General features: G+C 52.0%; 6 protein-coding genes across 7 annotated transcripts; 3 read left to right on the top strand and 3 right to left on the bottom strand.

Annotated features, from left to right (window-relative positions):
- The first annotated feature begins 9,225 nt into the window (after positions 1-9,225).
- On the top strand, positions 9,226-17,706 carry DHCR24 (24-dehydrocholesterol reductase). Its single transcript, XM_086463326.1, has 9 exons — positions 9,226-9,456; positions 10,766-10,921; positions 11,359-11,464; positions 11,735-11,853; positions 11,944-12,207; positions 13,010-13,153; positions 14,121-14,318; positions 15,052-15,230; positions 17,553-17,706. Exons 1-9 carry the CDS (start codon positions 9,226-9,228, stop codon positions 17,704-17,706), a joined length of 1,551 nt encoding a protein of 516 aa, XP_086319452.1.
- Positions 17,707-22,733: 5,027 nt separating this feature from the next.
- CIMAP2 (ciliary microtubule associated protein 2) lies at positions 22,734-26,858 on the bottom strand. The gene is made up of 6 exons (XM_086463021.1): positions 26,853-26,858; positions 26,651-26,791; positions 26,173-26,334; positions 25,822-25,950; positions 24,715-24,894; positions 22,734-22,868 (listed from the first exon to the last, which is right to left on the bottom strand). Exons 1-6 carry the CDS (start codon positions 26,856-26,858, stop codon positions 22,734-22,736), a joined length of 753 nt encoding a protein of 250 aa, XP_086319147.1.
- Positions 26,859-33,607: 6,749 nt separating this feature from the next.
- Positions 33,608-35,020, top strand: PARS2 (prolyl-tRNA synthetase 2, mitochondrial). Its single transcript, XM_009959988.2, has one exon. It carries the CDS (start codon positions 33,608-33,610, stop codon positions 35,018-35,020), a length of 1,413 nt encoding a protein of 470 aa, XP_009958290.2.
- A 1,521-nt stretch (positions 35,021-36,541) lies between these two features.
- TTC4 (tetratricopeptide repeat domain 4) lies at positions 36,542-44,344 on the top strand. The gene is made up of 10 exons (XM_086462366.1): positions 36,542-36,613; positions 36,725-36,842; positions 37,000-37,161; positions 37,847-37,924; positions 38,729-38,853; positions 39,145-39,231; positions 40,118-40,332; positions 41,511-41,592; positions 42,664-42,746; positions 43,673-44,344. The coding sequence occupies exons 1-10, from the start codon at positions 36,542-36,544 to the stop codon at positions 43,770-43,772; spliced, it is 1,122 nt and encodes a 373-aa protein (XP_086318492.1). The 3' UTR covers positions 43,773-44,344.
- Positions 44,345-44,867: 523 nt separating this feature from the next.
- TMEM205 (transmembrane protein 205) lies at positions 44,868-45,763 on the bottom strand. Its single transcript, XM_009961816.2, has 3 exons — positions 45,634-45,763; positions 45,382-45,545; positions 44,868-45,167 (listed from the first exon to the last, which is right to left on the bottom strand). The coding sequence occupies exons 1-3, from the start codon at positions 45,761-45,763 to the stop codon at positions 44,868-44,870; spliced, it is 594 nt and encodes a 197-aa protein (XP_009960118.2).
- A 3,709-nt stretch (positions 45,764-49,472) lies between these two features.
- On the bottom strand, positions 49,473-64,523 carry ACOT11 (acyl-CoA thioesterase 11). Of its 2 annotated transcripts, XM_086462829.1 has the most exons (18): positions 64,501-64,523; positions 60,050-60,122; positions 58,298-58,496; positions 57,312-57,381; positions 55,372-55,422; positions 54,075-54,135; positions 53,739-53,840; positions 53,077-53,212; positions 52,637-52,793; positions 52,178-52,297; positions 51,940-52,084; positions 50,989-51,044; positions 50,794-50,860; positions 50,634-50,717; positions 50,389-50,522; positions 49,935-50,066; positions 49,732-49,858; positions 49,473-49,628 (listed from the first exon to the last, which is right to left on the bottom strand). In XM_086462829.1, exons 1-18 carry the CDS (start codon positions 64,521-64,523, stop codon positions 49,473-49,475), a joined length of 1,893 nt encoding a protein of 630 aa, XP_086318955.1. The 2 variants fall into 2 exon arrangements, with proteins under 2 accessions (XP_086318955.1, XP_086318956.1); XM_086462830.1 differs by lacking the exon at positions 55,372-55,422.
- Between the last annotated feature and the right edge of the window lie 3,402 nt (positions 64,524-67,925).

Raw genomic sequence — 67,925 nt, 5'->3', positions numbered from 1 at the left:
CACCAGATACCTTCCTCTTTTGCCCATTCCTGTACTGTTGCAGTAGCAAAGTGGGACCCATTATCACTCTGAATTTCCTCTGGGATGGACAGTGTACTAAACCATCCCTTTAGACCATGGACTGTATTTTCTGCATTGGCAGCTGTGACTGCTGTAGCCATGGTGATTCCGGAAACAACTTCTACTCCTACCAGAATATGTTTCTTTCCCTCTGAAGGCCGTAAAGGACCTATATAATCTATTTGCCACATGTGCCACAGTGTTTTCCCATCCCGGATGTGCAAGGGAGGCACTTTTCCTGGGTGGTCTTTAGTAAGCCACAGGTGACAGTGGGGACAGGCAGTCACCACTTGTTTACATAATTTAATGGAGATGGGCCATCCTCGGGCTGTACCCTCGCTATAGATCGGCTCGTCCTGTATGATCTCGTTTTATGTGTAACCATTCAAGCAAGCATTCCCATTTGTGATCATCATTTATGATGTCCACTTGCCACAACCGAGTAAGGCTATCAACCTGTTGATTGAATCGAGCTGCTATGGATGGTGATGGATCATGTCCTTTCACCCAACCAACCTGCAGTGTTCACTGTTCTCCTATCTCTAATGACTGCTTCCAGCTGTTAGTCTGCCAGACTGAGACCCTGTTCACTTGCCAGTCATTAGCTGCCCAGTAACCTATCCACTCTGTAGGCCCTTTGAAAACAGCATATGAGTCAGTATAGATATGATCAGCAGCATGTTGTGCTGCTATCAGGACTGCCCTAAGTTCCCCCACCTGTGCACTTCCTTTACCTATTTCACTCAGTCTTTCTCCTGTAGACACATTCAGTGCCACTGCTTTATAATGCCATTCATTATCCTGTCTGTAAGATGATGCATCAGTGAACCACACTCCCTTAAGGTTGCTGCCTTCTGAGAGGGGAGGGGCTTCCCTGATGGGAGATGGTTTGCGAGGCGGGGCCTGGAGTAACACTTTGCTGTCTATGTCCTTTTGCAATTTAGATACTTTGACGTTGCCCTCTCTGATGGGCATGATGTCATTAATGCTTTCCAAATAGGCAAACCACTTGCGGACTGTCAGCTTCTGAGCAATGCCATCAGGGGGCGCTGCACCCTTGAGGACTAGATCTAACAGACGGAACGGCCCCCGATTTATAACGCTCTGTCCGTTTCTGAGCTGTTCTACTCGCTTCACTGCCCGAACCAAGGACACCAAATCCTTTTCAAGATCCGAATACCTGGTTTCGGTATCATTGAAGGAACGAGAGCTGAATTCTATTGGTCTCTCTGATCCTTCTGGTTGCCATAAATTGCAGTGGGAGCCATGCTCACTGAATCCCCATTCTATATGGATTGGATCAGCTAGGTGCACGGGACCTAATTGTTGGAAAAGTCTCAATTCCTCAACCAGTGAATTTAATGCAATCTCATGTTGCTCAGCCCACTCCCATGATCTACCTTTTTAAATTAGGTTATATCAAGGACAGGCAATAATAGAGAAGCCAGGAATGTGCTTACGCCAGTAACTCAGAGTCCCTAGGACCTGCTGCAGCTCCTTTTTGCTAGCTAGTTTCTGTCCCCATTCTATTCTTTCCAAGGTATCAGAAGGGACAGAGGCAGCTCCTTTGAACCACCAGACCCCCAGGAATTTAACTTCCTGTGCTGGCCCTTGGCACTTGGAAGGTGGAACGTCTAGCCCTAGAGCTGTTAATTTCTTCTATATAGTTTCCGTGGCCTGCCTGACCTTTTCAGAGTCCTCTCTTCCCACCAGTATATCATCAATGTATTGATATACTGTAACACCTGGCAGGTTAGGAAGTTCCAATAAAACCTTTGCCAGGGCATTGTGGGCTATAGTGGGAGAGTGTTTATATCCTTGAGGCAATCTATTGAAAGTGTATTGTGTCCCCTTCCAAGTAAAAGCAAACTGATCTTTATCATTATCTCGAAGTGGGATCATAAAGAACATGTCTTTGATATCAAGGGTCGCCATCCAAGGATGGGATGCCCCCTGGATTTGGGTTACTAATTCTGCCATGCTTGGGACGGATGCAATTAATGGGGCAGTGTTGGCATTCAGTCTTCTATAATTGACTGTAAGTCATCACTGTCCGTTTGCTTCTTCTACTGGCCACACTGGGGAGTTATAGGGAGAATGTGTATGGGTAATAATATCCCGTTTCTCCAAGTCGGCCACCACTCTGTCAATTCCTGAATAATGTGGCCACAGGCAGAGGGTATTGTTTCACATTAGCGATTTTAGAGGAGGGCAGAGGTATAGCGGTTTCCAGCAAATTAATAGTTTTAGGTTCACCTCGCTCGGCAAAACTCCACAGTGACCCATCTGGGAGTTTCCCCACCCTGCCATACAAGATATCAAAACCCAATATGTTATTTTTAGCAGCCCCTACCAGCACATCGGCTTGGGTTAGCCTTTTTTCCCCTGGAAGCCACAAGGTACTTCTTGCCAGAGGGCATTTCTTTATGACTCCATCTATTCCTGTATAACCTATTTTACGGCGACTTGGTTTTACATTTAGATATTTTGCAGTTTTCTCGGTAATCACTGACATTTGAGCACCCGTATCAATGAGAAAGTCTGTACAAATTTTCCTAGGGCCGACCGGGCTACTGATAATTGGTTCCTTCGGTTTGGTCGAGAGCCATTGTATAGCCGGGACCCCCCTGGGTGGGTGGCTCACAGTCCTCCCCGGGGGTGGTAGTTTTTTTCCGGAAAGTCGTTTAGGGTGATTAAGTCCTGGGATGGGGCAGAGGGTACTGCTCCCCCCCCCCCCCCCCCCCCCCCCCCCCGGCTCCGGCTTATGACCAACTGGTTTGTTCAGTTTATCCGGTTCCAAGCTCCGTCCCTCTAACTGTAACAAGGACCGGAGATTGGAGGTGGTCGTGTTCTGCATAAACTGGCGCCTCACGCCCAAAGCTAAAGCCTTGCGCCTTAAGGTATTTCGCTCAGGATTAAATCGGGGTTTAGATTCCAGTTTATTTGTGCCGGCATGAATTTGACGGATCCGCCGAGGCGGGTCCGGTGGCTTGCCGGAGGTGACCTCAATCCATCCCATGCGGCGCCTGTAATTAACTACTTCTTGGAGAAACTCAGCCCAAATGGGTACATGAATTTTTTCGGGGGGGGGGGGGGGGGGGGGGGGGGTGCCGCCGCAGCATTCATGGTGCGATTGAGCTGTATACAATCCTGGGCGCTTGCTACAGAGGTTTTTAGGCTATCAGGGAGGCCACGAATAAGAGGTGTCAGTCGTTCAGGATCAATGGGAGCCGCTATCAGGGAACGTCTGGTTAAATCCCTATCATACATTGCCTGTATGCATGCCGCCTTTTGCACAGAAGCTGTCAAGTCCGAAAACCCCGCAGTTTTAATAACAACCGGTTCCCCCCTCTCTTTTGGGTCTATGCCACCGGCCCAATAGGCAGCCCTCGTCGTTAACGAGTAATTATGGTCACCCGGAGCGGTAGTTAAAAATACACCGAGGCCCCCAACAATAGCCTTCAGCCTCCTCTTCGCCTAATACAACCCTATCTCCGCCTGTAAGGGAGACTCGCCAAACATATTCCGTCTCTGATTCCCCCATATGCCTGGCAAACTTATCCTGCAATTTATCCAGCTCGACTGGTGACCAAGGGATCGTTTGTACAACAGTATTGCCGTTCCCGTCTCCATCACCGGTAGTTTCAGTTTTAATTAAGGGTCTGACTTGAACCGGTTCTGGGATAGGGTTAGTTTTCTCCTCGGTGTCACTACCATCACACCAATTGTCCTCCCCCCATATGTCGGGACATTCGGGGCGCGCCATTGTCAGGACATCTGGACTGAGTCGGGGTACTGCATGTGGCCCGTTCGGTCAAGCAACTTATCCAGCGTCTCCTGCAACTTCCTCTCCCTTTCTGCCGCTGCAACAGCCTCTCTAAAAGTTCATTTTTACTCAAAAGCGTATTCTCCGGACCTCCGATTGTCTCTCTAACAGCTTATTTGCACTTAAAAGCTCGCTGACCCCACACTCCACTTTGCCACGCGTCTCCTTTTCAAATGCCAACGAGGCCTGGAGCGCCTCCTCCTCCGATTGCAGAGCCGCGTATTCCACAGCCGCGACGCTTGCAGGCGCCGGGGAACTTCTAATTTCCTTCTGCGCGCTCGACAAACAAGCTCCTAAACCCGCACAAACAACTCCTTTACCTTTGCCGAATTTGAGCTTCCTCTGGCTCTTACACTGTTTTATCCGCTCTACTACCTTATCCTCATCTTCCCAGAATTTCTGGGCCCAGTCCATCCCCGCAGAGGGTGGCGCACAATTATGTTCCTGTAGTAATTTATCCATGGCAATCCTGCTGACTACACCAATTAATAAATGTTGCGAAAACAGGGAAGTCAATCCGGTCTTGTGCGGCCAGCACCGAATATGTGACAGACACAAATCGGGAGACAAAATAGTAATTGTTTATTTACAGCAACATTTACAGGTTCTTTTGGATTGCTGGTGATAAATTAAAAGCTACAGGTATAACACAAGGTTTATCACTAATATAACAACAACAACACACACTATACGCACACATACACACTAACAACAATAACAACTTGCCTGCTGTCGGCACGGCCGCTTGGCAAATAGACAAGCCTGTATAACAAGGATACAGTGGAACAAGAGACAGTAAAGTCGCGACAAACAAGAATCAAGGATACACTCAGGGAAGCACAGAAATGCACCTGAGGAGAAAATGTGAAATACACACAGGGAGGAAAAGTATATCTCTCAGTGTCAGTCGAAATAAATAATATTAGCCACACGGCGTCCCAAGTGGGGGGATGGAGAAGGAGTGAACTCATCAATCCATCCAGTCGTCGGTATGGTTCCGAGTTGATCCTGTCCTGATTTTTAGGCCGAAATTGGGGTGATATTTATACTTGAAATTTTATATTACATCACCAGGGTATACGTGCCGGTGGGGATGACTATAGACAATCTTAATCACTGTGTTAATGCCACAAAGTCTGTCAATTTACACCTGCATGGGGGGAGGTGGTGGCTCCTTTTGTTCAGGGTGAAGAGAATGGGGGACTGGGACCACGAGGCCTTCAGCCCGTCTCACACTCCTCCGGGCAATCCACATAACACCAGATATCGATCTAGTGATGGTTGTCCCCTGCCCAGTGCTTGCCACTTCGCCCAATGCTGAATTTCATGCTTCCAGGCGTGCAGCTACATGGTGTACCTGACTCAGACTTTGGGATTAACTTTGCGCTCTCTCTACACCAGTGCAAACAGGGTGACTGCAGCCTTGAGAGGGCAAGGGGAAGGCAAGGAAGAAAGAGCAAAATCACCCTGAGGACTAGGTGTGCTAAGCAGGCTTGGCTACAGCCCCCTGGAGACCCTTCCCCATCACAGCTGTTAGACAAGTCCTTCCACATTAGATTAGGCCCACCTACACCTAAAATAGCCTAATCATCCTCAAGATCCTTGTCTAAGCCTTCAGGATGGTGTTTCACTTTCCCTGAGAGGTACCTGGCAGTTTCTAAAGTAACTATAATCCTGTCGTCCCTTTTCAATCGATTTTCCCACAGCCACCACAGCTACAGCTGTTGTACTAAACCCTCTGCCCTCCTCCTCCTCAAGTCATCATGCATCTCTACTTCTTCACATGAAGTATTTGGGAAAGCTGAGAAGCAGGTCCTGGACAATGGATATTCTACTGATAAATACCTTTAAGACAACGCCATCTGGAAGCTGGGCAATTGAGCAACATGAAGCAAAACACATTCTTCCCATACACCCTCTAAAGAGACAGGTTTCTAAGGTACAGCATGCGGGCTGACGAATCAAACATCAGTAGCAATGTCTCTGCTGTCTTTTGCAATCACCCAGGCCTCGTAAATGCGTATCCAGGTGGAGATAGGACACGCGGAGCCACTCCAGTTCCTACGTCCCAGCTCTTCAGACAGGTACGACCACCACACCAGACACCAGGTATCTTCCATTTAGATTTACACTATTGAAAGGGTTTAGCAGTGTTTGACCACCTTTCCCCATATTCCTTGTAAAGGTACCCAAATCCCAGCACATGGCTGTCAGGTATCAGGTGGGGTATGTGCTGTGCTTCTCCTGCTTGGTACAGCCCTGTTTTGCCTCAGAAAGGCGCAGAGCACTGCCCAGACCAGGCCGGCTTTAAATCCTGCTGTGCCACAAAGTGACTTTTTTCTTTCAGAAATAATATGTAAGTATGTGTCATCCCTCGGGAATATTCCGGCAGTTGTTCTGATATCATCAGTCTATAAAACAGCTGATACTAGTCCCCCATATTTTTTCTTTCAAGCTGAAATTTGACATTTTTCTTCAACTACCGGCTGTACGAAAGGTCTCAAGACTCGTTCAGACCATACCCAGAACAAAACGTGTCAACCTGCCGATGTCACACAGAAAGCCCCATTCCAGCCTACATCCCCCAACAGGCTTTTCCTTCAAGGTGACTGAATATAGTTTGGTTTTCTCAGCAGAGGAAGCTTCTCACCCAGCAGTTTGAACACCACCTCCCTTGAATCCTCTGAAACCACATCCCATTTTTGACGGTACCGGCTCTGCACCGAAAAATGTGCAGGAAACCTGATGGTAGGTGATTAGGGAAATGTCCTCCTAACCCCTAGTAACTGTAGGCTGGTTTGTTTCTTGAATTAAGAAGGCCTGCAGCCTTCCCAAAATTCTCGACTAGTTTTCATAACGATTACTACTAAAATGCCCATCCTTTTGACGTCCTAGTAGCACTCAACAGCAGCTCTGTGGCAGTCAGTACCAGGGCTATGAGCTTGGGTGAAAAAAAGGGCTTTCTAACACTTTTCAATGCCTTTCTGTGGTTCCACTGAATGCCTCTTGATACTTTTCTTGTGGAGATAGAAGTTTTCAGCCTATTTTTGTCTGCAGCTCAAATGCTCTGTACATTATTACAGCTTTTAGCTGTCTCCTTAGACAAACAGCTGCATCTTTTCATTCTTTCTTAATCCAAAAGCCTTTGCATAGTTACTCCTAAGTCCTGCTTGGTAATGGACAGAGTCCTACACAGTATCGGCAGGGCGATTTGGGATGAGCTCTAACCGAGGAGATGGGGAGTTCTGGCACAGTCAGTGAGAGATTCCTACTCTGCTTCCTGCACCCCACCTACACAAGCGTGTGTGGGGTGAACTCCACCAAAGAGCTGATCCAGGCAGAAGAAAACTGATTTAAAAACCAGTCTAATTCTTTACTCAGATCAGTTGCCCAACCTTTTTACTGAGTGACAGCAGAAGCATTTGTACTGCACAGTGTGCCCAGAACAGCATGAGTGGGCGGCTAGGATGGCAGGAGCAGGAGGGAGGAGAAGAGGAGGACTGCTTTTTTAAGAAGCACTAACAGCTTAAACACACTTAAAATGATAATTTAATTGAAGAGACTGGGGATTTTAGTCTTACCGAAGATACCAAGGTACTCTCAGCTTTTCAAACCAGATTTGCAGATGATGTTTTCCTAAGCCTACATAGATTGTCGGATGATGTTTTGCTCACACCTAAAATAACTAAAATTGAAAAACGTCAGCATTTAAAACATCTGTCTTTCCTTCCCTCATCCCCTTCTGATTCTTGTATTTTCTATGCTTGACATCGCTAGGTACACAGGCGATTTCACCATAATCTCAAAGGTGATTCACTCCTCTCTTTTAAAGCACAGTTTCACAACGCAATGTTGGAGCTCACCTACTCCCTTCTTGCTGCCTAGGGCCTTACAAAAACAAGAACAGAACACAGAAAGTGTTATAAACGTCATAAAGGCAGTTTCAAAACAGTGTTTACACTGAAGGTACAAATATCTCTTTATCAATAAATGATACTGTTATCCAATAAGCCCTGCATTTGATCACACTCAGATCAACAATAATTATTTATCTCCTTCAGAGAGGTTAAAATAACCTCTTTTAGGGCATGAGAAACTTCTTTTCCAAGGTGTGGCTGCTTGCCATAGCTGAGCTCTGGACCTCGATGCAGTGATCCTGCAACAGCCAAAGGCAAAGGTATTTGTCCTGCTGACAGAGGAAGAGGCACCCTGACACCTTAGTGTGCCGCGTCACCACGGTATCATCCTCACAAAACATTTTGACACCATGTCCCTCTCTGAACCCAGCAGTGCTTCGGCTGGGACTCCTTGCCGTTCCAGGGTCCCTGACAGTGCTGCGCTTTATCAGCATCTCCTGGGGCAGTCACTGCCTGCTGGGCACCTCTGCCACTGTCCTCTCAAACAGCACACCTCCTGAGGGACACAATGGATTTTAGCTCAAAAAAAAAAAAGCCTTATCTTCTTCATAGACTTTATACAACTTCCCTCCTGCCGCTCCATTGTGGAGACGAATTTTCTGCCAGGGTTTTAGAGAGCAAGCTGTGTTTTGGAGGCAGCTATCTCCTTCTTCCTCCTACAAAGCGGACCGTATGGCACATTTGACTTTCTGTAGGAGACACCTGCACTGCCAGGTTTACTGGTACCCAAAACGCCATCATTAGGGCGCACAAGAGAGGTGATTTGTTCCTGATCCCCAACACAAAGGCATCAGGGCGAGCCCCTTACTCAAGGGATGCTGGCCACCACAGCACCTCCACCACAGAGCTGCCAAGGGCCTGTCCCCAGCCCCATAACCCCTCAGCCCTGACTGGGTGGGAGCCTCCCCTGCCTCAGGCCCTGTCCCCTGCCCCACACGCCACTCCATCCCTGCTTCAGGCCCCGTCCCCCGCCTCATGACCGGTCCCTACCCCTGGCCGGGGGTCTGACCCTGCCCCAGGCCCCCCCTCCCAGCTTGGCCGAGGGTCTGACCGTGCCCCAGGCCCCCCTCCCAGCCTGCCCAGGGCTCCCCTCGGCCCACCGCTGCCCCTAGGGGGGTACGGACGCCCTACGGCGGGGGTGCAGCCGGCCGGGGAGGGACGGCGTCCGAGGCGATAAGGGGAGAGCGGGGTCCGCAGCGCTCAGCCAATCGGCGCCTTTAGCGCCTGGTCCGATCTCCTCGGAGCTCTGTCATTGGCCGCTCCCCTCCCCTCGCCTCACGGCGGAGTCCGGCCGCGGCCAATGGGACGTGGGGGCGAGGGGAGAGGGGCGGGGCCGGGCGGCGAGCGCGCGAGCAGCGGGCGCGGCATGGCGGGGTCCCGGCGGCCGTAAAGGAGCGGGCGGGCGGGCGGGGAGCGGTCGCCATGTCGCCGGTGTGGTCGCTGGGCGCGGGGCTGCTGCTGCTGCTGCTGTGGGTGCGGCACCGTGGGCTGGAGGCCGTGCTGGTGCACCACCGCTGGGTCTTCGTCTGCCTCTTCCTCCTGCCGCTCTCCATCCTCTTCGATGTCTACTACCAGCTGCGTGCCTGGGCCGTCTGGCGCCTGCACAGCGCCCCGCGGCAGCACGCCCAGCGCGTCCGCCACATCCAGGCGCAGGTGAGGCCCGGACGGACCCCTTCCCCGGGGCGGCTTTGCGGGAGGAGAGCTTCCCCCCCCTCCCCGTCCCGCCCCTTGCCAGCCTGCGCCCCCGCTGGGTGCGCACCGGGGCTGCCGGCGGGGAGGCGCTTACCCGCTTACCCCCCGCCCCGAGCCGGGGCAAAATCCAGCCTTGAATGCGGTTGTGGCAGTCGGAGAGGGAAAGAGCAAACGGATAAAAGCCAGCGGGTGTTTCTGGCCCTGTCGGGTTTTGGTTGGGTTTGTTTTTTTTTTCCCTTGTCTGAAACTCCTCTCGAAGTTGCGGCGCCGACATCTGGCCAGTCCAGATGCGGCTGTGCGGCTGCCGTCGCTGGAACGGCCTTAGAGAGGGGCTCTGGCTCTCGCTGTGCCCTCACACGGCTTAGGCACGGGCGTGTGTAACATGAAAATGTTGGTGTTTGAATGGTTGGCTTAATACTCTATTTTAACACCACTTACATCCAGCTTCGGCACTGTTGGTTCCAAGAGATGATTGAAGGGGAGGTGAAACTTTTCTTCCACCCAGAAATGCCGATGTCTTTAATATTTCTGTGCTCTCTGGTATTTATGGTAATTCTGACACATCTACGTCTGTTTTCTTCCTTGGCTCTTATGTTCATTGCAGATGGATATTAACATGCACAGAGTTATTCTTTGAGGGTTTGGGGTTGGGTTTTTATCAGAGCTGTAGTAGCAGTTGAGCTTTGAAGAAAGTGCTACAATTGATGTTTGTTCTCCAGGTGGTAACCACTGTGGCTTTGCGAAACTCCTGCATCATGTATAGCTTACACGTTTTACTTCTCAGCTTTTCTCTCTGCCTGTGCATTTGCAGGCTCAGAGCATTTTTTGTGTGTTTAGAAGGAGGAGGCATTATTTCATTAGCCTTCACAAAACTAAGATTATTTATGCCAGTGATAATACCTCACTTAGAGTATAGGTTTTCCCATGGATTTCTAAAACTCTTTGTTAGTTTCTTGCTAGTTTTCTGAATCCTGTCTCCAAAAAAACCCCAAATCTACAGAGTATTAGAAATGCTTCCTCTACATAACTAGAACCCTTTGGTGGTATTTTATTTAGTTCAGATGCAGGAGACTTCCAGAGCATCACTTCTCAACACAGAGACATCCAGGCTTTGTCACTTGCAGGTTACATGCAGGTAGAGAAGTAACAATATTTCTGAAGGTTTTTTCACAGCAAGGGAAAAATGCTTCTGGTGTACATTATTGCTTCTGGTGTACATTATTGATGACATGTGTATGCCTTACAGTGTCAGTTCTGTTACCTCTTGCAGGTTCGGGAATGGAAAAATGAAGGCAGCAAAAGATACATGTGCACTGGCCGGCCTGGCTGGTTGACTGTGTCACTTCGTGTTGGGAAATATAAGAAGATTCATAAGAACATTGTGATTAACTTAATGGATGTTCTGGAGGTGGACAGTGAAAGACAGGTAACAAATTAATCGGAAAGCTTTCGTAATAATGAAGTTTACAGCTTTTTTTACTGTATTTGTAGCTGAAGAGGAGATTAAATTCCATAAAGAACAAAGGATTTTTGTAGCAGTAGCCGCACCAAATTTCAGGTTTTACAGTGTGCGCTTGGATCGTTCTATCCAAAATCACAGCATATGGAATTGCTTAGCTTTTATGTGCTGAAGTCTAAAAGACCAGATTGATTTATGGTTTTGGGGACTGAGCAACAAGATGTTGAGGCAGAGGAGGAATCACTAAACAGTTTCAACTATTTTTAGTAGTGCTCCTAGGAAAGCAAGTCTCTGAATTCTGATAACAGATGGAAGTACAATCCAGTTAGCCGCATTTTGTCGTCGTTAATGCTGAACACTTAATTAATGTTGGAGGGGGGAATTGGGGTTTTTTTGCTTTTTAGATTGTTCGTGTGGAACCTTTGGTGACCATGGGCCAGTTGACTGCACACCTGAATCCCATGGGCTGGACTATTCCTGTGGTACCAGAGCTTGATGATCTTACCGTAGGTAAGGGTCATTGTGCTTAAAAGAGATTCACTGGGTTTGCTGCATTTTCATTAGCTTTTTATTCAGTAACATCTTAATTATTTTAAAGCTTCTGGAAATACTCTGTTGAACCTTATGTTCTGTTGTGGTGTTTATGTTATAAGCACTTCCTTTTTTTTTAAAATAGTTTTAAAACTCTTGCCCCAAGCTTAAAATTGGGGTTTTGTTCTCATAAACCACCTTCATTTTGGAGTGTGCTTCATTTGATTTGTTATGTGCTCTCTTGATAAGGTGGCCTGATCATGGGAACTGGCATTGAGTCTTCATCCCATATATATGGACTTTTTCAACACACCTGTGTGGCCTATGAACTTGTTCTTGCTGATGGAAGCCTTGTGAGATGTTCACCAGTAAGACAAAATGTTATTTTGCTATCATTTACAATGTCATTGACAGTTATCGGTATGGATATATGATTCAGTATGACATACTTTTTGCAGACTGAAAATTCAGACCTATTTTATGCAGTGCCTTGGTCTTGTGGTACTCTGGGTTTCCTGGTTGCAGCAGAAATAAAAATGATTCCTGCCAAGAAATATGTCAAAATCCATTACGAGCCTGTGAGAGGACTGCAGAAGATTTGTGAAAAGTTTACTGAAGAATCTAAGAAAAAGGAGAATAGCTTTGTGGAAGGACTTCTGTATTCTTTGGAAGAAGCAGTCATCATGACAGGAGTCTTGACTGATGATGCTGAGCAAAGCAAGGTAAATAAAGGGAAGTTACTCACAAAGAAAAAAAATACCCACAAAGTTTTATCTGAAGCTGTACTATATGCCAGTATAAAACCACAATCATACAAGATTGGACCAATCTCTTAACTTGGGATTAAAAGTTAGATCTGTCCATCAGAATATTTTAAATTACAGTTCTTTGTTACTACCACAGAGTCTGTACTCTAAATCTCTTCAGTTGATACAAAATGACCCACTGATTTCATTATTCTAGCAAATAATTTAGCGCACAGCTTTTTCATTGCAGTACCTAAGGAGGAAGAGAAGAATCTTTTCTTATATCCAGAACAGTGCTGTTTTAAACTGCTGTTATTCGGAGTAATTCTTTTCCCAGCAAGCCTTTGATACAGTCAATATTGCTGAAACATATCAGGGACATTTACAGGAGGGACATGCTAATCATTCACTGTGTACCTCAACCTGGATGTTTTTCCTCAGCCATAATGAGACTTTGGATTAATGATGGGTTGAGAGATTGGTATTTTAGGGAAGCAGTTCTGTCACGTTCATGGTTTCTTGATCAGCTTCTAACAGGTCAGCCGTAGCAAGCCTTATTTAAATTAAACCTTAATGGCAAGAAAGGTAAGAAGGAGCCATGCATGTGGAGAAATGAAGGCTCCCTAGATCTCCTGTGACAGTCTCATTCAAACTGCCACAGAGGGTATAACGTTGATTCTTCACAGTGAAGGAATTTGGGGACATATTTAATGTTGTCTAGTAAGGTGTAACTGTTACCTGTGTTGGTGTTTGCTAATGGATGTGTGTTTTCTTGTAGATAAACAGAATTGGCAACTACTACAAGCCGTGGTTCTTTAAGCATGTGGAGAAGTATTTGAAAGCTGACAGGACTGGAATAGAATACATTCCCTCAAGGCATTATTACCATAGACATACACGCAGTATCTTCTGGGAGCTCCAAGTAAGACCAGTTCCAAATTTAAAATAACATCTGCAGGAAGGTACTCTGCTCTTTTCCAGTGTAGGTACAGTGTACCTTCTTCCCCTTCGCAATGCTTCTGTCTGTTTCTGTCTGCTTCTGACAGAAAAAAAATCAGTTTATGACAAATTTAAGAGTCCTGCATTTGGGAAAAACAAATCCAAAGGCACTTTTGTATATATAAGGTGCTATATCATAACCTCCGCATTTCCGTTTTAGTGCTTTTCTGAATTTAGAGCTTAAGCACATATTTCAGTGTTAAGCTTTTATAGCTACTAAGTGATTTCCAAAGGCAGACAGCAGAAAAAACCTGAATGGGAAATTACGGCTGAAAATTTGCCCTGCCTAAGCTCAGAATACTGATTATACAGTAAGGTCATTACTTTGTATTTCATAGATGTATTTGTTGTGATGTGCACTTACACAAAACTTTTACTGGGCATTCTGAAAGATTACCATTGCTACATTTTGAATCTCTGGAGTGAGATACCAGATCCTTTCAGCTCCCAGAGAAGTTAAACAGGAGTTGGCTGTGCAGGAAGTACTTAAAATTTTACAGCTTTAAAATCCTTTTAAGAACTGATGTTGTATGTGTTTATTCCTGCAAGAGCTCTTGAGTTTAGCTCCTTATGCACTCCTTCCTTATGTGTTTTAAGATAATAGCTGTTCTCTGAACTTCATTCTCTGAAGGTATTTGGAGCTGAGTACATTGTGATTCATATGGCTAAATATCAGTCGTTGTAACTAGAGAAGGCTCAGGGAATGGCTGTGTGGCTAAGTTCAGTCCAGGCCTCTCTTGTTCATGTTTGTATTATAGTAGTTTAGCAAAAGTATCAGCAGCTAAATTTATTGAAAATCTGGCTTAATAGTGCACTGAGGATTCTGAAGTATTGTCTTGTGATTCACTTATGCATTCTCAAGTCAACCTTTTTTTCTTTCCTCTTTAAAGGATATCATTCCTTTCGGCAATAACCCCATTTTCCGTTACCTCTTTGGCTGGATGGTTCCTCCAAAAATCTCTCTGTTAAAACTCACGCAAGGAGAAGCTATTCGAAAGCTGTACGAGCAACACCATGTTGTACAGGACATGTTGGTGCCAATGAAGAGCCTTGAAAAATCTATCCAAACCTTCCATGTTGACCTTAATGTAAGAGCATCTGTTTTTATGATGCAGCGAATCTTGGACCGTGTGTGATAAGAACTGTGACTGTTGATCTTAAGACAGACATAATAGTCTGCTGGTGTAAAAGGTCGTTACTGTACCCTGGGGAGTACTGCACTTTGCAAGTCTGTGAGGCAAGGCTACAGAAGAAATGACCACAGTCAGATTCAAACTTTAGCAGGAGGCCAACACTTCTAAAAGATCTTACCACTTAGGAAAACTTGAACTGATTTTTTGTTCACCTGAAATGACTGCCAGTCTCAGTAAACCCCAGTGGTGGGAATTAATTTCCCTTTCTTGCTTTTATTTCTGAATTTATTTTAGTCAATATAAGAAGTACGAACTTGGCAATTTCAATTTTGGACTGACCTGGAAAAAAAACCTCTTCGTTCTTTTTCCTCAGAATGTGTTGCTTTGGGATCAGGAATGGGTGCATTTTTTTTTTTTTTTTTTTTCATTTCAAATATATAAGGGGGAGGAGTTGTAATTCTGGGAGGACACAGCACATACTCTGAGCATTTCTGTCCATTTGTGTTGTGGGGATTAGAAAGTGGAGCTAAGAACCACCGCAAGACAAATGGAAAGGAAGAGCTGTGTAATTTCAATCCCAAATTGGGAAGAAATTGTCTTAACTCTTCATTTTGTCACCTTTATTAAGAGATAGCTTAAAGGATTGTTTATATCAAATAAGTGATAAAATGTTTTTTTACCTCTGCAGGTGTACCCGCTTTGGTTATGTCCTTTCATATTGCCCAATAACCCTGGTATGGTCCACCCAAAAGGGGATGAAGCGGAACTCTACGTGGATATAGGAGCTTATGGAGAGCCCAAAAGGAAACAATTTGAAGCCAGGGCTTCAATGAGGCAAATGGAAAAGTTTGTAAGAAGTGTGCATGGGTAAGGATCCTACTCCTTAGAACAGTAATAATGCCATAAAACTGACACCCATGTAGTTTAATCACAGTTACTTAATCCCGCAGAACTTTAATGTTGCAATAATTTAACAACCACCGTAATTGAAACTAAGTTTAATTACTAATTTTGATGTTATGGTTTTAAAATATGCTTTTGCTTTCATTATTTGGTTGCAAAACCAAACAAATGAGCATACTGACTAAAGTTCTTGTGGTGTTATTTGGGAGCTGGGTAGCTTCAGGTCGCGTGTGCATCTTTTCAGCTCCATGCTGCCCTAGGAGTAGACTCCCTGTTGCAATATGCAAAATACATCCATGCAACCAGGTGCAGAAGGACCTCAGCGGGTCTGGGCTGACTGTACATAAACCAGTTGCTGTCCAGAAGTGGTGTTGGCATGAGTGGGTGACCGCTCTCGGCAGGGCTGGCTGGCGCAGCCCTCGGGAAGGCAGCCGCTGAGCTTGCACACTGAGGCTGACTTGTTCCAGGCTGGTTCAGAGCAGGGGCAGAGCAAATGCTCTTTTGGCCGCAGTTGGCTGTAGTCCCTCCAAGGATCCCACAGGCTGTTAAAGTCTGGACCGCTTCCCTGCCTGCCCTTGGGACCGTTCTGCTCCCTGCAGTCCTCGCAGTGACGTGCTGCAGCTCTGCCTCGACCTTGTGCTGGTGTGCCCTTACACAGGGAGGCCAGCCTTGACTCTCCCCCGCTGTCCCTGGGCAGTGGTGGGAGTCTTTCCTCCCTCACAACTTCCGTAGCTTCCTTTTCTCTGCCCTGATTCCTATTACACAGGACCGGAGTAGGCGTGAGATATGTGCCCACCATCTGTCACAGACTCGTGCCAGCCTAATTTGCCGTAGTAGTGCCAGCGGAGGAGCAGTTACAGTCTTGTTTCTCAGGAACAAAAAACAACTACATGGTATTTTTACACCATCGGTATAATTTAGCCACATTTCTGTTTTGACCTACTTCTCAGTCTAACAGTGATTATATCCCGTGCGGCTAAGTAACAATGGGGAGTCTGCTTCGAGATGATTTGGAGAGTGTAAATGACTTTTAGCTGAAGTAAGTGATCTGCCAGAGAACAAAGGAACACAAAATTAATTCTAAGCTTTTTTTAATCAACTTGAAATTAAGCTTTTTAATTTAAAGCTCTTTACTAACAAAGTTTTGTTTCTTCTCTACCTGTCACTGGGAAATGAACAATGGATAAATGCTTAATCTTACAGTTTTGTAATCACACACAACAATAGAGCTTTTATGTAACAGTTGTGTGTCACTGCTGGGCTCTGATGCTAGCTGCATTTTAGAGCACACAGTATGAAAGTAAGGAAGAGTCCACAGCTAAATAAGGGTTTAATTTATTTTGTAAATGGACCTTTGTTACAACTGTGCTTCATTTACACTATACATTTATCTTCTTGGCCTGGTCTGAGCTGGCAGGCTTTTGCCTTCCCAGTTACATTCTCAATGTCCAGTTCAAAGAAACTGTAAAAAGTCAAAGAACTTATTGCTACATCTGCCTTGAATGCATTTCGTAACGCAGGCCGATACGAGACGTTGTGACTGTACCTCCATGGGTCATAAGAAAGCATGCAGAAAAAATACTTTTTTTTTTTGAAGCTGGAAATGAAAGGTTTTGGATGGAGGAAAAAGGAAGGCAGTCTTTCAAAAGCAGTTAGAAAAGTATTTTTCAGGGAGAATTTAGGTTATGTGTGATTTTCAGTGCAAGCAGCCAGACTCTTGATTTGGGGGAACTTTTGAAGTTCTCTCTAGACTTGTGTTTCTGTGAACGCAAGTTGTCAGAATACAAGTTGTCAGAAGATTTGGCTGCACACCGTTAGGATGCCTAAACATGAACCACTGTTTCAGATGCATGTTTTAGTCCTGCTGCTTTTCTCTTTGTAGTAGCAAAACTAATGAAGGTATCAATACCATGATGGCTAAAGAAGTGTTCTGAACCATACTTTAAAAGCAATGGTTGTTTTAATTGCTTTTTTTCCCCATATTCTGCTTCACCAAAATGACTATAGCAGTGTTCTGGTGTTTTCACCATTATGTGTTATTTCCTCTTGGGAAGGAGATCATGGTAACGTTAAGTCCACAAAATCTAATTGGCCAAATGTCCCAGCATAATCCATGTGAGCAATTACATTTGCTTGTTTTTAAAAACTCTGTTTGATGGGGTTTTTTTGTTGAATATTTGTGTGCCCTGATTGGTTTTTTTTTTTTTAAATATTCTATTTCAAATCTTGTGGCACAATTAATATTGAATCTCTGTCTCTTTTGTGTGTTTTTTTTTCCCTCCCCAGTTTCCAGATGCTGTATGCAGATTGCTATATGACCCGTGAGGAATTCTGGGATATGTTTGATGGTTCGTTGTACCACAAGCTGAGGGAGCAAATGAATTGCAAGGATGCCTTTCCAGAAGTGTATGACAAAATCTGCAAAGCTGCAAGGCACTGAGCCTGGATGATCTAATCAAGCAATCAGGGAAAGATGAATTTACCTATAGCTAGTCAGTATATCCTTCAAAAAAAAGCTTTATTGCTCTCCAAATAAGCTCACTCTTGTTGATGTTTAAAAGTATGAATTCCTGCTTTATAAATTTATGTTTAGTATTTCTTCATATGCTTTAAAACCAATTTTCCAAAATCAAAGTGATTGTTTTTAAGAAATCTTAAGTGCTTGCCTTTGTATCTAATGTAGTGACATAGGCGAATTCACCTATTTCCAAGCATAAGAAGAATAATTGGAAAGGATGAAGATGCTGGAGTTACACCAGCTGTGTACTATAGCTATATTTAACATCACTTTTGAAAACGGTAGGGAGGGCTCAGAAATAGGTGCCAAAGCTGAACGCATTGTCATATCTGTCATTTGCCTCCGGTCGGTAACCTGTAGGACAGCTCGGCGGCGGTACCGGAATCTTCCAGCTGCACAGCACTGCATGATAGTGCGCGGTGCGGTACCGCTGGGGTTACGCTCGACAGTCAAACTCCCTAACGGTGGCTTCGCTTTCAAACATGAGCATCGAGGTGTGAAGAAAATGCTTTTTACTTGTGCCTATCAGATTTGTACCGATTTTGATGGTAAAGTGTAAGTGGATGTAGGTTTTAGGTACTTTGTAATTGGCTGACAGTGCATTGGGCTTTTTGCCCCAAAATACCAATGTTCTGGCTTCATAGACTACTGAAAAAAATGCTGCTATTTCATATAGCCAGGTTTTCATTTCAGTTTTTACTCATAGTGTGTCACTTTATTTGGATTTGTTTTGGTTTGCTTTTTTTGGGGGTGGAGTTTGATTGTTCTTTAATTTTAGTGCCTTATAAATACTCAGTTGGAGGAAGACCTGAGTTATTTCAGACCATTCTGTCCTGGCCGGTAGGAGAAGGAAGTCAAGGCTTTATTTATATGAGGTTTGTTAGAGCAAGTGGCTGTGGATAAGAACTTTGGTTGTGAATCTTGATACACACAGGCTTTGGTTCTGACTCGAGTGACATTTTTGCATTTTGTTTTAGCTGGATTAGATTGATAGGCTTTGTAAAAGGACTGTTTCAGTCACCTGGACAGGAAATCAACAGCAAGTACTGTTCAGTTCCCCTTCTGCTGCTCGCTGGTGAGAATGGCACAGTCACACACTTCATACAATCAAGTGTAGAAGTGTGGAAGTGTTTTGACCCTGTAGCCAGAAACATGGTTCCAAACCAAGCCCGTGTCTTGTCCACATAGTACTTAAAATTGTTACTTGAAACCTTACTGAGCTTGAGGGAAAAGAAAGTAATTTCCTTGAGGCTTGCATCAGGGGTAACATCAACTTTTTAAACAGTTACCAGTGGGAGGCGTTGCAGTTTTTATATGAGTGCTAAACCAATGATTTTATTTATTGATAGATGGATGTTTGTGGTCCAGATGAAACCAATGATAAAGCAGTAACAAGAAGAAGCTTGGCCTGTTACGCAGTGATGTGTGCTGGGCAAATTGTGTGCAAATAAGGTACCCCTTAAAATCCCACGCAGGGGACGGGTAGCAGGGGCAGCCTGCCCAGGGGAGACGCAGCCGCTGCAGAGCACCTGCAGTGCTGCCCAAGCCACGGAGCCGGGCAGGCGGTGGAGCTGTGTCAGTGATCCAGGAGTGTCTGCTACACCATTCCAGGCTTCGGAGTGCACATAAAGGCAAACGCTGTTTCTAGGGGTGTAGGCTGCCCTCCTGCCCCTGTGAGGGAAGCCCAGTGCCTGTAAGATAAACTGCACAGAGCAAGAACAGGGTTGGTTAGCTTGTAAAGGGCGATGTTAAAACAGCTAGAGGATATGCAAATACTTTTACTTAGGCTGTGTTTCTTTCACTTATGTACTGATGATCTCTAGGTATGCACTGCATTTGTTTTTCTTCACTCTTAATTTATTGGCAAACTTTGTATGACGTGATTGGGTACTGTTAACTGTATCAGTCATGCACATGCATAATTGCTGTTGCTCTTAATTCTTGGTTGTACGGGCTGTTTAAAATAAAGATCTAGCCAGCGTACTGTTCAAAGTGGTGTCTTCTAATTAATGATTACTTACCTTTCAACGGTTCTGCTTATTTCTTGTGCTTATTGTATTGCTACAAGTGCCCAGCGATTGCTGAGAAAAGCTGCTGTCTGGGTAAGAGACTAGAGGCATTGTTGGGAGATGAGGACCCTGGTGCTGCAAACAGCTTTGAAGGAATGTCTTTGAAGTCTGTGAGTCTACGCTTATCTCTGCCCCAAGACACACCTGTACAAAACAAATGCCTTATAGCTGAGCCTTAACCCTCAGTTATGCCCCACTAACTCCGCATAGCCTCATGATGCCAATTATCCTGATTCCTGCCCCCGCCCTTGCCTCATTCTTTCCCTGTGACATTTTGTCCAAGGAGCACAAAACCCCATTTTGGATTTAGGTGCTACAGCTGTTGACATGGATAGCTACTTCATGCTTCTCACTTCACACTACTAAATCTAATCCCTGGTTTGAATGAGCAGCGACAGAAGCAAGGATGAAGATTCAGTGCCTTCTTCAGCCTGAGCACCTTCACATCCACATCTCCTGTTTCCTTGCCTTCACAGCAGCTCTGTAGGCTTAGTCAGCCCCTCCCTCAGTCACCGCTGGTGCATCCTCTTCCAATGATCCCTTCCCAGAGAAGAAGCTCCTGGGCTTTCTCCTGAAATCCAGGCTGCCAAATGCCTCAGGCCCACTGAAACCATAGTTCAGGTGCCAAAGCCCTGTGTTCCTTTAATCGCATTCTGTGTTGGCCCTGACTTGTGCTGCATTTCACAGTCCTCTCTCGTTAACCCAGCAGTGTTTCTGCAGCCTACTCTCACCCACATCACTGCTTGGGCATTTGCCTTCAGAGACCTCCTTCCTCCTTTGCTTGCCTCACTAGAACAATAATCAGGATTTCCTTAAATCACTGCAGTTTTACCTGTGTTCAATTATCTCCCCCACCAAAGGATAACTGCAGATTAATTAGCATACTTAATCAGCCACAACTAACATGTAATTACACCTAGATTTAATTATTCCAGTTCGGTCTAAACTAGTACAAGACTTCACAAAGGTTAACTCTAAGTGAACCAGTGTACTCCCGGTACATTTTTGCGCCCATCCTTCGTTACCCCTGACACAGCTCTCTCTTCATTTCACTTTTTCCGTTGCCTCTAGGTTTAATAGCCACAAAACTTGGAGTGGTGACACAAAATCTCCTCTAATCCCTCCAGCTGTTGATAAACATCAGCATTGTTAATTTAAGGGAAGCTGTATGTTACAGCTTGTGCTGAAGATCCTTGCACACAGCTACTTTAAAGATGGCACGGGACAGGTATGAAGGTCTGACTACTCTACTTCGCTACAGTACTGCTTCCTCAGACCTAACTCTGCTGAGTTGTACTGGTAGACCTGGGGGTCTTCAGCTGTGGTACCACCGTGCCCGTAACAGGTATGTGCAACTTCTTTAAGCAGCGTTGTTTGAAAGGAAGTGTTTAACAACACAGAATGAGCTGTGTGTGCCAGCGGACCTTCCCTCGGAGGACATGCAGTATCTGGCATCCTCTTCTGAACTATGTCATTTTTATAAAGGCCAAGGTGGAAATTATTAATTACTCAACAGAAAAGTTAGGCTGCTGATTGTCTAAGAGTGTTTTATTACCATAGAATGAGACTTTAGTTGTTTCCTATATCAACTTGCATGCCAGCATGCTGTCTTTTCATCTACCCTGTCTCATCTGCTGGCGTGTCTGCCATTTATTCACCAATTTGGGCTTTCCAGCACCATCTTATGTTTGAAAAATAGTGATCTCTTCAGAGGTATCTGGACGATGTGAAGCAGAAATCAAATCACGTCAGTTGTTTTTAGCAACAGGCTTGAGCCGCTCACTGTGGAAAGAGGATGTGATTCATTGGACTCAAATTATTGGCTGGATTAATCTCATAAGTCTTAACAAGCATGGAGGTGAACAGAGCTCTTAAAAGCCTAGCTATTCCCTTAAAAGTATAGCTGTAGCTTGAAAAGTGACTTTTGGAACTAGTGCTATTTGGTCAGAGAGATGCATTTAAATTCCAAGTCCTGCTCACTGTTCAGATTTTTTTTTGATTCCTACTGGAACAGCAGGATTAACAAAGCTGGGCAACGTCGAAAGCCAGATTTCATTATGCTTTCGCCATCACAGGATAGCTAACTTCTGGCTGCCCCGCTGAAAGCTGCCAAGTTATATTCAGCCAAGACCGATTTCTAACTACTCTCTGGAGATCAAGAAAGACCTTTGCAGAGCTGTCAGTCCGTAGTGCCACCGCAGCAATTTGCTAATCTTGGCCACAAGCAAAGGTGAGGGCGGAGGGCTATCCTGAGGGCTCTCATTAGTAGAGTTCCTAACTGCTTCACTGGGTTTTCACGCTAGCAATTTCAAAGCGCTTTGTGGCGAAAGTGAGCCTTGCTATCTGCCTTACTCAGATGGGTAAACCAAGGCACAGCCTGAGGAGGTGATTTTTGTTCGGGGCCATTGAGCAGTCCAGTACTGGCACTGGAAATGAGTTCAGCCAGCCTGATTACCCATCTGCCTCCCAGTTCCTTCCCAGGCTGCCTCCCCTAACTCAATGGAAACTGTTTGCCCGCACCACCACTGCAGGCAAATTGCATTTCACAAGGTGCAACAACCCTGGCATCTGTGAAGTGCCTGGTGAGCCAGTAGTTCTTTAAACATTCCCACTAGCTCTACGTGGTGAGGAAGCACGAAGCTCTCCTCTCTTTCCTGGGAGCAGACAGGCAGAGCAATGCCAACCTCCTTGTCCACAGAGTGAACTTGTGGTGGGGCTGGAGAGTGTTTCTCAGTCCCAATGCAGTGCTTTCACTACACGATCACCCCATCTCACATCAGTTGTAGTGTCAGTAACATGCACTCAGACTCCTCATGGCTGCTCAAGGTGATTTTCCTGTAAGCCAGTGTGAAACCACTTACAGCCCCTTGTCTGTCAGGTTTACCCCAAGTAGGCATCCCGCTTCAAGTTGCTGAGGTACTGCTGCACATCACATCGGTACAGGGACTCGTATCTCATTTTCTGAGGGTATTTATCATGCTTGGTGATGTCGTAGCGACCAACACCTACAGGGTTCTGGAAGGAGGAGGTCTCGTGCTTCCCCATCCACAGGCAGTGGGGGGGATGCAAGTGGGGCAAAACCAGGTGGTGCCTTCACGTGGCCAGGCCTTCAGTTGCAAAAAATCATAGAATCATAGAATTGTTTAGGTTGGAAAAGCCCTTTAAGATCATCAAGTCCAACCGTTAACCCAGCACTGCCAAGTCCGCCCCTAAACCACATCCCTAAGCACCACATCCACACGTCTTTTAAATACCTCCTGGGATGGTCACTCAACTACTTCCCTGGGCAGCCTGTTCCAGTGCTTCCAACACTTTTAGTGAAGAGGCTTTTCCTAATGTCCAGTGTAAACCTCCCCTAGCACAACCTGAGGCCATTTCCTCCTGTCCTATTGCTTGTTACTTGAGAGAAGAGACCAACACCCACCTCACTACCACCTCCTTTCAGGTAGTTGTAGAGAGCGATAAGGTCTCCCCTCAGCCTCCTCTTCTCCAGGCTGAACAACCCCAGTTCCCTCAGCTGCTCCTCATAAGACCTGTTCTCCAGACACTTCACCAGCTTCGTTGCCCTTCTCTGGACACGCTCCAGCACCTCAGTGTCTTTCTTGTTGTGAGGGACCCAAAACTGCTCACAGTACTCGAGGTGCGGCCTCACCAGTGCCGAGTACAGGGGCACAATCACCTCCCTACTCCTGCTGGCCACACTATTCGTGATACAGGCCAGGATGCTGTTGGCCCTCTTGGCCACCTGGGCACACTGCTGGCTCATGTTCAGCCGGCTGTTGACCAGCATCCCCAGGTCCTTTTCTGCCAGCCAGCTTTCCAGCCACTCATCCCAAAGCCTGTAGCGCTGCATGGGGTTGTTGTGACCCAAGTGCAGGACCTGGCACTTGGCCTTGCTAGACCTGATAGCATTTGCCTCAGCCCATTGATCCAGACTGTCCAGATCACTCTGCAGAGCCTTTCTACCTTCAAGCAGATCAACACTCCTGTCCAACTTGGTGTCATCTGCAGACTTACTGAGGGCGTGCTCAATCCCCTCATCCAGATCATTGATAAAGGTATTAAACAGAACTGGCCCCAATACTAAGCCCTGGGGAACAGTGCTTGAGACCGGCCACCAACTGGATTTAACTCTATTCACCACCACTCTTCGGGCCCAGCCATCCAGACAGTTTTTTACCCAGTGAAGCGTATGCTGATCCAAGCCATAAGCAGCCAATTTCTCCAGGAGAATGCTGTGGGAAACAGTGTCAAAGGCTTTACTAAAGTAAAGGTAGGCAACATCCACAGCCTTTCCCTCATCCACTAAGCGGGTCATCTTGATCAGGTTAGTCAAGCAGGACTTGCCTTTCATAAACCTATGCTGACTGCGCCTGATCACCTGGTTGTCCTGTAAGCCTCATGTGATGGCAGAGCTTCAGCCCCCTTCCTGCACAAACTGCCACATCAGGCCCTGTTTGCCCTCCCTGGTAACTAGCACTCCCCAGGGGCTTTTATATGTGCTGGGGGTTTTGGCTGCCATTGCTCCTGGCCCTGCCCAAGTTTTGTCTGTCGCTGTGGTGTGAACTGTGGGCTCCCGGTGGGTCTTTCAGCTGCCCGTGAGGTTCCCCTGGTTTGGGAAACCCCACTGTACACCCTGCTGGAGTACTCCATTGCAGATTGTGCCAGCGCTGGAGCTGCTCGCCTCAGTGACTGATGCAACAGCACGTGGCACACATTAATCAAACTGAGCCTATATTGCGGGGGACAGAGGAGAAGACCCGCTAATCGGTGTTAGCCCGGACAGTCCCTTTCACAAGCAGTTCTTGCTGCAGCGGTCCATAAAGAAGTCGATTAGCTCTGCGGGCTGGAGCACACTCACCAGCTGCCTACTACTAGCTGTAGTGAAGGGCTGCTGTGTCACAACCTCCTCACTGAAATGTAATCTGCAAAGTTCCCCAGCAATTACGAAGATGTCTTCAAATTTGACCTCTTTCAAGTTGCCTGTTCCCCACTCAGCTGGATAAAGGAGAGAAACTATGTGGAAGCCTGCTCCTCGTCCCTAGCCAAAGTGGACTGTGTCAAACTAAAGCTTTCCCTGTCTGCTTTGAGCACTTTAGGCTTTGTTCTGGTTCTCCATGGGGAAGCTGCAAAGATGAATACAGCTCCAGGAACATGTACTAATGGAAGGGCTGCTACCTGCACTGGCTCTGCAACGTGCTGCTGAAGCTGCTAGAGGAAAAAATGGCTTTCAAGTAGCAGAATATGACTTTCCAGGAGGATACAAGGAGTTTCTGGCCCCTAAAAGGACTCAAATTCAGCTGCCCTCATCCATGAAGTGCATCCGCTTGCCTGCAGCTGATGCAGAGCAAAACTAATGGGAAGGGTTGTCTGAGCATCCCTTGAAAACGGCAAAGGCCTGAGGATGCAGGCAGAGATAACGTGATCGCTGCTGAGCTCCTGCCCCTCTGCTCAGCCAAGCTCACCCGCCTATGGGCAGCACCTGCTCAGTGGTTGGTGCTCAGCGGTGGGTGCTCACCACACTGCTGTACACAGGGAGCACCTTTCCCTTGACCTGGCAGGACGTTGGGCCATGGGCCTTTATTCACCGTTCATTCTTTAGCAACCTGTGCTGGGCAAGAACAACAGCACCCAGAGAGGGACTCGTCTCATCTCTAAAGGACGGGTATCTGGTCAAGTTGCTCAGGTTTCCTCGATAATCAATGGGGAGAGAAAAGCCCCTCCTGAGGCCAGTCTGCCCTTCTATGGCCACCTAATGGAGGACTTCTACAGGGGTCCTGCTCCATTCAGAGGGCACACCTAACATTTAGCTGGCTGAAGCTGGTGAGGAGTGCCCACCTTTACTTTGGCTCAGAAGAGTTTTGTCCTCTCCCAGGGGTGCTAGTAATGGACTGGGGGTGGTCATGGAGGAAGCTCAGAGCCTGACTGTTCCTGCATCCCTCTCTCACTGCTGTGTCCATCCACTCACCTTGTTGCCAGTAAAGAGGCGGTAGGACCTTCTGTCAAATCTCTTGGCAGATGACCAGAATGGTATTTGGCTGGAGTACACTGATCTCTCAATGGGCTTTGGGTTGTAGGAGCCTGGCCCCACCATGTACTGCACAGAAGAAAACCTGTTACACTTCAGTTTTCTCATAAAAAGAGATGCACAACGTCAGAGAGCCATCCATCCATCCATCCATCCATCCATCCATCCATCCATCCATCCATCCATCCACCCATCCACCCAGGGCCTAATGCATCCCCATTCCAGGCACCCAATGCACCACCGGGGATGCCAGTGACACCAGCTGGTGCCAATGTCCATGCTCCCACTGACCGCCTCCCTCGGGCACTGGCTGAGCGTGGCCCAGAAGATTCTCTCCGTGGGGCAGCACGGGTTCCTCGGCAGGGTGCTGAAGCAGCCTTTCTTGTTCTCCTTCAACATCAGCTCATCCACGAAACCCTTGACAGTGCCAGTGCTCAGCTCGGTGCCTCTCCTCTGCTGGGACAAGGGAGTGGCATGAGAAGCCCAGCCGCCAGTGGTCTCTCGTGCCTCCCCATCCATCCTGTGCTACAAGAGCTCAGCCCTACCACTGCTTATGGGCACCAGCCCACTCTCCTGCATGGTGCTTGCAGCCTGTTTGCTCCCCAAATGCAGCTGCATGGGCATGTTTTTCCAGAATCCAAGGGAAGTTAAAGAGCAAAATCCAAGCGGGACTGGTGCGAGGCAGCTGTCTGTCCTCATAGCAATGTGTTGCCAATGCCACGGCTTGCTGACGAACCCTGTCCGGGTGCAGGACCCCGGGGCAACGCACCTCCAAGGTGTGATGGCGACCACCAGCAGGCTTTGACCTGTTCCCCAAGAAGGGCTGGCAAGGGCTCGGGCCGCCCATATGCCGCAGCCCTTTGTCCATGCTGCTCCGCAGGTGGTAGGTGCCAGGTCCTAGGCCACTGTCCTGCAGGCACAGGGGGAAAGGTGGTGGGGGCTGCACTCAGTGGGGGACGGGACCACCCCACCAGCATGTCCCCAGGCCAAGGAGCAGGACTCACCATGGCTGCCAGCAGGGTACACCTGGCTGTCCTGCTATCCATCAGCCCTCATGTGCTGGCAGAGCGCTTGTCCCTCTCATCGAGGCGGGTGTAGGGATTCCCATACACACCAGGGCCAGGGAAGCAGTCCTGCGGGAGAGGTGGGGTGGCCATGGGCAGCCTTGGCAAGGGGGGGCAGTCCCCAGTGCAGCAGGAAGAGATGGTGCCCCAGGTAGCTCCGAACCCTTGCAAAAGGGCTTGTTCTTCAGAGGAGTCAGCCCGGAGCCAAGTCCTGCAGCTGGCAGGCGCCGTTCCCCAGCACCTCCCATGCCAGGGTGTGACATACCCTGTGGGCATCTCTGAACCGCGGCTCCCTCGTGTCGCAGATCCCCCGGAGGCTGGAGGGCCTTGACGCCTGCAGGAAGTCCTTGATGTTGTACGTTCCTGGGCCGAGCCTTTCCTGCTGCAGGAGGAGAGTGGGGAGGGCAAGGACGGGGCTGGCCACTCACCCCCAGCAAATGTGCATGGAGAGTGGGTGAAACCCAGCGCTGATCTGGCATTTGCGCCTCTTCGTTATCTCCTTGAACTGGAAATGGCGCAGCTGACTAAGCAAGGAGCGCTTCTCTACTCTGGCCCAGCCGGAGGCTGGTGCTTTCCCCTGCAACTCAGAGCAGGAGCACTGCTGTCAGCAGCGCCGGGATGGGAGCACGAGGCTGAGCCCATGCTCAGCCAGCCATGGCTCCGCAGCCGAGTGGAGAGGGGTAATTAGGGGAGATGGACGTGGGGATCTGCTGCTCACATCCCACTCCTCCACCAGGAAGGCGCCAGTAAGCTCCGGTGTGAGCAGCCCATGTCCCACCCTTCCACCCCAGTGTGCTCCCAGCCTGACACTGGGTTCCTGGACTGTCATGTGCAAAATGTCCCTGTGCAAGAAGCTGCTTCCGTGGGCACAGACAATCTGGGAGGTGAGACGACCTACACAGGTAAGTCCCAGCTCTCCCCATGCATTCAGGCAAGCCTCACCTGGCTGTTCATGTCCCCAGGGGGCGCCTGCAGCCCCACGCTGGCAGGTCTGGCCCCTAAGGGCTGTGGGGATGGTGGCAACCCTCGCCATGGCAGCCGTCACCGCGGCACCCAGTATCGAGGTTCCCCAAGGAACACCCCCTCCCGGAAGCAGCCAGGGCTGGCAGACAGCAGGGTCAAGCAGGGGTCCTGGTTGTAACGGAGGCTCCCAACCTGGCTAAAGCAACATATTCAGGGTTTGATCCAACCGGTTACCGGGCTTTCATAAGGATAAATTATCTCTAAGCTGCTAAAAAATATATTCTTAAAGCAACTGCACAATCTGCTAACCCCACTTTGGGCAATAAAATTACGCTTTCGGTGCTTGTGGCCTCTGTGGCACCTTATTTGCCGCATCTGTGAGCACTGGTGGGTCTGGGCAAGGAGACCCAGGTCTGTGCTCTCTGCAGAGGAGGCTTGCCAGCCCCCTTGATGCCCATGGCGTTTGGGATGAGAGCAAGCCAGGCCTGGGGAAGCCTGTTCCCTGGCGCTGGGCTGCTGTTTGGTGCAGAAAGCAGGGTTTGCTGCCCAGCTATGCCACTCGCTCCCGTTGCAGGTATTTTTATCAGTGTTATTTATTTTCAAAAGTGTTGTCTGCTCAGGAGGGGCTGTCTGAAAATACCCGAGGGTTACCTGGGAGCACCTGCACCTTGGGTAGCTGCCAGGGTGCAGGGGATGTGCAGTAATTTTATATCTCCCAGTAACTTCCCGAGGGGCAAATCTAAGACAAGCCCTAAAACTAGCGCTTCACTGGGCATGAAACCATTGTCCTGCAGTCATGCAGTTACACTAACATCACCGGAGGGAATGAAACTACCCAGGAACGTTAGTCAGCCAGGCGTGTGAGCCAGCGCCGTGGGCTTGCAGACCCTACAAGCTGTGTAAGAGCGTGCCCAGGGCTGGTCAGGGTGTGCCACCTCCCTGTGCCGAGACCCCAAGCCCAAACTGCAAATCCTCCACAGGATGGAGAGAGGTTCAGCCGCTGAATGACTTTGCCTCTCACCTGCCCTGACTTCTCTTCCTTAGCCCTGGCCTGGTGCTACCCGGGGATGCTGCTGGAAAGGAAAGAAATGTTTTCCACCACCCTGACAGGGATCTAGGACTGTGGCTTCTCTAAGACCGACCTCCTTGATTGCTTTGGCAAGGTGCTATGCCCAGCGCTGCTGCGCCGGGGAGGGATTCAGTGCCCTCGTTCACCTTCCCCCATCCTCAGTGCTTTTCCTCCTGGAAATCCCCCAGGGCAAAGAGGGGAGGCCCCAGATGGGAGCAGAGACCCTCAGTCCCACCGTGCGCAGGGCACACTCCTCCCAAGCCACGTGTTTGGCCCCAATGGTACAAATCAGCCCCTGGCAAAGCAGCAGGCAAGCAGTTCGGTGAAAGGCTGCAGGGACAGCAGTACCTTTATTAGATTCCCCTGGCACAGCTGGGAAAAATAAGCAGCACAGACATGCTTTCAGGCACATAACCCCCGAGCTGAGCCCCACATTCAGTCGTGTCTGTTGATTTAATAACAGATATCAGCTTTCCCCACAGACCGCATCTCTTGTATAGCCTTAAACCCTCCTAGTTAAAAACACCATCCTGGCGAATCAATTCAAGATGTTTTTGTCCCTTTGATCAGCACAGCAGGCAGTAAGTCACTGACAGAACCATGGTTCACCTCTGTGGCTCGAACGGGTGATAGAGACAGTGAAAGACAACCCTCTCATCCTGAATTGCCTGGCGAAAATCTTCCACTTGCGGGGCAAGCAGGAGATGGCCAAAGGGATCTGCAATATGGCACTGGAGGTCCTCCAGGTCTCACAGCTCGAGGAGTGGGAGTACTGCACCCGGGTGCAGGTAGGTCCCTGTCGGGGCCAGCGCAGCGTCCTGGGTGTCTGAGGCGGGAGGCAGGTCCCCTTCCCGTGGGGACTTGTCCTCCTCCAGCAGCCTCCAAGACAGCTGCAGCACTTCTGCCAGCCAGCGTTTGCATTGTTCAACTGTGGCGAGACACACGTAGGGAGAGGCACCTGTCTGACAAAACCAGTGAAGGCTGGTCTGGGAGTGAAGTTGCTACCTGGCAGCCAGGAAATCTGGGCCAGATCCTGACTGGCATTGAGCTGCTGAGAGACTTCCCCAGGTCCCTCTGGGCAAGGTTTCATGGGATGCTGAGTCACCTCGTAGAACTGGCTCGCCTATTTAATAACTTCAATGCTCCTAAATCACTCAAGAGCACCAAAAATGTGCTCTTTCATCCCTTGATTTTGCCCATTTCCAGTCCCCACTGTGCACATTAGTGAGTATTTCCCACTACAGAAGAATCACAAAGCTTTCTTTAAATCAAATTTTTAAATAAAATAAGGACTCATTCTTACTTCCTTATATTTTAGCAGGATTATTTAACTCATAAAATGAGGCTCAGTGAAGTGAAATCCCCTCCTTTAGTGGAGTACTTTAATATGTGCTTACAACTACTCTTCAGAGACGTTTAACTTCCTTTGAGCTTGAGGCAAGAGGCTGAAAATTGTCATGCAGAGGTGGTCACCTGCTGCCAGGCGATGTCTGTCTGCCAGATCAGACTGGAGAAAGCTGAAAGGACACAAGAAAAAGGCTTCTGATTTCTCAGCCCTTCTTCAGGCGCACTGCTACGGCCAAGTGGTTCAATCTCTGAACACGTCAGGGCATGTTGCCCCCATGTCTCGAGGCTGAGAGGGGGAGCAGATGGGCTAGTTGCTTTCAAGGACCCCGTGATGACCAGGAACCAAATTTACAGCCAAGGTCAACAGGACAAGCAGCATCTCAGGGGTTTGCACCACCTTTGCTGGTACTGCTAACCACGGGGTCATGCTTTGGACACTGAGGTGCTGGGCAAGCTGGCCTGGCGCTCTGGTGTAGCTTGGCACAGCCAAGGAGCTGTCCTGATGTGTGCTAGTGGTTTGTACTCATCATTTTGTCACCCATCTGGCAACTGGGCACAAGATGATGGTTTCCAGATCCACATGAAGACGCATTTGCAAGATCTGGAACACGCCAAGATGGGACAGGGCCCAGTGCCTGACAGGACAAAGCTCATACATGCTAAAAATGACCTTGAAAGTGTCCTCAAGGTTCGTCCGTGCCTGAGGGCAAACCTGGACATGAGCTAGGTGAGGATGGGCATATCATACCCCTGAGATCCAGGGGAGCTCCTTGCAGTGTCCCCTGGTTTTCATTGTCTCTTAGCCCTGAAGTTAGTCCACAAGGACTGAGGGGACTGGCCCTCGGCTGCCTCTCCCTCCTGTTGGGCTCAGCTCTAGTGAGGTGTGAGGGAGATGGAAGGGTGCAGCAGGGCTGAAGGCAGGAACAGGGAACGGAGGGATTGCTATGGTTGGCATCAGCCTGAGCTGGGAGGGAATTCAGAGAGCTTATGGGAGCGAAGAGCTACCAGGAGACATTAGACACAAAGATGGGAGCAGGAGTCCAGCCCCCCCATGTACACTATGGACAGGGTGCTGAGAGCGAGCCAGCCACACTCTGTTACTCCTCTCCCCAGAGCCCAATGGGGAATGTCTCAGCCATTGGTCTCTCTTTTCTCCTGAAAAGCCCCATTTTGTCCTGCTCCACCCCACCCCACCCCCACCCCCATTACGATTTTTTACTACTATGTGATCACAGACATCATGGAAGAACGATTCCTGGTGGCCGAAACTCCTGGATGGAGCCATGGAGTTGGACCTGGGTGATACCATACCCGAACTGTGACTCCTCCGGGGCAAATGCCTGTGGCTTAAAAGCCAGGAAACCCTTGCCATCAGGAGCTTCAAGCAGGCCATCGAACTGAACGACGCAGTCTCCACCAAGAGCCTGTGGTGCCTCCTGGACCCACTGCTCGTGCTCTTTGGTCAGAAGAAGCTGAAGACAGAAACTCTGACGCAGGAGGTGGAGCAGCGGGTTAAGGAAGCCGAGAAGCAATTCCCGTGGCAGCACCTGCAGCAGGAGCTGAGGGTGGTCTGCTGCCATCGCACACCGGAGGTGATCTGGCTCTGCAAAGCCGTGATCGCCCAAGGGAGGCCGGAACTTGTGAAGCTGCTGTTTGATACGATGAAGGTCAATTCTTCCAAGGGCAGGGTGAACGAGCAGTCACTGGTACTGTCCCTCTGAGTTGTTGGGGTGGCAGCAGGCTCTGCAGAGCGGCTGTGTCTCTCATGAGCTGTCAGGAGCTGTAATAAACTGCTGACCAGCCTTTAGAGACAGGGAGGGAGGCTGATTTGTACTAACCGTTACGCATATATCCATTGCAGAATAACTAATACTTTAAAGATAAGAATGCAGCAGAATCCGCCAAGTCAAGGACACCAGGTGGAATCCTCCAATCAGACTGTGGGGCTCAAGGAACACAAAGGACTGAGCAGGAGAGACAGCGAGAGCAGCTAGCAAGAGCTGGTTCTCCGAACTGGAAAAGACCCAGGATGGTACAGGGCACGCGCCACAGGACAAGTTCAAAAGTTCAACCATGAGGAAGACTCTGACCTTCATCCCCAATGACCAACAAGGACCCCCGGCGGGGGGCGTAACTTGGGCGGACTGAGGCAAGACTATGGGAGGAACTTATGTTAATGAATTCCTGGAAATAATTAGAATAACCCAACCTTTTCTTAGAAATGTAATGAATAAACACGAAAGCTGTAAATATAAGGCAAGAATCCTAACGCCTGGGCACACACGTATGGAAGGAGCTATCCCCCGTGCTGCCCGGCGCCGCAATAACGAATACCTGCCTAATAACACTTAGTTGTTATTGAGTTTTCTCCAATTCAGAACTTCTCAGTTTTCTAAAACCTTGTTAATTAAAAAAGCAATAGACAAACTCCTTGTAGTATTAGCCCTGTAAGAGCCCTGTTGTTGCTCTGCTGTCCCTGGCACTGCAGGCCATCACTACCATCCCCGTGGCTGGCTGAGGTCCCTCCGAACCTCCAGCTCTCGTTCCGGGTAGGCGGCAGAGTGCCCGGGGTGTCCCCCGCCTTCATCGTGTCCCCAGGACGGCTGAGCTCGGAGGCGGAGGGCTCCTGCTCCTGCCCTTGCTGCCGGGGCCGCTGGGTTCTGGCGACACCTGCGCGGCTGGCATCCCCCTGGACCAGCCCACCTCGGCTCCTGTGCGCCCCTCCCCGCCCCCCGAGGACGCCCACCCGCTTTCATGCAACCCAGCCACGGGAGCTCAGCGCAACCACGGGGGTGCCGCGGCCCACGCCGGGTGGGCGGTGGAAAGTTACCCCGTGGGGCGTGCGGGGTCCACCCTGGGCGGACTCCTGCGCTACCGCCCAGCAGATGGCGCCCGGCCCCCGTTCTACCGGCGGAACCATAGAGTCCCGGCCTCCGCCGCCTCCTCTTCCCGCGGGCCGGGCACTGCCTCGCTGTCTTCCGGCTTCCGGACGACTACGGGTGAGATCCCCCACGTGACAGGGGGACTGCGGTTCCCATTGGTTACGTCGGCGGGGGCGGGACGCGCGGTGTTTCCCTGCGGGCTGCGCGAGGGGCGGGGCGCGCGCCCGCGTGAGTGTCCGCGCATGTGCACGTGTGCCGGCGTCCCCGGCCGTGCCGTGCATGCGTGCAAGGGCTCGCGTGTCCCGGCGCCCGCGTGGCGGTGTCCGCGGGTGGGCGGGGCACCCGCCGTTCCCGCCAACCTCCCCGTCTCGCCGGCCCCGGGCCCCCTCCCGGACCCCTCCATGGAGGGTTTGCTGAGAAGATGGCGACTCCCGGCGCTGAGCGCCCGGCGGCAGGGCTGCAGGCCCCGGCATGGCGGCCCGGGCAGGGCGAGGCGGCTGCTGCTCTCACAGCTTTTCCAGCCCTTCAACCTGCAGGTGAGCGACGAGGCCGGGGGACACGGCGGGCCTGGGGAGCCCACCTGCCGGAGCCAGAAGCTGATGCTGCAGGCGGGGCTCATCCACCCCTCCAGCCCCGGCTGCTACTCCTACCTGCCACCCACTGTCCGCGCCATGGAGAAGCTCGTCAAGGCGATGGACGAGGAGATGCAGGCTGTGGGCGGGCAGAAGCTGAACATGCCCAGCCTGAGCTCGGCGGAGTTGTGGCGCGCCAGCGGCCGTTGGGACCAGATGGGGCCGGAGCTCTTCCGGCTGGCGGACCGGCACGGCAAGGGCTACTGCCTGGGCCCCACGCACGAGGAGGCGGTGACGGAGCTGGTGGCTGCTCAGAGCAATCTGACCTACAAGCAGCTCCCGCTGCGCCTCTACCAAGTCACCAGGAAGTTTCGGGATGAGCCAAAGCCCCGTTTCGGCTTGCTGCGCAGCCGGGAGTTTTACATGAAGGACATGTACACCTTCGACGCCTCTGAAGAGGCGGCTCGGCAGACCTACGACCTGGTGTGCAACGCCTACCGCAGCCTCTTCGAGCGCCTGGGCCTCCCCTTTGTCAAAGTGCAGGCGGCCACGGGCAGCATCGGCGGCACCATGTCCCATGAGTTCCAGCTTCCGGCAGACGTTGGTGAGGACAGGCTGGTGCTGTGCCGTGATGGACATTTTGCGGCCAACGTGGAAACGTTAAGCGGGGAGCAAAAGTCTTGCCCCACATGCGGGGAAAAACTCATCCAGACCAAAGGGATCGAAGTGGGGCACACATTTTATCTGGGTACCAAGTATTCCTCTGTCTCCAATGCAGTCTTCTACTCCCCTGAGAACAAACCTCAGCTGGCAGAAATGGGTTGCTACGGCCTGGGTGTCACTCGTATCCTGGCAGCCTCCATTGAGGTGCTCTCTACAGAGGACAGCATCCGTTGGCCGAGCCTCATCGCTCCCTACCAGCTCTGCTTCATCCCCCCAAAGAGAGGCAGCAGGGAGGAGGAGGGGGAGGGAGATGCCCTGCTGGAGAGGGTGTACGATGACCTTGCTGAAGCGCTGCCCCACCTGGCTGGCGACTCAGTGCTGGATGACAGGACGCAGCTGACCATCGGCAAAAGGCTAAAGGATGCCAGCAAGCTGGGTTATCCCTACGTGGTTGTAGCCGGGAAGAGGGTTTGTGAGGACCCCCCGGTCTTCGAGGTCTGGAATCAGAATGCTGGCAAGGTTTTGTTCCTCACCAAGGAAGGTGTCATTGAGTTACTGAGTAAAGTGCAAGTCCCTTAAGATCCCCGTCTCTGAATCTCTCCTCTTTGCTGCACTAAGTTTATCTGAACAGCCCTGTTCCTTTTCAAGGACGTGCAGGTTGTTGGTGATGGCTCTGGGTGAGCAGAGCCAAATTCAGCTCACGTCAGAGCTTGCCACAGTGTCTTGCAACTGCACTGGGTGCTGGGGTTGAGCTGGGGTCAGCCCACATTCCCCCACGGGGCCGGGAGTGTTTGTTCCTCTGGCTACAGGCCCCAGTGAGCTGCCTTTACTGTGCAGCCGTGGGAGCACCAGGGTCGGCCCCTTGCTGCCCAGCCATGGCAGACATGGCCTCTGTCAAGCGCAGGCAACAGCTGAGGCTGCAGGAGGGGGGACGGGAGGGCTTCCCTTGACCTTTTCAGGTGCTGAGTTCTCAGCATGAGAGATTTTAAGAAGGAGAGGAGGAAGGTGCCTTTCCTCCATTTACATCTTGTCTTTGGAGACACCCAGGTTCTGTGAAGGTTAATCTGGATGCAGTTTTTCTTAAAGCAAACTGGTGACCTCCAGAGACATATTCACCTTGGAAATGCCATAGCGCTGTGAATCTGGAGGAATTAAGATGAAGAAAGATGTCAGGCATCCGCACCCCAGTCCTGCAGGTCAGTCCAGGTGGTGAGGTGCCTGGATCTGCTGGGCTTGGGTGGTGACACTGTTTCGGGAATGCAGCCTCGGAGCGGTAGAAAATCTTTGCAAAAAAAAAATAACAAGGAAACATGAAATCTGGGGACCTGCAAAGCCTGAGGGTAAAAATATGCAGGCTGTGTTGTTGCTTATAGGCTGTAGTAACCCTGTCACAGGGTGGTGATAGCCTGCCTGTACATGCCCACTGCAGCGTGGGGCTCGCCGTGCTGGGCTCCTGTGAGGAAGAGCTTGCCGCCATCCCAGCGGCACTGGCTGGTGCCACCGCACCATGAGCCTCCCCTGGACAGGGAGCTCCTTGGAAGGAGTCGCCTTGCCCCCGTGCCGCAGCTCCTGGCTCTGAGATCTAGACATCAGGAGCGACAGCGATGCCGCTGTCATGTAGGGCTGAGGAGGTCACTTAGTCCTTCTTCTCCCTCTCCCAGCCAGGATCAGCTCCACCTGCCATCCCTATGATGGACGCCACCTAAACCTGCTGCTGAAGGGCCTTGAGGGCGCGGGGGCCGGGCCTTGAGGGCGCGGGGGCCGGGCCTTGAGGGCGCGGGGGCCGGGCCTTGAGGGCGCGGGGGCCGGGCCTTGAGGGCGCGGGGGCCGGGCCTTGAGGGCGCGGGGGCCGGGCCTTGAGGGCGCGGGGGCCGGGCCTTGAGGGCGCGGGGGCCGGGCCTTGAGGGCGCGGGGGCCGGGCCTTGAGGGCGCGGGGGCCGGGCCTTGAGGGCGCGGGGGCCGGGCCTTGAGGGCGCGGGGGCCGGGCCTTGAGGGCGCGGGGGCCGGGCCTTGAGGGCGCGGGGGCCGGGCCTTGAGGGCGCGGGGGCCGGGCCTTGAGGGCGCGGGGCGGGGCGGAACGGCGCGGCGCGGCGCGGCAGCATGGCGGAGGCCGGGGCGGGCGGTAGCACGGCGCGGTACCGGGGCGCTCTCCACCCGGAAACCTGGGAGGAGGTGAGGCGGCGGGGCCGGGGGGTGCGGGCGGGCGGGCGCCGGGCCGGGCCGGGCCGGGCCGGGCCGGGCTGGGCTGGGCTGGGCTGAAGGACGGTGTGTGTCCGCCCGCAGGAGCTGGAGGCCATCCCCATGTTCATGAAGCGGTGCCCGGCCGAGATCGACGCGGCCCGGCAGCCCGAGCTGGCCTGTCTGCAGTCCCTCCTCTTCGACGAGGAGCAGGGCCCCGCAGGTGTGCAGCCGGGGCTGGGGTTGGGGGGTGGGTGTCCTGCCGGTCTGCCCCTCCGCCGGGGGAGAGGGCTTGGGGTGCCCGTGGGGAGCTGCGCCTCCGGCTCAGGCCCTGCCCGCCCCCCTCGCCCCCCCCCCCCCCCCCCCCCCATCCCCTGCAGAGCTGGCCAGAATGTACAAAAACGAAGGGAACGAGTACTTCAAGGAGAGGGACTACAGGAGAGCTGTCATCGCCTACACCGAGGGGCTGAAAAAGAAATGCGAGGACCCCGAGCTGAACGCCGTGCTGCACACCAACCGAGGGGCCGCACAATTTTACCTGGGTAACGAGATGTGCGCCATCCTGCCCTGGATGGGGCTGAGAGGGGGGCTCTGCCGTCCAAAATTGCTTTTCCTCCCCATTTTGGGTTTTCTTTAGCTTTTTTGTGATACGGCATACTAAATAGCTTTTTTATGTGAAAAAGACACCTTGAACTCTGAAGACCTGTCTCACTTCAGAGCACAGCTGCGTGCAGGGTTTGTGCTTTGTTCATTGGAACCATTAGCTGCTGCTCAAGCCTTGGCTTCAGGAGAGGACAAAGCCAGTGGGTTTTGATGGCAAACAGATTCACAGGGTGATTGGAACTACAGGGGGATGCCCTGGCTTCAAAAATCTGTTGAAGCAACATGTTCAATATCATTCTTTCCTGGCCATGACCTCCTCAAGCTACCATCCATCCTGCCAACAGCATCCGTGCAGCAGGGAGGGCATTCCTGGCCTTTTAATGCTGTTGTGTGTTGCAGGTGGGAGACAATTTGCTCACAGTCATGTTACTTCTCACCTGTATGACTGATTCCTGTCCTTCCATTTCTTGCTCTTAGTTTGCTCTTTCTTCTTCCACTCGCCTCACACTGATTGTAGAAGCAAATGAATTACAGAGTCTCTGCATAAGCTGTTTTGTCACCTTGGGATCTGGTTGGGTTTTAAATGTAAAGGAAAGGTTCTGAGCCGTTTTGCCTGCTTTATAGGTAACTACCGTTCTGCTCTCAATGATGCCATCCGGGCGAAAAAGCAAAAGCCCACCCATCTCAAAGCAATCATAAGAGGTAAGAATTCACGCGTGTCTTGGAGCGCAAGGAACGTCATTTCAAAACAGCTTTGCACACTTTGGTTTTACTTGTTATGCTGTTCCTGCTACAAGGCCTGGAACAGACTGTTGTTGGATGTTGCTTTGTTTTGCTGCATGTTGCTGGTGTTAAATAACAGTGTTTATAAACCTTAAATTACTGTGAGTGGGCAGCATACTTTGTTTCTGGACAGCATTCATCTCAGAAAAAATGAAGTGGTTACTGCAGGAGATCTCTCCTCTTGTTTTGTTGCTGCTGTTTCTCCCCAAAACAGAGCTCTGCGTTTTGCTTTGGAACTTCAGTCAAAAACCACTACCCTTTATGCTGTTTGCTTTTCAAGCACTATATCTGTCAAAGAGGCATTGGACCTCTTTCTGTAAAGCACAGCATAACTTCTGCTGTTTTCCACAATACTGGTTTTTGTTCTTTGTATTTTTCCCCCAGCATTCCTCACTCCATGGAAGTTGCCGCTTTATTTTTCCTTCTGAGACAGTTACTTCTATGTTAATGATAATGATAAAATTTTGCTTGTAGCAGACACTTCTAGCATCATTCTGCTGATTTCTGTGACTACATGGCAAATGATACAAGAACTGCTGAAATATTTTAGGTTTTCTTCTCAGCTGACCTGCTGGAAGTCTACGATTGAACATGACCCTGCGAGACAATACCGTGTGCTGCTGTGTGTGCCTCTAGGGCTAATGCTGTCTTTATAACCACCACTTTGTGTGGTAGTTGTATACTGACTCCAATACTAGAAACTTAAAATCTTAATCCTTCTAGGAGCTCTCTGTCACATGGAGCTAAAGAATTTCTCTGAAGCAATAGCATGGTGTGAGGAGGGCTTGCGAATAGATTCAAAAGAGAAAAAGCTTGTGGAAATGAGAGCTAAAGCTGACAAATTAAAGGTAAATATTAAGGCAGTCTAGCGTCTACAATGCTTGTCACCTGCTTTGTGTCCAGGAGCACTTTGGGATCCTTGGTTGGAGAGTGCTCCGTACAAGTGTCTGTGTAGTGTAATACCCCCAAACAGAACTGAGTGGTGGTTCCACGTAGTAGAAGAGAGATGTGTAGGGGAAGGAGCTGGAGGGGACCCTTCTGGAGACCTGAACTGATTTCTCCACTCGCTGGCAGCTTAGAGCAGTGATGGGCATTGACTTGCTGTGTGTGACGATGGTGCAACCTTTTCTTACATGTAGCGAGCTGAGGAGCGGGATGCAAGGAAAGCAAAGGTGATGGAGAAGAAAGAACAGTGTCACAAGGAAATTTTGCTTGCAGCAATAAAGGTGGGTCAGTGAAGGGGTGGGGCTGGGTTGGGTTGGTGGGTTTTTTTAAGAGCTCTGTTGTTCAAGAGGACCTTCTCACACAGAGGCTTTTGGGGGCTAGAGTCAAAAAAATGGGTTAGAAACACAATTCTGCTGATCTGTGTGGCTGTAGCCCCAGCTCCCAGGCCTGTTTCCTTATTTCAGTTAACAACTAATGCAGAATACAAAGCTAGTGGTAGGAGATGGACTGAGCATCCAAGAGAGTAGTCTGGCTGCCGGGCTGTAGCGTGACGCTGGCCCCATGAACCTTGCTTTCTTTGCTGCTGGTGGGCGATACTGCAGTGGAAGGGTAGAAGATAACAATTCAGTAGGCTGGAGGAGAGAATCAATCCTGGATCTTCTCCTTCCTCAGCCAGTGTTTGGGCTATGTTAGAATATTTGGGGCTGTTAACATAAAATCTGTTCTCCTGTTCTGCCAATTGTCTTTCCAAAGAAAAGAGTGAGCTTGCTTCGGTTCTCTGAAAGAGTGGGTGTTCTCAGGAGCTGGTGCATGTAGTTGCACCCTGAAGTTATGCCTGTTTGGTCTCAAAGAATAGGATTTCAGATGAATCCATTTCCCCACCTTTTTTCAGGCTCTTCTCTCAGCCTGTGAGCTCCTCTAGATTCCCACCTCTCCTTGTCTGTTTTAGGAGGAGGCTGGGTGTCTGGCTGAGATTCTGGATCCTGCTGGGAAGACCTGTCACCTGAGTAGTGCTGTAGGAAGGCTTTTGATAGCCTGTTTAAGAGCTGACTCATTAATGAGATGCAATTTGTCCTTTTACTGACTGCTAAATTTTTGCTCTTATTCTCCCCACCACACCCATTTGGTTTTTGGTTGGTTTTATTTTTTTTCCTTCCTCCCCTCCAGGAAAGAAATATCAAGCTGGTTCTTGAGCCCTCAGATGAAGAAGAGGAAATATCAGATGGCCTGGCTGAGATATCCTTAGATGGGTTCCACTCTGACAGCGCCACAGGGGCAAAGGTGCACTTAGATGCTGATGGCAACCTGAACTGGCCTGTCCTCTTTCTGTACCCTGAGCACGAGCAAACAGACTTCGTTGCAGCTTTTCATGAGAACTCCAGGTAAATGCACTGTCAGCAGCGTCCTTGCACAAAGGAGATGTTTGAGTAGATGAGAGCAGACAGCAAGCAAAACACTGCCATGCTAATGAAGTAGCTCCAGATTTCTAATCTCCTAGCTGACCCTGCTTTTGAGCAGGAGGTTGCACTAAATGACCTCCTTTCCAACCTGAATTGTTCTGTGATTTATAAGTGCAAAATCTATGAGGGCCAAAATATGAGGACGCAGAGAAACGTGCTATATCTAGCCAGTGTGATCACAGGGGCTTGCAGTGCAAGCTTAAACCAGTGGCCAGTAATACCAGTGACCCGCCCCATGCATGGATTTCAGAGGTTCATTAAGGCGCTGTTTGAAGCCCTCCAAATATGTGGGTCTTGTAAAAATGATTAAACTTAGAAATTATAAAAAGTTTCCAAAAGGGACCTCTTGTGACCACCAGGGGCCCCACGGTTTGCTTAGGGCTTACAGCAGGCGTGGCTGAAGTGCTGCAGACTTTTCAGACTATGAGCAAGTGGCTGGCAAGGTGAGAATTCCAATTTTCTTGATGTAAACTTCAGTTTCTGGTCTTGCAACGTTAAACAAACTTGGAATTTGTAACTTTTTAAATTTTTTTTGTGGGGAGAGAAGTATTCCTCAGATCTGTTAATAAGTTTAGGACTTAAAATTACAGTGCAAACAGATAGTAAAGTTGTGGTTCTAATGTGGTGGTGTTCACTATGCCTTTTCATGACCAAAAGAAGTGAAAATGGGTTCTTGGAACGAATTGGCCACCAATACTCCTGAAGAACTGTAATAAACAAGCCTCTGACACACAAGCGTATTCTCAGCACCCTGATCTGGTGAAGCGTGGTGCTGATGGGACCATTTAGAAGGAAAATCGATTTTAGAGAAAATGCAGGGTGTTTGTGTTTACATCTTTTTCAGTGTGAAAATGCAAAGTTGAAGATAATTTGTTGTTGCACTGCTCAAGTTTGGAAGCAATAGCGTGAGTTACAACAGGGCCTTGGTCTGATTGGGCAAGCGATGAGTTTGAAGGGAAGAAACTATTTGTGATCTAAGCTTACTTTAAAGTCTATTGTCTAATTTGCTAATGTGTTTTTACCATCGTTCAAATGCAACTGTACAAATTATTGAAGCTGAACTCTTTGTCTAAGCTAACCAAGTGTGTTTTGGCTTTTAGGTTTATTGATCATTTAATGGTGATGTTTGCTGAGTTACCTCCTTGGGATTTAGAAAGAAAATACCTTCCCAGCAATCTCGAGGTGAGAAGTTTGACTTTCCTTCTATTTCAGGGTTGTTGTGCTGTGGTTGTTTTTTTTTTTCTGGAGTGAGATAATACACAGGTTTGAGTGTATGAAACAGGTAACGATGCCATTGCTTTGTCATACGTGGGTGTGAAATAAGGATCTGGAGAGCTACATTTAGTTGTATACTCAAACATTTTCCAAATGTGCTGGCATGGACACAGAGTTCGTTAGTGAAAATGAAAGTTGTCAGCCATTTAATGTTGCATTTGATAGAAGGTATTTATAGATGCTGCTTAGATTCCTATCTTTGTAATGATGATTAAGATTTAAACCATCAAGCTGGAAGGCTGCCTGTTTTTTTAACTGCGTTGTGAAGTTGCTCAATACAAATGAGAAAATATTATTAAAAAATTGGTTATTTTCAGAACTAACTGGAGGAACTTAAACACTTAAACTCGTCAAGACAATATATGTCTGTTAAGACTTTAGCAAAGGTGGGACGTGAGTTGGTTGTGGCTGCAGCAGGTTTTGAGGATTTTTCAGAAATTGAACATAGAAGGATACAGTTGTTTATTTTTCATTTTCCACTTCAGTGTCACATGTGCCAGGCAGCAGCGCAGCCCTTAGTGCAGCGAGCAGACAGGTCCAAAGGGACAGTGGCTGTGTATTTTACCAGATTAAAACCTGGAATTACAGCTCTGCATGTATGTATGGTCTAAGGCACGGTTGCTGGATCCAAATCTCTTAAATTTACTCTATTTTTGTTCAAATAGCTTTAAACCTACTCAGTTTAGCTCATAGTAGTCCTGCATTTCCCCTGTTAAAAAGCAGCCTGTAGATTTGGATTGCTGCTCTGTAAAGCACAGGAACAGCCAGCGTATTTTGCCTTCCTGCTGCCACTGCCATAAGAAGCTAAGCTGGTTTGTACTGGGAAGACTTGGAATTTACACAACAGAGTTCCTCCTTGTTGGTTCAAAGCTACAGAAGTTTGATAAACCTCTAGTAGATACATGTTGTGCTGTTACTGGACTTTTGCCAGCTTAGTAGTTTGCCTTTATGTGTCTTTAATAACCCAAATTTTTTCAGCTTTATTTTGAAGATGGAGAAAGAGCAGAAATGTATGAGCTGAACCCAGAACACACATTGCTGCAAGTGCTGCAGCACAAAAGGTGAGGCTGTACCTCTTTGTGTCCAGAGAGAGCACGAAGGCAAAAAGTGTGAGCTTTGGGCTTTAAGTGCGGGTGGTTCTCCGATTTAATAGTCCTAACTCTTGAAAGTGTAAAGCAGCACGACTGCATGAATTTTGCACCTGGCTTTAGTGACTTACTTTTTTTATTTCCCCCCAAAAAAACGAACGACTCTTTCCAGGACTGGATGGAGATGGGAAGGGGAGTTGGACTACACCCCAGCAGCAGCACAAAAGGGCTGTTTCAGATCCCATCTATGCAATACTACTTTAAAAAAAAAAAAAAAAAAGCAGCGGCATATAAAGAGAGCATGTTGAAGGTTAACAGCGTTCTCACTGTTAATAATGCTGCATGAGCAGCCCCCAACACAGCGTGCAGCACAGTTTCACTCTGAAATGGACTTTAAAGCGTTGTGCGGTTATTTAGAGAGAAGAATTTGCTGTTTGTGAAGCCCAAAAGTTCTTGTAAAGCCTGTACTGTTGACTTGCACCATCTCGTAACTAGCTGGAGAAAGCCGGCTGCGCAGCGCTGGCAGCGCGGTCTGTCACAGTGGAGCAGAGCTCTGGGCCCACTGCTGTGGGCTGTGTCTGAGCTGTCACTCCGTAAAACTCAGCAGCCAGCTTAAGCCCTCAGATTTCAGGCTGTAAGGGCAGCTGCAAAAGAAACCTCCTTCCAGGGGGAGAATAGCAGCTGTTTTAGTTAAAGGAGCTGTTGGGAGAAGAGCTGATTCGTAAAACACTCCTCGGATGTGCGTCGCCCTGGCTGCGAAAGGCTCTGCTAATCAGCAGAAAAGCTCGTCATCAGCCTTTTTGGGGGTCAGCCTTTATTGAGCTGGGCGGAGGTCACTCACTTTGCGTGACACTTGGCCAGCTACAAGGAAGCCAAAGGACTCTGTTTAATCTTTGCAGGTATTTTGTAAAGGCGGGCACTCCAACGGTGTTGGCGTTTGTAAAGCGTTCTCCTTTCTCTGAGAAGTACTTCTCTGGCAAGAAGGTGCATCGACTATAATGAGCAAGAATGAAACGAGAGGAATCCTGTGCAAGAGGCTGCTGTTTGTTATCCCAGCTACAGACTGCGAACTTCTGCTTGAACAAAAATACGTTGTGCGCTTCAGGGGAGAAATAATCTTGGCACACGGGGAAACTTCCAGGAAAGCAACGCAGGAGAACGAAGAGCTTACAAGAGGGGATTATTTGTTTAAAAGGAAATCCAGCTGGTTTGCAGAAGGTCTCCTCTACGACAGGCTGCATGTGGTTTTGAAATAAGCCTGAAGCAGTGCCAAACGCTGGCTGCAGTTGAAGCAGCGGCAGCTGGGAATGTACTTACCTGTGAAAAATCACTGATTTCCCTGGGAGGTGGGCTGTAGTTGCTGGGGTTTAACAGCAGTGCTCTGGGGAGATACCCGCCTCTTGCAGCGGGGTGGATGCGGTCAGATTCCTGCCTGGGATTGAGCAGCTGCTGGTTTTTTGCCGCTTGGCTCTGCTGCTGCCCAGGGTAAAGCAGAGCTCTTTGTTCAGAGCTACCTTACTTGATTGTCCTATATAATCTGGAAATAAATGTGTCTGTTCTAATTAGACTGACTTCTGCCTAATAAATGAGACAATATTTTTTCTCGCCTCATGAAATACTGCAAGAGAATGACAAACAGTAATTTTAAACCCAAACGTAACAGCCTTACCCATTACACTAACTGGTACAACCAACATACAGGGTCTTCTGTGCTTCTGTATTAGCTTTCAGCATTTAATTAAAGGTAGTTCTAAATCTCTCATTTCTTTCTCTTCTGCAGTGTCTCTGTGACTGCAGAAATACACTGCTGTTTTAGACACGGGGCATGGAAGAGCTGTTCGGCCATAAACACTTCTGCTTAGATCATGGATGCTGGCTTCAGCGAGCTCTAAAGAAAGCACTTCCATTTCGCTATTCCTAAATTTCCACACCATGCACAAATACAGTTAAAAGTGTCTCCATCTGAGGATGCTGAAGTTTAATCTCCAAAGCTCAGGGCTGCCTTACAGCAAGGCAGCACGATGGCTCCCTTTCCATCTCTTTTCCGGAGTGCCAGTCCTGGCCAGCCAGCCCTCACCTCCCCGTGTCCTGCTCTCACAGGGCAGAGAGACGGGCAGCCAGGTAGTACAAGCTCAAGCTGTTGCACATGATGCAGCAGAGGTTGCAGAGGGAGGACAGAGCACGGTAGAGAGTGAGCTGCCGGGACAGCTGCCCGTAGCTGGGGTTGGAGGCACGCAGCTGCCTGCAGGACTTGCTGGTAAACAGCCCGGCCTCCTCGCCCAGGCCGTGGCTGCGCTCGAGGAGGTGCATGTCTGCCACGATGTCGCAGGTGACCTGCCCGAACCACTGTGTGTTCAGCACCGAAGCGGCGATGCAAACGAAGAAAACGATGATCTGCAGGGGAGCAAAGCCCGCTGTGAACACCTCGCACGCGTGCTGGATTGCATTTCTCCCCCAGCCCCTCTTGCACACAAGGCTCACTGCAATCTGGATGCTAACGGGTGGACCTTGTCACCGTTTGCAAACCAGCCTCGGTGGAGCGGAGCAGGACCCCATGGAGGAAAGGATTTGGGCTACGGCTGGCTCACATTTGAAAGTGGGAGGCTACCTGGGCCGTTTGTTCATCACTGAGCAGCTCGCTGGGGTGGTGCATGGCAAATAGAGTCAGGTTGAGGAAGGCACAAGCGGAGCTGATGTGGGAGTAGTAGGGGAAGAGCTCGCGCTGGATGAGGCCATAGGTGTGGCGAGGGAGGCGGCTGCCCATCACGAACCCTGCAAGGGGGGAGAGCGGGTAGGTCCTGGGGCAAAGCCCCCTCCCCTGGGCAGAGAGCCCCAGCAGTGCTCACGGACCGCAACCTACCAGCCACGAAGGTCACCCAGATCTGCATTCCCCAGGAGGTGGAGAGGAAAACCAGGTGCAGCAGTTTGATGGTGTTGGAGGGCTCTGTGTCGGTCAGCATGGTGTCCTGGCCAGGGACGGGTCCTTCCATGGCAGCCAAGCCACCCCAAATTGGGCACTGAGCTGCTGTTACTGCCGTCACCTTGCTGGATGCTGGGCAAATGCAGTTTAACTTCACAAGCCCACTTATTCAGGAAGAGCTTTGGAGCTGGGAGCCCCAGCCCCTTCCAAACTCTGCCAGCATGCACCTGACCAGGCTGCAAACCTGATTTTCAGACCCCTAATATCTTAGGGGCAGGGCGCTACGTCAGCACCTGGTAACCAGCCGTTTTGGGTGGACTTTCAGCAAAGTCCAGCCAAAGCCCCAGCTGACCCCTGGCACCAGGAACAAGCAGAAAGTCAATAAAAAGGGGAAAAGGAAAAACCCTGACAAACACGCCTGCCCACACTGCGGGCATCAAAGAGGCCTCTTGGCCAGGGAGAAGTCCCCCAGCCTAAAACCAGCAACAGCTTCTGCACACTTTAGCCAAAAATCCTGGGGACTCAAAAGAAGTAAGGCTGGCTCCAGGGCTCACCTTGCTGCCCTGGACCCTGCACTGGCACAAGCATGAGAGCATGGGCAGTGGTGGGTGGAAGGAGGCTTTGAAGGAGCTGCCTGCGCTGCTACAAGGAGCGCTTTGGAAATTAATTAAAACAAAGCTTCTGGGAGCAGCCCATCAATTCTGCGGCCTGCTTCAGTCCTCTTCCTCCCTTCAGCCAGCTGCCTCAGGGCATGAATTACAGCGGGGATAGCCTTGAAAGAGACACTGCCATCTAATTACATCCCGCTCCCCCTATAGAATAGATAAATATATATTGTGTTTTTATATATCCATTCCAATGTCTTTATTTAGGCATCTATAAAATCAGGTCCATGAAACGGTTTCATGATGGTACTAGAGAAGGTGCTCAGATCCCACCTGGCCTGTAAATCCCCAGCTGCCTTCGTGGCCTTTGCTTTGCCAAAAGCTTCTTGGCATTTCTGGGATGCTTCCCTGCTCCATCCTCCGGCAGCCGCTGCACGATGGCAGGGGCCCTGGGGAGGCTCCCGGGGTCCCAAATCTGCCTCTGCAAATCATTTGCCTCCGTGCAGGAATTAGCAGGAGAGAGCAGCAAGGCAGCTGGGTGCTTGAAGAAGCCGCAGGCGGGAGGGTTATTCAGAGCAGGGGGTAACACCCTGCCAGGATTTCTTGTTTTTTAAGGGAAAAAGGAAAATAGTGATTGATTGCTAAACTGGCCACAGAGCAGTGCGCTTGGTAGAGAGGGCAAACAGGAGGCTCTGGGAAAAGCTGCAAGAGCAGGCTGCTCCCTAGGGGCCCCAGTGCACCCGCTGGTGGGTCCCTCCTCCCTTGGAAGCTGGCTGTGGGATGAGGGGGTTGGAGATGGGAGCTCCAGAGATGCTCCAAGCTGCCCAGTCCTGCTCTCCACTGCTCCCCCATCATTCCCTCCAGCAGAAGATGCTGCAGGACTGCAGGTTTTTTTCCCACCTGCACACAAACCGTAAGATGCTTCACACCGTTGTGCTCCCATCCATTTCCTGTTGCCCTCGAGTTGCTCCCGCTCCATCACCCTGCACCCCCAGGGACCCAGCCAGGCCAGGGTGAGGGCTGACCGTGGCCTCACCGCAGGAAAAAGCACAATACTTAAAGAGAAGGGGAGGTCAGTTAAAGTTTAATGTTAGGGCAAAGACATCATTCCCTGCACTTAATCAAGCAGCAGCAATTTCTAACGATAAGTAGAAAGGACGGCTCGCATCCCGGTGATAAAAAGGCAGGATTGCTCCAAGTTTCAGGAGATAAGAGGGCTCTATAAAAACTGAATGTTTTGTACCATGTTCAGCTTAAGACGTCTTGATCTTGTAGTGATAGCGCAGCAGGGGGAGGTCGGGCCAGCACCGTGCCAGGCCTTACACGGAGATCTTTATGATCGGAGCTACGGCAGAGATTTGGAGCTTACGGGCGCTCTGGGGGTGGGAGCCGCTGGCTGGCCACTGTGGGAGAGGGGCAGGCAGCTCCTTCTGCTTATAAACTGGATGGGCAATTTGGGTGGCAAAGTGCCTTTCTAGGGACTGTGTGTTGCAGAGGTGGGGGGAAACACCCTGGGGTGCCTGGAAAAGACCCTGTGCTCATTTCTGATACCCCTCAGCCTCTTCTTACCCTGAGCACAGCATCGCCATCGCTTGCTTGTGGTTAAGCTCTGCCAAAAGGCTTAAGCTCTTGCTTGGGGTTAAGCACACGGGGGCTCTGCTAGCGAAAGCGAGGGCATGGCTGCCACTCCAGGGCTCTGTGTGCCCAAGGGCTCCTGGGGCTCGTTCCGTTCCCAGCAGGCAGCAAGCCTTTCAGAAACCTCAATGCCATCAGAAAACCTCCAACTATGTAACCCAGGAAAGTCTGGGAGGTGGCTCTCAGCTGGCCTGTGGCTGAGGGCAGCCGTCCCCTGGGGTGTGACTGATGAGCAGCGCTTCCCACTGTCACTCATGCTGCATTTTGTGGCTTTCCTGGAGTATCTCAGTTTGGCTGCAAGGTCTTTGCAATGCTCCTAACCCCATCCTCTGCTGCTGCAGGCATCTGCGAAACAGCTCTGTGCTGCCATCAAAGCAGCTGGGGAGGGGGAAACACCCCTGGAGACACTCAGGTCATTAGTGCTTGGGGCAGTTAGGGATGGGTATCAGAGCCTTTGAGGCTCTGGGTTTCAGCATCTGCCTGCACCTACTCCCCATGTCCTCTGCAGCCTTGCTCAGACTTAGGGTTTGGCTTTCTTTTAGTTTTGCTTTTTCACTGTCCCTGAGGCAGTTTGAGGTTTACAGCTCAAGGTGTTGGTGCACCCAACGGATGGGGACAAGGGGCAGCCCCCTGGGTCTGCACCAGCTCACCCTGCCGCCCCTGCTGTGGTGGCAATATCTCTGGGCAGTCCCCAAAAGCCACTTGAATGGAGCACTGGCTGGCACCCCCCCTTCCTGCAGCACACACTCCTGCCTCAAAGGACCCCCGCGTCCGCCTGAAACCCGGGCAACAGCTCTCAGGGTGGGTGACCTGAGCGGCCCTGTCCCCCTCCTTGCCCTGGGAAATGGCACCTGCCTGGGGTGTGCTGCGGGTGCAGGACCCCCCACCCCACTATTGCCAGCCAGGCAGCCACACAGTGAACCCCTGGAGCAGACACTCACCCAAAGCACATGTGGGTATTTCTCCTTTAATGCACTTTAATGCTACTCCTTCCACAGCACCATGGGGTGGGATTTCAGCCTGGCAGGAGCAGGGGCTGTTTGCCAGCCCTGCCCGGGAAGAGGAGCAGCACCAGGCAGCTGTGGGGGGGGAGTGGGATGCTCCACCAAGCCTCCCCTGCACCAGGGAGGGATACGGCACCCTCCCAACATCACTGCCCCCTCTCTCCTTTTGCTGCCTCGAAGTGAACCACTTTCCCCCATAAAGAAATAGTAAAAAAAATTATAAATCTGTTTTAGGAAGATCTTGGATCATATAAAGATTCAAGTAGTGTTAAGTGAACTAGAAAATCAAGTCCTGTACATCAGAAATTATAAAATTCCTAAATAAAAAAAAAAAAAAAGGAAGAAGAAAAGATATGACACGTCAGTGCAAGGATCGAGGTGGTAGAGTGATGCCCCTCCACCCCAGACCCTGTGACCTTGCTTGGGCCAAAACCCCTGGTGAGGCAGGGTCTGGGCGCCACCATCCCATGTCCCCTTCCACCACCAAGGTGCCCACTCGTCTGCCTGTCCATCTGTCAGCACGGGTGCCACAGCTCTAGAGGTCCTGCAGCCGCACGATCAGGTCCTCCTTGTTCTTCAGCAGGAACTTCTCGCAGGCTTCAAAGGTAGCGCAGAAGTTGGAGGACAGTCCCGCCACATTGGTTGTGACGTAGTTGAGGTACCCTGGTGTAGCCTGGTTGTAGTAAGCCACCTGGGAGGCACGGGAGATGGTTAGTAGGGGCGTGTGGGGACAAGGCAGCCTCCCCAATGGAGTGCAGGTGGTAGGGCCCCACAGCACAGCTGCAGCATCCCACCTTGCTTGTCTCCTCCGACTCCGGCCAAATACAGAAGCCGGAGCAAACTGTTTCCCCCCGTGTGAAGCTGGGACTGGCAGGGTGGGTGGGCAGCGTCACCGACCGAAAGGCCACCACGTAAGGGTCCCTGCGGAGGAGAGAGCCCGGTGAGCTGGCGCAGCCCAACCGGCAGGGAGCAGGGGGTCAGGGACGGGGGTGGCTACCCCTTGCTGCAGGGTTTCCGTCGGGACGCCAAGATAACGAAGTCCTGCGGCTTGTTCTCGTGGCTGAGCGTCTGGCTCACCACGTGGTAGATCATGTCGTCGTCATCAACTTGCTGGACAAGCTCGGCACTCCTGCGAGGCAGGAGGGGACCAGTCAGAGAAACTCCACTGTGGCCCCCAAGTCCGGGGGCTTTACACATTTACAGCCCACCACCATACCCAAAATATTTTGGGTGACCCAAAATAGATGTTTACTGCAGCAAAATGCAGCCATCAGCCCAAGTGGAGATGGGACGGGGATGCACAGTGGAAGGTTTTTAGGAGTGATCATGGCTCCAGGGCAACACACTTGCTCCCAGGAAAGCTCAAAGGGACGTTCATTGACAAGCCTTAAATTTAGAGATGCATTTTTTGGAAAGAGCTGGGTGCCCCCAGGAAGCCCTGCAGCACTCACGCATAGTGGCTGTCCCACTCGTGCCGACGCCGCAGGTCGGAGAGCAGGGAGAAGGCTCGGCTGGCAGCGATGCGGACCGACATCTCGATGCGGAAGGAGAGGAATTTGTCCTCCTCCAGCGTGTACATCCGCACCTCGGGGAACACAGGGCACAGGCTGGGATGTGTTCACCACCGCCGAACCCCTGGGTTGCCCAGGCTTTAGGGGTGAAAAGCAGCTTGGGGGGAAGGGGCAGGGTTTAGTACCTTTTCCTTTTCTCTGGCAAGTGTCCAGTTCGCTTTGGCTACGAGCGTCTTCAGCGCAGAGACATTGTTGTAGCTCAGATAAACCTGGGGCAGAGGCAGCACGTCAGGGGCAGGAGCAGGGAGGGCAGGAGGCAGCGACTCCCGCGGGGCAGCACCCTACCTTGTTGCTTTGGTCCCAGGGCACAGAGAGCGGCACCTCGGTCTGTTTGCAGGAGATGACGTATTTTCTGTAGGAAAGGAACACTTTCCCTTATGGTGGGAGACAAACCACCCACAGACTGTCCCTGTACCCCCGTGCCAAGCCCCCCTCTCCTCCCTCCTCCATCCCTGCATCCCACTTGCTGTTTCCGCTCACCGGTCCAGCCGAATTTTTTTCCTAGCACTGGCTTCTCTGTACCTCCTCTCTCCATCCTGATAAATGGGAAAAGTACATTAGGTTAATAGGAAAAAGAAGGAAAAAACCCCAAAACACAAATACCTTTTTGGGAGTGGGCAAAGTGGTCAGCAGTGAAAAGCCCCTGCACTCGCCAGCTGATGCCCCGGCTCCGCTGGCAGTGGTGGTTAGTGATTAACCATAAGCTATCAGGCATATTAGGAAAAAACCCTCACTGTGGCTGCAGAGCTGCAAACAGCCAACAAAACACACATCACGTCCCCTAGCATGTGCAAACATCCCCTCCCAGGGAAATAAAAACCCCAAAGAAGCAGCTTATTTTGAAGCACAGTGTTTTAACATGGGTGGAGAGGAGGTTTCAGGAAGCCAGCTCCAGACATGAGATGCTCTCCTGCAGGGTGGGAGAAGAGTCTTAGTTTTAAGGCATCAAAAAAATCAGGTAGGTGGGCACAGATCAGCTAAGGGGAAGGTGACGCCATCACTCGCTCACACTACCATGTACCCTGAGACATGCGGGTGTTCGCTTCGCTGCCGTGCTCGCGTGACAGATTTTCTTAAATATTTGGATCTGAGCAAATGATGAATTAGGATGCTTTGAAAGGTAAAAACAACCTAAGAGGTTTGCATTCTTTCCCCTAAATTATAGAAAAGATGAGCTCAAACTTGCAGGCAATATTCTGTTAAGCCTTGCATGGCTAATACGTCTCCATCTCTGCAGGGGCAAGTGGTTTATTTTATTATTAGTTATACCAAGCAATCAATTTAATTCACTTGCTATTGAGCAATTTCATTTCCATCATCATAAAACTGCATTTGTTTTGCCATGAATCCGACAGCCTTTCAGGGCTAAGCGGGATTCCCAGGGGTCCCATGCTACCACGGCAGGGAGAAGCCATCCCTGCCCGTCCTTACCCCCGGCTCGGGTGCCACCATTGGCAGGGTGCGGGGCTGGCCCTCCTGGTCCAGCACCACGAAGGTCATGAAGGCGCTGTTGATGTGCCTTCGGCTGACGGACATCTCCTGGCCATACGCTTCGGCGCAGACCCCCACCTCCATGCTGGGGGGGAAGGGAGGGCAGAGAGAAGAAGGGGTGAGGGTGTGGAAAGCCTCCAGGAGGGTGGGATGGGAACCCCCTGCTGCCAGCACCCACCTGTTTTTGAAGGCGTTGTTGACAATGGCTTTGAGCACCAGGCGGTCCCCGACTTGCGATGGTCCCCGAAAGTGGAACATCTCGATGGCCCGCAGTGTGGGGTGGGCATGGCACAGCCGGCTGCAGAGGGCAAGCGTTACACCCTAGCCGTGACCGCATGCCCCAGCAGCTCCACACACCCTCCTCAACCCAGCCAGAGCTGAGGAGACCCCAAAAAAATGTCACCCCTGCATTTCAGCTGCCAAAATCAGCCACAGGAAGGGTCAATAAGCAGACCGTGGTGAGTGTGAACCCCTCCCTGGGGTCCTCCAGCACCATGCACCCATGGGACTCCCATCACCGAGGGGTGATGTGCTGGGGTCCATCCCTTTGGAGGGTCCCTACAACCCAGCTGTGGCCTGAGCTGGCCGGCGGTTGCTCTGGCTGTGTGTCCCCACCCCTGAATGCCCACCAGGTCACCTGGCTGCAATGGTGGCCACGTTCTCCATCCAGGACATGATCTGCCCACCGAAGGTGTTGCCCTGATGGTTGGCGTGTGGAGGCAGCACCAGCTCCACGCTCTCCACCCGCGTCTTCTCCGCTGGCACCGCCGCGCTGCCATCCCGTGTCTCCAGCTCTGCCATGGGGGAAGAATGGGGTTCAGCGTGCCAGCCAGCTGGTGGGACACCACTCCTGGTGTGCCACCAGCCCTCAGCTCCTCTCCCCACGTCCGCCCTCCCACTGCATCAACTCTCCCGCACCTCCTGGCTTCAGGGTGCAGGATGGTGGTGCTGATCCCCCACTTCCATGGCCAGGACATCCCCAAACCCACCCCCAGTATCCTGTCAAGGAAGGAGGATGTCACCGGTGGGTGTTGGGTCTATTTTAGGGCTGGAAGCCCAGGCTGAGGGACACGGTACCCGTTTCACAGGGGCTGCGTGTGAGGAGGTCCTTGAGGGTGTCCTTGTGGACCAGCCGCATGCGGCGGCGTTCGGCAGCAATGCTGTGCTCTATCTTCTCCTCCTCTGTCTGCGGGGTCAGCGGCTTCAGCTTCACCTGCGAAAGGGACACAGACAGGCTACAGTCCCGCTGCTGAAGAATGCAGGACCCCTTCAGGTGCCAGCAACTGCTCCTATAGCACCATACGTCCCACTGCACGTGCGTCAGAGCAAGCCGTACTCCTCCTTATACTATAGCTGCTCATGGAGGGCCCAGAGGGCAAAGGGATCCCCTGGGAGGTGTCATAGAGCAGAGATGGGCAACGATGCTAAGAAGCCGTCCTGCAGTGCTGGCGGAGAGGTGTGTCCCTGCCCTCCCCGGGCACAGAGGAGGGGGTGGCAGCAGCTGGTAGATGTCTTCCATGCCCAGAGCAGGGCCGAGAGCCCAGCACCCCACCGTGCACCCCGCACACATGGGATAAGGGATCACCACCCTGATCGTGCACAGACAGCCACGAAGCGACGGCACACGCCATGGTGGAAAGCCAGGCCCAGCCCAGCCCATCTCTCCCCAGACAGGTCATTTACTCGCTGCCCCTGCGCAGGGGCCGACCGAGCCCCCACAGCCGCCGGCCACCGCTCACCTTGCTGCCGGAGGGGCCCTGCGCCACGAAGGTGGCATAAGCCTTGCAGATGCTGCAGTGCTTCCCGCTGCACAGGTCCTCGTAGCTCACCTGGATGCCCACCTGGGAGAGGGCACAGCACCCCTGAGAGCCAGCTCAGCTCCCCAGGGACCCTCATCCCACCAAGCACAGCAGGAAGGGGACCGACACATGGGATCAAAGCTGGAAACAGCGGGAGGATTTGAGGGTTTCGCGTTTGGCTGCAGCGAACGGGCACACATGGCTGGTGGGGACGGGTGCATGGTGAGTGGGTAGGGGGCTGGGGCAGGGGGTGAAGGTGGGGGGTGGCACACCAACCTCCATGCTGGAGTTAAAGGCTCGGTTCACTTTGGCTTTGATGTTGACAACTTGCCCAACACTGAAAAACAGAAAGAGCAGAAAACGTGCAGGGGTTACCAGGGAACGACGGCCTGCGGTTATCCAGCACACATACCAGTGCCAAGCGGCTCCCCACCAAGGTGCCACAGTGTTACAGCTCAATGCCCGCTGTGGTAGCGGCTGCCTGGGACAGTGGGGACATGCTGGGATGGCCAGCAAGACATGGGGACAGCCACCCCCAGGATGTGGGAGCCCATGGGTGTTCAGCCCAGCAGTGAGATGTCATCCCTGACCATCGGCATGCAAACAGGTCCCCAGGTCTGGGGTGCTGCCAGCACACCTGAGGGGTACAGAGGTGCCCAAGGCTTGCTTGGCACTTCCCAACGTGTAGGCATGCACGCTCCTGCCAGAGCAAACGGCTCCTGCAGCTTTGCATGTGCTGTCCTGCACAATGGGGGGCACCCATGGGGCCTCCCCATGGGCCCTCAGCCAGCAGCAGCCTCAAAGCTGCAGGTACCTTGTCTGCTCCTGTCCCTCTTCCTCTCCACGGTCTCCCAGCAACAGACACCTTGGTATACTGGGAGACAGCAGGAGGCAAGATCTGGCATGGGGCATTTTGCACCATCTCTCACAAGAAACATCTGCTGGCAGCAAACTGCTGCTCGCAGAGTCCAGCATTTCTCCTCTGGGCCTTCAGTAGGCTTCAGAGTAAACACACAGACAGCTTCAGCTCTGCAGCCTAACCTACTCCAGACCGGTACCGACTAAATGAGCAAATTCAGCTTACTGGCGACACTGACAGCAGAGTCCTTACCAAATGCATCATTAAATCAGGAATATTCCTCATCCCCTAAAAGAGACCAATGCTAGAAAACTCAGTGGAAAAATAAACCCTATAACCGCCACCACAGGTTTGCACTGCAGAGGGCTCAAAAACAGAAGAGAGGAAGAGTCAGCTTGTGTTTCAGCACTGTAACTTCCCAATTGCCCCCATGCATGACTTCTGGTTTCAAACGACCGTAATCATCTTGGCTACTCAACACTGCACGTTGGCTCTGGCTGAAGTAGTGGTGGCACAAGGTTAGGACAGTGCCTCAGGCTGTCCCCTGGCACGGACCCCGGGCTCAGTGGCAACTCTGTACCCACCGTGGCATGCCAAAAAGTTAGCAGGGTTACGCGAGCAGCCTCCGTGCACCTCCCAGGCCATGCTGCGTCAGTGGGGTTAATGCTCCCAACGCATGGCAGCGCTACACTCTAAGGCTGCAAACATCCGTACCAGACACCGCTCTTCCCGTCCCGCTGCCCAGGAGGGTTTATATATGGCTGGCTGGTGCGAAAAGAAAAAGCAAGATGGGGGGAGGGGGTTAGAGGCGATGGAAGCAGTCACATGGATGCTCCGGTTGGGTTTGCAGCAAGGGGCGTGCAAGGGCAGAGGTCTGGACAGTGGCATTGGCAGTCCTGGCCGTCTATATTACAGCCCCAAAATTACTTTATTTTCTCTCTCCTTATCGAATGGTACAAGCCAGTGCCATAAAATTCACATGAACCCCGGCTTAAGGGTATGTGCAGTCCTCCCAGGAGGCTGCACTTCCACGTGGCAGGGCTGAGGGATGGGGAGCATCCGAAGCCCAGCCGGTGAGATTTTTAAGTCAGTGATGTGTCAGGGTCTCCTCTGTGTCCCCAGGCACCCAGAGCTGCTCCCTGCCCAAGGGATTCTCTCCCCCACGGTGGGAGGGTGGCAGAAAGCCGGGCAAGGAGGAGAGCAGACTGCAAACGCCGCCCAAAGCTCCTCTGCATTCAGACGGCTCTGTGGGAAATCCCTGCCAGGCCCCTCGCTCAGAGCATTAAGCTGGACTGCAGCAAGCGGGATCTGAGCCAGAAGCGGCACAAATTCCCTGACCCCTTGGAGCGGTGCCCAGCCCACCCCCAAGGAGGGTCAAATGCCTTGCAGGGCTTGACTTAATGGTCTGGAGCAGGGCTCAGATACATCCTCCCACTCCTGAAACCCACGGGGAGAAGCTTCCTGGGCAAAGCTCCCCTGGGGGCTGGAGCTGTGTGGTGCCAGGCACAGCACCCACTGAGCCTGCTCCATGCAGGATATTGACCCCGATGATGCCACCCGACGGGCACCCCAGCCTCCGACGGTGGCTTGCCCACCCACCAGAGCTGAAATATCTGATGTGAGATGGAGGAAGTGGGAGTTTAACATTTCCTGGGGGTGACGGTGAAACCCAAGAGTGTGTCGGACTTCCTGGCACCAAACAAATCAGCCAACAGCCTGGGGCCCCAACGCCAGACCTGGGTGCCCCCAAGCTGGTTTCTATCCTCAGCAGGCAGACCTGCACGGTGGGGAGCAGCTAGGCAGTATGGATCCTATACGGCATGGCTTGCTGGGCTGGGCCAGGCTTTGGCCAGCAGCTCCCCAGGGGATGGGGGTGCCAAAAATGCACTCTGCTGGTGCACCAAACCCCTGCACCAAAACACCCACTGAGCCCCCTGAGACAAGGGAGTGAGCTAACAGGTGTCCTCCTACACAGGGGAATATGGGGACCCTGAGAGATGAGAAAGGTGGGTGGCAGCACCTGGGCTTACCGGGGTGGCAAGGGAGAAGAACGCCTTGGGCACACAAGACCCATACCTGGTGGGAATGCTTCTGTTGTCCTCTGCAACGTGGCAGTCCAGGGGCTGCATGCATCAGGGTGGGAACCTCTGCGGGGGCAGCGCCCTGGGGTTGCCAGGACAAACTTGGGAGGGGATTTTGGCTGGGCAAAGCTCAGCTCACAAAGTGATGCTCAGGGAGGTCCCACTCCCCCCAGCCCCCGGTGGGTGAGCCCAGCCACACACCAGCCACCCGCACAGCTGCTACAGAGGCACGATTTGCAAGATTTAAGTTCTCCAGAGCACTGAGAGTTGTTTCTTGAACAAAGCCAGGGAGGAGCTGGGGTGGGGGGAAATACCGGGAAGCCAACCCAGCAGGAGCTCCCCAGGCGACCAAACAGCAGATAAATCAGAGCAGACAGTCGGTCCGCAGCCCCGCAGCAGAGCCAAAGCCTCAATCCCTGGCTGCCCGGCAAGCCTGGCACTGCCACCACATCTCCCCTCACAAGCAGGCTGCTGTCCCAGATCCAGCCCCACCATTCACATTGCACCCAGCAGACAGGGAAAAACCCCATCCACCTCCTCCACACATGCCCCACTGGAGAGCGGAGTATTTACCTAATGGTATGCTCAAAATAGATATCATCCATGGAAGCCGTGACGCACGGGCAGCCGGCATGTCTCTCGGCTGGAAAGGAAAAACGAACTGCATCAGCAACCTGCAGCAACATGCCAAGAGTGCGAGGGGCACACATGCTCCGCTGCCCCACGGCCGCTGCCTTGGGCTGGTGACACTGGCAAAACCCTGGCTGGTGTCCCTTGCCCTGCTCATGCCCGCCTGCCACGTTTGCAGTGGACGAGAGCAGGCTTTGGGGTTTCTCCAGCCTGAAGCAGCACAGGTTTGCAGATGTTTTAAGGGTTTGGAGGGTGTGTTGCAACTAGGAGGAACGCTGCCCTGCTGTTTGCCTTCCCTCAATGCTTTCAGCTGCTGTGGGGATGGACAGGCAGCCGATATCATCTCCCTGTATGCAGCAAATATTTTAAAGCTGTCTTGCCATTCCAGCTTTCCCTTGGGACTGCAGGAACCTCAAACTGCAAAATTGCCCTGCGAACCTCATCAAACTGCAAAATTGCACCCATTTTCCTGCCATAACCTCCCCGTGCTTGGCGACCCACAGTGTGCTTGGCAGGGCAGCTGATCTGGCAAGCTCCATCGCTTCTTGCTGAGCAGTGGAGCTCAGCCCCGTCCAGCAGAGCTCTCCAGCCGCTGCCAGGATGCTGGTCACCAGCCAGGTCTCGCCATGTCCTGCGTACCGGGCAAGGAAAAGGGCAGCATTTGGGAAGAAGCAGGCGTCGATTTTGATCTGTCCCCGAGCAAGCATGCCTGCTGCAGTGCACGTCTCCTCCCTCTCTCATCCTACTCCCATTCGCTCTCTAATTACTCAGCAGAATGGCATGACGCAGGTCCCCAGCTGGCGTCAGCTCTGAGGGACGGGGCTGGACTGCCGGGCACACCGCTGATGAGCCAGCTCCTGGGGACGCCGCCAGGTCCCTTCCCTCCCAGCGTGGCGGGACGATGGCTCCAGTGGAAGAGGATGGCTTACCAGAGAGGCAGGCGGCCGTGTCAATCCACTTGAGCAGCTGGCCGGTGCTGAGCTCGCCGCGGTGGTTGGTGTGGCAGGGCAGCACCAGTTGGCTCATCTGCACCTCGGTGGGGTTGCGGGGGGGCGAGGGGCTCGCCATGGCCCCCAGTGCCTCCTCCCGTTCCCCTGGCTCCCGGACACGCGGTGGAGAGGTCGAACCCTGCAGAGTGGCAAGAGATTCATTTACCCCAAATAGGAGGAAAATCCCCCAAGGGTCACCCACGCAGCCCCCTCCTCACACAGAGCCAGTGGGACCTGCATGGCCCTTGGCACCACCAAAACCCACCCAGCCCATCGCCAAAGGCATGAGGCCCACAGTTGAAAAGAAAAATACCCTTCTAAAAAGAGCTCCGTGGGTGATTGCTGAAGGATTCCAGGCTATTTATTGCCACTGGGGCAGTGGAGAAGCCCCATCCCAGCTGCTTCCTCCCAAAACCCATGCAAAACCCCCTCCCAAAAACCACAAAATCCCCTTCCAAAGTCAATCAGTTCTCTGGGAAAGAAGCTTGCTCCCGCGACAGCTTCATTTTTAGGGTGCCACAGCAAAAGGTGGTTTTGGGCTCCCAGGGCTTGCACCTGGGGCTAGGCATGCACCGGTGCTCCACACCTCCCACCAACGCCCCCCTTTGCCAAAGGAAATACCAAAAGCAATTTTTCCTGTCTGGTACAAGCAAGGGAGGGAAAAGCATCCTCGACTTGGGGTTGCTTGCCCAGCCAAATCTGTTCCTTGTTGGTTTCGCGGTTTGCTGGGCACAGAGCTGCTTCTGCCTGTCACCCCGGTGGGAGGTGCGTTGGGATAGAGAGGCTGCTATTGCGACTGTGCCGGCAAGAAAAATAGCTGATTAGGTGTCAAGTGAGCCGTGTTACACAAGGGGTGAACTCAGTTAGCCCAGTGAGTAATTGAGGAGACATGAGCAGCCGTCTGGGCTTCGTTACAGCCCTTCCTTCCGCTTTCTGCTCCCGCTGTGGCCCCCATTACAGCACTTGTTCTGAGCGTCCCGTTGCAGCAGCTTCTCTGCTCTTTGGTTTGCCCAGCTTCTTTCAAAGATGGATTTACACTGAAAATGAAGCTTTCCCGACTACTCCAAGCTCACCGCCTCTCAGAATAGCATTTTGCTCTAGCGGGTGTAACCTCTGTTTCCATAGCTACTGGTACACGACATCCCAGGAACAGCACAAACCTTGTCTTAGCAGACAGAGCCAGACACGCAGCAAGCGAAGACTACAGCAACGGGCCACCCCATCCCACAGCAAGACAGACCCCTGGCCCCCTCCAGCAGGCTCCGAACCCCTTTGTGAACCTCCTGGGCCGTTTCCCAGTGCGCCAAGGTGCACTATACGAGTATCATGGAACTATTTTGGGAAGCCAGCCGGCTCTCGGGTACAAGCCAGTACTGCAAAGAGCTCTAAAGCCGCCTGCTGCAAAGCAAGCAGCCAGCCTGGTCGGAGCTCCTGATGGTCGTTTTCTCAGCGCTTGCCATTTCTAAATTTTAGGGAAAAAGCTGGCACCCCGTGGGAACACCCCTGGCCCCATGGTAGGCAGCAAGCGGCTGGAGATGTTGATGGGGAATGCAGGGCGAGTGGACGCAACCGGAGCTGGTGCAGGGCTGGGAGCGGCTCCCAACACAGGGTGCCTTCTGCCCATCACACCCTTCGTTAGTAGCCATCGGCATGACGGGGAGCCCCGGGGTTAGTTGCACAGCACGAGGGTACCTGGAGGCCATTGCAACAGAAGCTCAAGATCTCTTCAGGGACAATATTTCCCTTGACCATTTTTAAAAGACACCTGGAAAGGAGAAGAGTGCCTCCGGTTACAGCAGGACTGGCAGAACCAGGGGTGGAGGATTCCCGTGGCTGTCCCACAGGGGGGACAAGGCAAAGTGCGTGGCGGGGCGGCTCTGTGGTCTGCCACAGCCGCCTGTGTGGCGGGTTGTCACACCCTGTCCCCGTGCCAGCGTCCCTCCCCAGGCCACTGACCCCTTGCCAGCACCTATCACAGGGGCTGCCGGAGCTGAATTGGAGAAGGGCAGACCCAGGGCTCGCACCTGTCATTCCTCGGGGGTCAGGTCTAGTGCTCACTGTCTGCAATGGAAAGAGTCCCAGCTATTTTGGGGTGCTGGACCGAGCCCAGGGCGCAGTGCTGTGGCCCATCCCTCGGTCGGTGACGCTGTGTCAGTACTTTCCATGTTGCTACATGTGACAGGGAGCTGTGTCTTGAACCTCCACCGGCCAGCACGGTGACACCATCACAGTCACAAGACAACCGGGAGTACATTTTTGGCAGCAAGCAGGACTCACGCTGCATGCGGGTGGAACCAGGGGCAGCAAATGGGAAGCGCCCGTCGCCAGCAACGCCGCTGCACCCTGCACCAGCCCCTCGGCCTGTGAATCCTTGGCATCCCCCAAGGGCATTGTGTGCCCTTGGGTGCTCGCAGGCTCCCCGGCGGCCACATGCACTGCAGCCAGGTCCCGGCTGGACATGGTGGTAGCATTGCAAGGAAAGGCAGTGTGGGAACAGCAACAAAAACAAGTGAAAGAGGCTTTGTATTTACAGTTTGCTTTTAAACACGACACTGATGGGGCCTTGGCCTGCCCTCAGCTGTCCCAGCAAACATCCTGCTCCCATGCAGGTCCAGCTGGGCTGCCGGAGGCGGCATCTCCTTCCCCAAGGCGTGGGACTGACCAATTTTGGCACAGGGTCAAAAGAGTGGAAGCTGCAGATTTGCCTCCTGCACTGTCAGCCCTTCGGGGGAGCCAGTGTTGGGGCGTTGCACAGCATGCACCCATTGTGGTCGGTACGAAATGAAGGTGCTCAGAGCATCGATGGATGCAAGTGGCACCGCTGAGCCTTTCAAATCCTTCCCAACCCGTGCCTCAGTGGCACCAGGCTTTGCTTACCCCAGCCCCATGACTTCTCCAGGCCTGCTGTTGAGGCTTGAGAGCTTGCTTATGGCTCACCCACTCCTGCAAGCCCCCAGTGCAAGGGTGACTCTCCTGTTTAACAAGCTGCATTTGCTTCCCAGATTTGCTTTGGTGCAGGCACAAGGCGGTGGCAGCGTCCAGGGGTGGCCCCATCATACCCCACGACCATGGCAGAAAATGCCAGAGGGCATGTAGCTCAAGCCATGCCACAGAAACCCAAACCTGCTCCTGATTGCAACCGTGTCACCTTGTCCCCTGGGCTGGATTAGCAGGAGGGGGGGGAAACAAGAGCTGTCTGCTTTGCATCCCCCCCCTCCTGCTATTTCCGAGGTGTTCCCAGCCCACACTCCCACCCTGGAGCGCAGGGCTCTGCCCGGGGAAGGGGAGCACCCCGGCTACACATTGCAAATGTGCTCCAGAGACCCAGAACCATTCAGCCAGTGGGTATTTATAGAGTATTCGGTTATCGAAACTAAGCGAGCAAGTGTCTGTCCTCATTAAAATCTTCAGCCTCACTCAACTGTCACATTTTTAAAGCTGTTGACTGATGCAGCCCTCAGGTCACCATGGCAACGGGATGCAGCACCCAGGCAATGATGCTCTTACTCTGTCACCCCTAGAGTGACCCACTTCTACCCAAAAAAAAAAAAGTTTGCATTAGAAAAAAAACCCTTCCAGAAGAATATTTTTCTTGCCTCCTGCCACACTTGCTTCCTATGCTGCCGAAGGCATAAGGACCCCACAGAGCAAACCGGGGAAGTTGGTGCAGAGGGGAAGACATCCCAACAGCTCCGCAGAGAGGGACCCCCCGGCACCCCACTGCTCTTCTATACCCTGGCAGGGGGTTGTCCCACAGCACCGAAGAACCCACAAGCTCCAGGATGGTCTCTGCTGTCGAATTCAGTGCTGACCTCTTGTGAAAGGGAGTCACAAAACCCCCTCAGGTCCCACAGTTGCTGGGATGATGCCAGGCAGGAATGCAGGAGAGTGGTCATTCCCCCAAATCCTTGAGCCGGCTGGAATCCGGGTGTTTGCTTTATCCACCCCCAAGTAGCAGATGTGAGGGAGGGACAAGGGTGAAGCCAGGGTGGGGGTCCCAGGTGCTAGGCTGGGGGGGGCTCTGGGCAGAGTGCGGCAGCCCCATGCCTCAAGCCACCTCCACCTGCCCTCCAGAGTTCTCCCATCACACCACCACCACCTCCTGAACGCCTAATCCCCATTTTCCCTCGCCTGGCTCTGGTCTCCTACCTCTGCTCCAGCCCCTCGGCACATCCTTACCCCCCCAGGAATATTTGAAGAAAAAAAGGGAGGGAGATGGGGGGGAGGAAAGCGGCGACAATGAAGTCCTCATGGGGGATTATTGGTGTATAATCGAGCAATATCCATGGTAACAAGCAAATCTGCACGCATTAAAAAATTAACCTGACCTAGTTTGGGAAATTCTGCCATCTCGACGGGGCAGCGAGGACTCTCCTTCCCCTGAGACCCAGCCCGCCAGTCCTACTGCCAGCAGTGGCAAAGCGCCAGTGCTCCTGGGGATGGGACAGGCAGGTTTTGTGCAAGGGGAGATGTCCTCTCCAATGGGATGGCCACCAACAAGTGGCAGCAGAGATGCCCAACACAGCTCAGCTCCATCACCCCGTGCCCACCAGGATGGAGCAGGGTCCCCAGGATGAGACCTGCAGCGCTTGCTTGGGCGCAAGGTGCCAGCTCCTTTGTTGGGCCACCAGGATGGTGGCCCCGCTGGTACAAGAGGGACAGAATCACCAGGTCACAGCATGTCAAGGAGATGTGGCAGCTCCCTGTGGTGTGTCTCAGCAGGACCCCAGAAGGGCAGCAAGCCCAGAAGAAAGGCCAAGGCACCCTGCAAGTGGTATTTTTGGGACCACATGTCATGTTTTCCCTAGGGGTTCATGGAACAAAGCAAGGCACGGAGCCAGGAAAGTGCAAACCAAGGGCCAAAGGCAGCAGGGAGCAGCAAGGATGACTACCCTTATGAGGGGCCAATGGTTTTACATCCACCACCCATGGCAAACCTTCACTCAGGATGAGCGCAGCAGGGACCCCTCCAGCCCCTGCACGTCCCTCTCCACCACTCAGTTCAATGCCAGGTGAAGCGTCCCCAGCCCTGGCTGTGCTCACAGCCCCCAGCCCCATCCATGCCTCTGCCCAGCCACTCTCTGCGGCTCCCAGAAAGGCTGGTGCTGGTTTGCCAGCACAGGGGCAAAGTTCCCCCAGGGAGTGTCCCAGGGGACAAACGTCCCCTGTCACTGCTGCCTTCAGCCCAGGGAGAGAGCAAAGCCATGTGTCACCCCATTACAGCTGCAAACGCCATTAGCGCCAAAATTCACCATTGTGGGGACACCAACAGCATCACCCAGCCCAGGCACCTTTGCCCTGCCACCCACGGCTTTCCCAGGGAGGAGACTGCTGTAGCATCGAGACCACCACAGTCGAGAACACCACGGTCAAGCCTACCAAGTTGGACACCACCATAGTGGAGATTGCTGCGGTCAAGACCACCATGGTTGAGACCACCAGGGCGGAGACCACCAGGGCAGAGATCATGGTAGTGCAGTGGTCTCCGCCCTGGTGGTCTCAACTGAGGTGGTGTCAACCTTGGTGACCACCACGGTTGAGACCACCGCAGTTGAGACCAACAGGGCGGAGACCACCACAGTGTCATGCCACCCAGCCCGTCCGGCCACCTACACTATCCCCAGCCAGCCCGGGTGCATCCCTCTGCCCTCCTCATGATGGCGGCATTCCTGGCAGCCCTGTACCCACACTTCCCAAATATCTGCACCCCCCTTCTAAGTGAAAAAAGGCTGATTCAAGCCAAACCCCCAGCATCCCTCCCCACACACCCAGAAAGACCTGGGTGGGGTGGATGATGTTGCTCGCTGTCACCCACTGTCCCCATTGCAGCCACAGTGTGCCACGTCCCTCTCAGCGAGCCGCCTGTGCCGACCATGATGGAGCTGCGGCACAGCTCGCTGCAAACCCCAAGGGCAAGAGGGCATCACCCAGGCAAGCGGCGGGGGGCACAAGGGTCTTTCACCCCACTCCCACCCCCTCGGCAGAGCCACCCAGCACCAACACAAGCCAGGATGAGCCACCGCTCCACTGCCGGGTGTGGAAGTCTCCGCAGCAGCTCCAGACGCTGTCTGCTGCTCACCCAGCCCCGGGGTCCCCCTCCCTTGTCCCCATCGTCCCCAGCCCCCCCCCCCCCAGGTCCTCACCTCAGCCAGAAGAAGCTGAGCATTTGCAGGTGGCGGCAAGGCGACGGCTGGCTCGGAGAAGAAGCGTCTGGACACCTGCGTGCGCGGCCGGCACCCAGCGCGGGCGTCGAGGCCAGGGCTGGCGCAGGGCCCTGGGATGGGGCCAGCACACACCCCCTCCCGCTTCCTTATATATAGTCACGCATAACTTTTCTTAAGGTAGCACTTGGCAAATCTGCTTTTGACTGGAAAATGGCTGGCGCTCTGGAGGTTTGCTCTGGATGTTCTGCTGCAGGAAAGAATGTGCTGGGCCGGCGGCAGAGCCAGGGAGCGTGGCGGGAGACGCCGGCACGCTGCCAACAGCTCTGCGGAGCAGGGTGCTGCCGCTTTCCTTCCATCTCTCCCCAGCGAGCAGCCCTTCAGAGGGGGTCCTGGGTTCCTTCCCTAGCCACAAGCATCGTCCCCTCTTCTCCCTTCTGTCACCCCAGCGAGGGGCACCAGGGTGCTCAGCTGCTCCCCCAGCCCATTCAGTACTGACAGCACCTCATCGGCACCAGGCTTTTCCCTCCTCCAGTTAAACCTGTCTGAAAATATTCGGTTTTTCCCCAGAGCCGCAGGCACCGACACCAGGTTTGCTGGCCAGGAAAGCCTCCACAAAATTCTCCAGAACCACTCCAATCCGTGTAGCCACTCCCTGGCCCGGCTGCCTTTGAAGTACCTCTAATAGGGCTTATAATAAATGTATTATTTTTTTTTTATGACAAGGAAATAAATTTAAATTGTCGTCACCACATTCGTGATACAGCCTATTGGGTTTGGGGGAGATGTTGCTCTATTTGTATTTGATTTACGCGCTTTTATAAGTGAATCTTGGTAAGCAAGAGCAATCAAAGCTCCTCACAGGCACAGGCAGCGTAAGCATTGCCATTGGAAAGCCAGCAGCGAAAGAATTAAACAAATTCAATAGGAAATAAGGCCTCACTTTTTTTGGTAAATAAGAATAACAAAGCACTGGAACAGAGCAAATGCTCGTGGTGGGCATCAAGCATCAGTGTCTGATGCAGTGGGTGCTGCCCCTGCAGTGCTGGGGCCTCAGCAACCCAAATTTTAGGCTGGACATGGGAAATGCTCATCAAAACCTGGGTGCAGGTGAGGTGGGACATCTCAGTACCTCTGCAAAGGCTGGGCCGGGCAGGGATGGAGCTGGTGGTCCAGCCCAGGGCAATGCTTGCCCACCGAGGGCTAGGAGCCCTTGGGGGATGGAGAAGGCAGCACCACACTGGGTGATTGAACCCAGATGCGATTAACTCAGATCCTTTCAGAAAAGAACATTTCCTTTGAAACATTTTCCTTCTTTGAGGCAGCAAATAAGATTATTTTTCACCAAGATGGGTTTCTACCCGCTTGCAGCAGCCCAGGTGCCCTGTGAGGCTCACAGGTAGCCAGATAGCAACAAGCGTCCTCCAGCAGATCTCCCCACCTTTAGCATGGTGGCTCGTCAGGGATCTCCCCCTCCTCCCTCCTTAGGACTGTTTGTTTCTGCAGCCAGCGATTAGGATCAAGAGGTTTGCTCCACACAGGGAAAATGATTCTTCCCCCTTTCCAAGTCAGAGGGAGCAGCACAATTAGAAACGCTTTAGATGCTTGACCCTCGCTCAAGCCTCCAAACAAAAGTTGCAAAGAGAGGGTTGATGTTTTCCAGGCCCAATTAGCATAATGCTGCAATTACAGCAGCTCTCGCGCTGCCTGCATCCCTTCACCCCGGCACGTCGCCACACCCGGCAAGCATGCACCCAGGCCTGGCCGCCCAGCGAGTGCACGCAGCCACCAGCTTCTTCCTTCTGATCCACCACCATATGCCCGTCTTTTACAGTTCTTTGGTGCGTGATGCTCAGAGAGTGGATAATTAGTTAAATGAATTAATTGACATTCATACTTGTAATTAGCAACCGGTTACAAGCAGCTATTCTCCTTGGGATGACTAAAATTTCTCGGGGACTGGTGTTAAAATACTGGAAAATCGTTAAGAGTAAATAACGAGGGCCATGCGTAGCATGAACTCATGGCGCCTGGTTTCTTCCCTTGGCCGTAAAAGCCACCGCACCGTAAACAAGCCCGTGCAAAAGCAAAGCAGGCTGTGAAACGTTGGAAACGCTGCTGCTGCTGCTTGGGAGGAGGAGAAGTTTCCAGCCTCAAAGAAATCATGGCCAGATGGGCGGCCTCCAGCCGGCAGCTCCCACCAGCTCCCCAGCTAACCCTTTCCACCCCCAGTTACTGGAGAGTTTGCAGTGAGGCCCCAGCAGCGGAGGCTGCTCGTGCAAAGCAATGGGAATTGGATGTCATGAGTGTTAATTAAACCATTAATTACTGCTGAGGAAAAAAAAAAAAAAAAGTGACCTATTAGTTTCATCGCTTCTTGGAGTAGTTGGGAGGATAAATTGCTCAGGGGCTCGGCAGCAGGTGAAAGGGGTTGCGGTGTAAGCCAGATCTTTGCTGAAATTTGGATTTTCTCAGCTATTAAGGGGATGCTGGTGAGTACCGACGCAGCACCCGTGCAGCCACCGCTGACCCTACCAGCCCTGCGAGGCCAGCAGTGAGACCCGCACCAGGGATGGGGCTGGTGGAAACCAAGCCAAGCAGCTGGGAGTGACACCCCCAGCCCTCAACTTGCTGCTGCTGGAAGGGCTGGACCATGATGCTGGGGGCTTGGAGATGCTTTTGGGGTGCACCAGGCTGCTCCATGTGCTGCTAGCAGGAATCCCGCTCGCTGTCATGTCATGCACCCATCATCCGCAAGCCCCCAGCCATGCAGCCACCCACGGCATCTGGAGGTACAGCCCCCGGGAGGGTTTGCACAGGCAATCCCACACCCTGTGCAGGTAGCAGCAGTAGGAAGCTGGTGCTCAAGGCATCCCTGGCTCCCGGCGAGGGCCAAGCATGTCTTCCCCTCTGCAGGATGATGGTGCAGTGCCCAAGTTTGGGCTGTGGGTCTCTTCTCCCTGGGAAATGCCTCCACAAAAGCCGGGTGCTGATGGGAAGAAGGGAGGGCAGCACAGCAGGCAGCGCTACGGCTCGTTATGGAAAAGTGGGAAAAAAGATTATACTAATGCACCAGCATCGTAAATCAAACCCTCATGTCATCTTGCTGCATCAGGAGCTGCTGCAACACCAGGGAGGAGGCCCATGCCGCAGCCTCACTGCCCACCTGGGCTGGGGTTCCTGCATCCCCCTGAGCAGGGGGGGACGACCCCCCACCGCTCAGGGACCAGCACATGGTGTTCTCTGCCCTGAACCACCCTCCCACCCCAACGGCCTCTGCTACCCCACAGCAGCACCCACTGCAGGACAGGGCGATGGGATGGGGGCATGGGATAGGGTGACAGCACCCCGCAAGCCAGGGTCTCCCTCAGGGAGAGGCTCTCCCCTGGCTCCTGGCGCAGGATTGG

Source organism: Leptosomus discolor, chromosome 3 (assembly GCF_034619465.1).
Source record: "Leptosomus discolor isolate bLepDis1 chromosome 3, bLepDis1.hap2, whole genome shotgun sequence".
Taxonomy (NCBI): domain Eukaryota; kingdom Metazoa; phylum Chordata; class Aves; order Leptosomiformes; family Leptosomidae; genus Leptosomus; species Leptosomus discolor.
This window is presented reverse-complemented; position numbering and strand designations above follow the sequence as displayed.

Excerpts from the sequence above, each read along its gene's own strand:
- DHCR24 (XM_086463326.1), top strand. The coding sequence starts at position 9,226 with ATGTCGCCGGTGTGGTCGCTGGGCGCGGGGCTGCTGCTGCTGCTGCTG. Across the intron at positions 11,465-11,734 it reads GCTTGATGATCTTACCGTAG|GTGGCCTGATCATGGGAACT; the intron begins GTAAGGGTCATT and ends TCTCTTGATAAG. Across the intron at positions 15,231-17,552 it reads TTTGTAAGAAGTGTGCATGG|TTTCCAGATGCTGTATGCAG; the intron begins GTAAGGATCCTA and ends TTCCCTCCCCAG.
- CIMAP2 (XM_086463021.1), bottom strand. Across the intron at positions 26,335-26,650 it reads GTCGCCATCACACCTTGGAG|AGGAGAGGCACCGAGCTGAG; the intron begins GTGCGTTGCCCC and ends TTGTCCCAGCAG. Across the intron at positions 25,951-26,172 it reads GCCAGTGCCCGAGGGAGGCG|TACATGGTGGGGCCAGGCTC; the intron begins GTCAGTGGGAGC and ends TCTTCTGTGCAG.
- PARS2 (XM_009959988.2), top strand. The coding sequence starts at position 33,608 with ATGGAGGGTTTGCTGAGAAGATGGCGACTCCCGGCGCTGAGCGCCCGG.
- TTC4 (XM_086462366.1), top strand. The coding sequence starts at position 36,542 with ATGGCGGAGGCCGGGGCGGGCGGTAGCACGGCGCGGTACCGGGGCGCT. Across the intron at positions 38,854-39,144 it reads CTAAAGCTGACAAATTAAAG|CGAGCTGAGGAGCGGGATGC; the intron begins GTAAATATTAAG and ends TCTTACATGTAG. Across the intron at positions 41,593-42,663 it reads ACCTTCCCAGCAATCTCGAG|CTTTATTTTGAAGATGGAGA; the intron begins GTGAGAAGTTTG and ends AAATTTTTTCAG.
- TMEM205 (XM_009961816.2), bottom strand. The coding sequence starts at position 45,763 with ATGGAAGGACCCGTCCCTGGCCAGGACACCATGCTGACCGACACAGAG. Across the intron at positions 45,546-45,633 it reads CTGGGTGACCTTCGTGGCTG|GGTTCGTGATGGGCAGCCGC; the intron begins GTAGGTTGCGGT and ends CCCCCCTTGCAG. Across the intron at positions 45,168-45,381 it reads GTGATGAACAAACGGCCCAG|ATCATCGTTTTCTTCGTTTG; the intron begins GTAGCCTCCCAC and ends GCTCCCCTGCAG.
- ACOT11 (XM_086462829.1), bottom strand. The coding sequence starts at position 64,523 with ATGCTCAGCTTCTTCTGGCTGAG. Across the intron at positions 50,861-50,988 it reads AAAAAAATTCGGCTGGACCG|AAAATACGTCATCTCCTGCA; the intron begins GTGAGCGGAAAC and ends CCTTTCCTACAG. Across the intron at positions 49,859-49,934 it reads CGGAAACCCTGCAGCAAGGG|GGACCCTTACGTGGTGGCCT; the intron begins GTAGCCACCCCC and ends TCTCCTCCGCAG.